Source organism: Cavia porcellus, unplaced genomic scaffold (genome assembly GCF_034190915.1).
Source record: "Cavia porcellus strain 051 isolate PalLab524CR breed Dunkin Hartley unplaced genomic scaffold, mCavPor4.1 scaffold_28, whole genome shotgun sequence".
NCBI lineage: Eukaryota > Metazoa > Chordata > Mammalia > Rodentia > Caviidae > Cavia > Cavia porcellus.
In genome coordinates this window covers 26,623,892-26,695,980 of record NW_026947511.1, presented here as the reverse complement: position 1 = coordinate 26,695,980, position 72,089 = coordinate 26,623,892, and the positions used below count along the sequence as shown (strand labels likewise).

General features: G+C 40.7%; 1 protein-coding gene across 2 annotated transcripts; it reads left to right on the top strand.

Moving 5' to 3' along the window:
• The first annotated feature begins 14,192 nt into the window (after positions 1-14,192).
• Positions 14,193-50,980, top strand: Dnajc12 (DnaJ heat shock protein family (Hsp40) member C12). 2 transcript variants are annotated; one of them, XR_010044315.1, is made up of 5 exons: positions 14,193-14,450; positions 24,043-24,121; positions 36,251-36,390; positions 39,876-41,346; positions 42,355-42,496. XR_010044315.1 is itself a non-coding variant. In XM_003473617.5 (5 exons), exons 1-5 carry the CDS (start codon positions 14,373-14,375, stop codon positions 50,482-50,484), a joined length of 597 nt encoding a protein of 198 aa, XP_003473665.1. In that variant the 5' UTR covers positions 14,202-14,372; the 3' UTR covers positions 50,485-50,980. The 2 variants fall into 2 exon arrangements, 1 of the variants encoding a protein (XP_003473665.1); XM_003473617.5 differs by lacking the exon at positions 39,876-41,346 and adding an exon at positions 50,390-50,980 and having other exon boundaries at positions 14,202-14,450; positions 42,355-42,559.
• Positions 50,981-72,089: the final 21,109 nt, after the last annotated feature.

Below are 72,089 nucleotides of genomic sequence, written 5' to 3'. Positions count from 1 at the left end.
AAGTATATCTTTCATTATGGTTGAGAGATTTTTTCTGAGCTGACTTTTTCTAGATCCTCATTCATTTCCTTTGTAATTTCCACTGTTACCATTCAGAGCTCAGGTGGGTGACTTTTGGATCGTTCCATCTTATTCTCCTGGGTTTACCTTTGATAAGCTAGATACGTGGGGTTTCATCTAGTTTAAGTGTCTTCTCATTTTGTATTTTTTTAAGTTTAATTCCTGTGTTGGTGCTTGTAAATTACATGGTAAGTAGCTTTATTGCTAGTATTTAGAATCTTTAGGGAATGATTGCTTCTTAGACATGTCTTCCAGGTATAGCTGGATTTTGGGTTTTGAGTCTGCTGCAAAATCCTACCTGCAATTTATTGGGGATGAGAAGTTGCTGCCTACTTGGCCCAGTGTATTCTTGGCACTAGTGTATAGTATTTTTTAGGACATTTAGGCAACTTCAATCTTAGTATATCAGGAAGAACAGCTGGTTAGGACAGTTATATCACTTTGGCTAAAGTGGTGCCATCAGCAATAACAATAGTATCAAACACAGCCTGGAAAATGACAAACTGGATCTGGGGATATAGCTCAGCAGACTAGTGCCCATCTGGCAAGCACAAGGTCCTAACTTTGATTCCTAGTTAAAAAAAAAAAAAGACAAACTGAAGCAACTATTAATTTTCTACCTGTAACCATATGAACCCTATTTATGGTTATGTAACAAAACCTAAAATAGATGAGTCCTGAGATCAGTTGGCCTCTGTCCTCTGTCCAAGGTTGCTCCCAGCCAATTTCTCTCTCTTGTGGGACATAAGAACAGGACAGCTCACCAGCCACTGCAGTCTGCTGCGTCCACTCTGTGCTCTATTGGTGTGTTTCTCCACGGACACTTCTGAGGTGCCAGTGGTCACTGTGTGTCTGCAGTTTCAAGCCACCCTCTCCACTCAGTGAGTCCAGGCATCGGGAGAAAGTGTCACCTGCCACTTCCTTCTTTGCTGAAGTTTCTCTGTTTCCTCTCTTCGGCTTCAGTTCTTGCCTCAGATCCTTCCTGCATCCTGGGGACACACTTCCCCCATTCTTCCCTTCCTCACATTGCTATGTTCCTGTGTCTGGACACCAAATCTTAGAGAGGCTCTTTCTTTGCTGCTCACCACTCTGCCATCTTCCTGGAAGTCTCTTTTGTCAAATCTGACAGGTGACAGTCCCTAAACTGTTTCCTGGGGTCCCTGGTTCTGTAGTGTATTCTGTCAGATCTCTTAAAAATTTTTTGAAAATTTCAAGACAGAATCTCATTAAGTTGCCCAGGCTGGACTAGAACTTGCAATCCTCTTGTGCCAGCTTCCTATACTGCTGGCTTATAGTAATGAACCACGATGTCTGACTTTGTTGTTCTACAGTACTCATTAGGGATTGAATTCAGGGCCTTCCCACTGAGCTATATCTTTAGACCATTTTTTATATCTTATTCCAGGAAAAGGTCTCCTTAAATTGCTAAGTTGCCCAGATGGCCTTGACTATGAGATGCTTTTGCCTCAACCTTCCTGAAGTGCTAACCATGTGCCACCATATCTTACTGATTTTTCTTCTTGAACCAGGTTAGGGCTATTGTGGAAAAAAAGAAGGGCCAGAGGTTTTACTCAGCAGCATAAGGGCATGGTTGGCAAGCACAGAGTTGTGAGTTCAATTCCCAGTACCACAAAACAAAACAAAACAAAAAAACCAACCAACCAAACAAACAACAACAAAACCCAGTCTGAACTATGCTAAGAGAAGAGAATACATGTGGAAATTTAAAGTTTGGAAGTAGAATCTTGAATTACATGTAATTATATATACTTGTATCTAGATGTCCCTCCAAAAGCCTCATGCAGTCATAGGTGGGGCTTTTGGGAGGTGGTTGGATCAGGGATGTGTGAATGTGGATTCAGCTTGTGTGGTAACTAGTCTACACATTGATTTAGTGTAATTTTGGATGTGGATAATGGGAAGACCCACACACATCCTGGATGTGGGTGGCATCATTCAATATGTTTGTATCCTGTATGTGCTAAAAGAGAAAGCTAGGGGCTGACTATTGGCAGCTTCCTGCCTGCAATGACACATATTGTTTCTCTTCTGTGATGTCCTTCTGCCATACTACCTGCCTTGAAGCCAAGTGACTATGGACTGAAACCTCTATAAACTGTGATCTAAAGTAAACCTTTCTTCCTTTAACTTTGAATGTTGGATATTTTGTGTCAGTAACAAGAAAGTAACTGAGACACTATGCATCTCTGAAAAATCTTCTGTTCTCGAGCTTGAAGACCTTGGCCCTAGAATACACAACCCTCTAAGTCAATGATTACAGGTTATCTCTATTTTCGTCCTGCCCTTCCATCCTTTGGCACCAGACAAGGCATATAAATGATACTCTACGAACTATGAGTGCAAGAACATTGCCAGAAATAGGGTCTGCATGGGGCAGAATTCTTTGCTTCCTAATTCTCCAGCACATTTATTTCTTACAGCTACCTCTCACCACTTCATTATATCAGAAAGGCAGTCTGCAGCATCCAATGAACCATCCCTCTATAAGACTTTCACATGCAACACAGATTTGTTGAACTCTGTGCAAAAGCTGTTTCACTCAAGTGTGTACATGGGGAGAAGGGAGATTTGGAGATGAGTCAGGTTCCTGAGGTTCAGAAACTCACAGTCCAGATGATAGTTTCATTTGTAAAATATTGGATGTAGGACTGTAGGGAAAGTAGGGGGACAGGTAGGGAAAGCTACAGGGCCTTAGAGAGGTTTCTGGCAAATAAAGGGTTAAACCCACGCTAGAAACAGAAAGCTGTTAAGAAGGCCTTATGTGGGGCTGGGACTTAGCTCAGCAGCATAAGCGCCTGCCTTGCAAGTGTGTGGTCATGAGTTCAATCTCTGGTACTGATAAAAAAATAAAAAGACAAAAAAAAAAAAAAAAAAAAAAAGAAGGCCTTATGTCAAGACAGGTTTAAATATATAAGTATATATATATTCATTATTCTCTCACTATATTAATACTGTACACTAAGAAGCACATGTATCTTTTACTAACTGCCTTGAATGTAACTTTGCTACAAAACCCACAAGATAAGTACCTGGACAGCAGAGACCAAAGAAGTGCTCATCCAAAAATGTGATGAAGGGGGCTGGGGATTTAGCTCAGCAGCATAAGCACCTGCCTTGCAAGCAGGTGGTCGTGAGTTCGATCCCTGGTACCGATAAAAATGAAAAAAGACAAAAAAAAAATGTGATGAAGGTGATGGAAGGGTCAATGGCCAAATCAGGGGTCTCAGAGCCAAAAACAGCCAATGGAGTGATACCACTTCCAAGGGAAAAGCCCCTTTCTTACCATGTAATATAAGATGCTTAAAACAAAGACCCTTGAATTCTGGCTCTGCACTCCCTGCCTCACACTGACAAGGTAGCTCTCCATTTACTTATTTTCTCTCTTTTTCTCAATAAAATGATTTTGCTTTCTTATTTCTCTCTCTTTTCAGTAAAGTGACTTTTTTTCTCCTTTTAAACTTGTGTCTCTAATTCATTTATCGATATTTTGTGACCCCTAGATAAAAATCTGCCCTCGCAAGATGTAACAGGACCATTCATTTTAAATGGACTCTGAAGATCTCACATTCAAACTTTTCAAGATTAATTTGGACAGGGCCAGCGACATAGCTCAGCAGCATAAGTACCTGCCTGGCAAGTGCAAGGTCCTGAGCTTGAATCCCAGCACACACACACACACACACACACACACACACACACACACACACACAAAGATTAATTTGGACTAAGGACTGTGGCAAAGGAATTTCAGTGTAGCTGCTGAAGTAATCACAATATTTACGATGAAACCAGCTTCTCATCTGTGAAATCAAGGAATTTTTTTGTCAGCGTGTGATGGCACTAAGCCTCAAACATTCCAATCAAGTAATCAAGTCCATTACTATTGAACTACATCTCTAGCCCCCACTCCCCCCCCCCCTTTTTTTTTGGTACCAGGAATTGAACTCATGACCTCACGTTTGCCAAGCAGGCACTTACGCCACTGAACTAAACCCTTGGCCCCTCTAGCCCCTTAATGAATTTTTTTTTTTTTTTTGAGACAAGGTCTCATTATGTAGTGTAGGCTGCCCTTGAACTTGCTTTTGTAGCCCAGGCTGGCCTCAAACTCATGAAAATCTTCCTGCCTCAGCTTCCTGAGTGCTGGGATTCTAGGTGTATACCACCACGACGGTCTCTTAATGCATTTTTAAACCAAGAAATGTACCTTTTTTCAAGGTGCAATATTTGGTACACATTTATTAATATGCTTATAGCCCAGAATTTTACCATTTTATAATTCAAATTCTCAGACTATATATGCTCTCTCCAAAAAAAGAAAGTGATGTCAGTAGTTGAATTAAGTATTTGAGGAGGGCCCCTTAGTCTGTAAATTTAATATCTAGGCTTGGAGTTCTTTGGTGTGTGGGCTTAGCAGAGTGCTTTGCTCTCAGTAGGTGGTTGTTATGCCTTGTGTCCAGCTGTCTCCCCAAAGCCTCATGCAGTTTATGGGAGTTGGGCTTTTCAGAGGGGGCTGAGTCTAGAGTTTGTGATTAACTCATGGTCCCATGCTGGGATTAAGGGTGTGAGTGCTGTACTCACCCTAAGGCAGGTGGCCCAGATGAAGGGGAAAGTCTTTTCTCCTTGTTGTTTTTGCTGTCTTCTACATCCATGAATGTTTGTCCCTCTGCCATGTGCCTCCCTGCCTTCGAGCTAGCCAATTATGGATTGAAGCAGCTACAAACTGTGAGCTTTCTCACTTTAGCTTTGGGTGTTAGATGTTTTGTCCTAGCAATGATAGAAAAATAGATGGTAGGCAACAAATGAATGTCAGGTTACAATGCATATCAGTGGAGGAAATCAGACATTGTCAGGTAAATTCTGAGTAAGTTCAGCAGGAGTCTAAGGATAAGTGTGTGTGTGTGTGTGTGTGTGTGTGTGTGTGTGTGTGTGTGTAAAATCAACCCCGTGGTAGTATGATAATCCCAGTGTGAAAGGTAGCTAAACGGGGCAAGAAATTAATAATAGGCAGTCAGACAGAGGCTTGAAAATGAGAGGACTCAAAATAAAGTCACAATGGCCAGAACTGCGTACTTCTCTGAGGGATGAATGGAAACTGGAAATTATACTGTCATTGGTACCACCTAATCCATTAAGTCCATACATGCGTCAGACATTCGGATGGGTGACTAGAACACCTGCACCAATCCCTTCCCAAACATTCCCGGTTTTGGGAGCCATAGGTAAGTCAAGATGAATGATGTCAGCCTTGCTTCACAGCCCGATTCCCTCTTGGATCAGCATTAGCTAAGCAGCTACATTTGTAATCCTATAAATTGATTATAGTTTGACCCATGTTGTGACTTTGCTGTGTACATTACCGCTGACAAAGGGCCTCTGTGGCAACTCACTTGGGATCTCTCCTATCTCTCAGGAGGTAGTTCTATTCCCCAGCTCCAGGGAGAGACAGCACTGGCCCCAAGAGGTACCTGTGGCCATGATAAACTGTAGAAATAGTGCCGTGTTCTAGACGGAAAGTGACTCCTGCAAGGCAGGCTGGAGTTGAGAGGGTTTAATCATGAGCCACCTTGAGAGGGGCCATCTGTAGCTACCTCCAGGTTTCTGGTGTTGAGCTGCCGCAGTGACTGGGTAGTAGATGGTCACAGGGGACAGTCATGAAGAGAGTGTGGGCAGAACATAGAGTCTCTGAGAAATTTAAGTTCAGTCCAGGAGAGATGCAGGAGCCTCACCCTCCCTGGTGAAAAACTAGGCCAGAGGTGACTTCTCAAGGGGCTGCGTGTGAAATGCTGGCATTAAATCCAGCAGACCCCTTCTCCCATCTGCCATCTACATCAGCATGGAACTCAGGAGTCTGTTGCTTTCCCCACCTACCAGCGGGAGAATAGGGCTTGGCTGGGACAGTTGCCCCAGCCTGGGTGTCTGCACAGAGGGCCCTCTGGGGCCCAGCAGGGACACCTCACATGCTCTCAGGCCATGCAGACAGGCAGAGAAAACGATGAATTGGGATGCACAGAGACACACAGGAAATTGGAGTAGCTGAGCGGCTACAGCTACAGGGTGGTCACCACTGACCAAATACCCTGGTGGGAAAGGGTGGGCAGGACTCACAAACCACACCAAAAAATGTGTGTGGAAACAAACGTGGTCTTAGAGGTGACTCATTATCCTTCCTCAGTATCTGCTGGATTCTAAGACTTTTTTGTTTTCTGAGTCAGAGTCTTGCTCTACAATTTAGGCTGGCCTCGAACTCAAAGGAGTTCTGCCTCAGCCTCCTGAATGCTGAGATTACAGGCATAAACTACCACATTCAGCTAATAAACACAATTTCTATAAGATATATTAAGTGAAAAAAAAGGCAGCCACTGAATAGGACAGACAGTATTCCTTATGTACTTTTCCAATTGATAAGTATGTTTGAGGTCCTCATTTGTATTTTATACACTGGGATTATATAAGTAAACAATGAAGCCAATGTTTTTGCTCTTGAGAAGGTTACATTTTATGTTGCTTTTGCTTGTCTGTCTTTTGAGATAAAGCTAATATAATCCAGGTTGGACTTGAACTTGTAATATCCTCCTCAAAGCTGGGATTACAGGCATGTGCCACTATGTGACTGTACAGACAAGTATATAAGGTAATCTCAAACAGAGTTAGTGTTAATGCGATTTAGATTGGGGAATGGTTACTTCACAGGTGTCAGAAAGGCTTCTCTGGGGAAGTGACACTTGAGTGAGGAAGACACAGGAAGAGTGGTCCAGGAAGACTCTGCGATACAGTTTTCAGGGCAGACAGAGAGATGAAGTAAGAGTGGAAGCCAGAGGACAAATCACAGGTTTAAGTAAATGAATAAACACATTTGTATATTCATTTATACTGGAAGGATACATGCATTGCTATTGTGTGAATTTGAAATGACAGTAGGACTTTTGAATTTCCTGTCTTTGAGTAGGCTCTGGATTTTAAAAAAAACTGTTTAAAGTGCCCAAAATGAGAAATATACTTCAAAGAAAAAAAAAATTTTAATAGAGTTGAGCAGAAATCACGGAGAGTAATCACAGTTTAGGACCTGGAAGTTTATTGATTCCTTTGGTTTTAGTCCCTCTAGTGGTCACTACGGGGTAGTGCTGGTGAAAATGTCCAAACCCAGCATCATACATACATACATATATACATACATACAGAATGGGTTGTGGCTCGGTGGTGAAGTACGTGCTTGGCTTGCGTGAGGTCTGGATTCAATCCTAGAGCCTCCAAAAACATCCTTCACAGAACCCCGAAATACTAGGCAGAAGAAGTTTAAATTCTTGAAGTCATGTTATCCTTGCTAAACAGTGGATGAGGAAAAGCCCAAATACCACTGTGAAGCAGGCACCAGCAAAGTCTTTGGTTTTAAAATTTAAACATCAAACAGGGTGTGGTGGCACACACCTATAATACCAGCGCTTGGGAGGCTGGAGCAAGAGGATCACTCTGAGTTCAAGGCCACTGCGGACTACATAGTGAGACCCTGTCTCAAAATAAAACAATCAAAACAAGACAAAAATTCCTGCTTCCTCGGTCAGCTTACCCCGGCTGCAGAGTTTCCATGTCCACTTGCTCTGGCCACTGCTCACCACACCCCTCAGCACTGTGACGTTTCAGGGGCTGCTGGCCACGAGGCACTACACTACACAGACTCCTGGGAGTCTGCAGCCTCAGGCCATTCTGGGTGGTGGGAGCTACTGCTGTCTGCTGGCGTGGGTGAGGATGGGGTGTTGAGGCCAACGTGTTAGGTAGGATCCCACCGCTCATTAGTGGTAGATGAGATTGGAATGCCTGACTTTAGACCAAATGCATTTAGCCCAGTCAGCTACATTTGAGTATGTTCTTTTCTTTTCCTCTTTGTCTTTTTGAGACTGGGTCTCACTATGCAGTTCAGGCTTGCCTTGAAGTCACTTTGTAGCCCACATTGGTCTCAAATTCACAGTGACCTCTTGCTTTGGCTTCCCAGTGCTGGGATACAGATGCGTGCTATCACGCCCAGCCTTTGAAAATTTAATTCTTTCCATGATTCTGGTCATAAACTGAATTGGTCGTGACCCACATCAAATTCAATGGTTAGGGTTGAAGTCTGACCTTATGGGGAAATTTGATTTGGTTCAAGGCCAATTCAGTTTGTGACCAGAATCATGGAAAGAATTAAGTCTGTAATTGAGTACCACGATTGGTAACAAATTTACCATTTTTTTTAGGAACATGTTTTGGGACTCCCGATTTAACGTGTGGATCAAAGTTTAGTCTTGTCCCTTTGATTGTGATACAGATTCCTTATGGGAAGGCCCACTAACAGAGACACCGTTAATAATTCTCTAGCACATATCATGTTCTCAAGCAACTTCTGCTGAATCACCAATGTGCTCATGAATATTACTCTAAATGTATATTTTGTTTCCTTTTAAAAGACACTTGGCTGGGGCTGGGGATTTAGCTCGGCGGCATAAGCGCCTGCCTTGTAAGCAGGCAGTCGTGAGTTCGATCCCCGGTACCGTTAAAAAGGAAAAAGACAAAAAGAAAAAAAGTAAAAGACATTTGGCAAGCTTGGGCTCTCACAGAATCATGTAGTATCTGGGAATTACCAACAAAGCAAGTGGATTCTTTGAATTTATTATAGAAGGTGAAGCTTAGGACATAGAAAGGAATCATTAAAGTGTCTTCGCTTTACCCCATGGCTATTTCTCATCATGTTAACATGCTAGGCCTAGGTGACACCTTGCTGTACATTAGAATCACTAAGGGTAACTTTAAACCCAATACTGCTGCCCAGGCCCCACCCTGCCATTCTTTTTTAACTGGAATGTAGAAATGTCCTGGCACTGGCATACATGGGGTAAGAAAAATATAGAATGAATGTTTAACTTCTAAAAGTTTATTATAGTAAAAGGCACACTGTCATTACCCCATATTCCTCCCTCACTTCAAACATACCTATCCTGTTGCTCTTGCCACTTTGAAGCTCTGGAAATTCTCTTTCATGAGCCTTTTTACACCATGTGATGAAAATATGATAAATGTGGCTGTTGAGTGCCATCCAGTGGAAAGGCAGGCTGTTAAAACACTACAGTGGCTGCTGGGCATGGTGGTGCATGCCTGTAATCTCAGCACTTGGGAAGCTGAGGCAGGAGGATCGTTTGGACTTTGAGACCAGTCAGGGCTACAAAGTGAGCCCAAAGCTGCATAATGAGACCCTGTCTCAAAAGACAAAATGAAAATAAAATTAAAAGCACTACAGTGTGTCCTCATTTAGTTTGTCATGTATGTATGACTGTATGACTTCTGGCTCTTCCCTAAAGTCAAGGCAGTTATCAAAGGTAAATGCTTTGAATCAATTCAGGACACTGAGACAGCCACAACAGCACAATTAAAGACACCAAGACTGAAGTAGGACACCAGGACAGTTTCAGCAAATGGCAGGAATGGTGGGATAAGGGTAGAGTGGCTATTTCAACAACTATTTCTAAGATGACAATATGTAATTAACTAGTGATTTCCTACTGTTTATTTTTTCTGAAATTCTGTATAACTTGTACCCTTTTTCTTTTTTCTCCTTAAATAAAATTAAAAAAAAAAAGATTAGAGTGGCTAGGATTAGAGGAAAGAATATGTGAACCTTTAGAGAATGAAAGGCTTTGAGAGGGAATCCTGTCCTTTGTTATTTCAAGGATGGGCCCTGGGGTGAGCAGGGACCTCACCTGGATGTTAGAAATGCACAATCCAAGGGGCTGGAGGTTTAGCTCAGTGGCATAAGCGCCTGCCTTGCAAGCATATAGTCGTGAGTTTGATCCTTCATGTATTTTGAAGCAAAAACCGCATTTCTTTAAAGTGCAGGGGGACGAAACCCAGGGCCTCACACACTTACGTATGACAGCCAAGTACTCTACCACTGAGCTACATCTTCAACCAAAAGGTGCATCTTAACCAGATCTCCTCATGATTTATGGGCCCTTTAAAGTTTGAGAATCAGTCTTTTGGTCCAATATCTTTTCCAATCCAAGGAAGCATGGCTCAATAAGGAATTAGCAGAGAGCTGATACTAGAAATCAGCTCTCCTGATACCTTGTCTGGTACATTTTCTGCTGTGCCAAAGTTATGGCCAGTTAATATGTAGTGGATGTAGCGCTCTCTACATTTTCAACATGGATTTTAGAGTCAGACACTGCAAGGTTTAAATCCTAGCTCTACCACTGGTACACAGCATATTAATTTTTTTTTTTGTAGTATTGGGTAAGCCCAGGGCTTTTGCACTGAGTTAAAACTGCAGCACTTTTAAAAGTTTTTATTTCGAGACAGGGTCTTGCTAAATTGTAGTGTTTCCCCAAGCTGGACTTGAATTTGGGCTCTTTCTGCTTTATCCTCTGAGTACTGGGATTACAGGTGTGCACCACTTCTACTGGCTCTCAATAATTGTTTTAAAATTTATAGGTCAAAATTGTTTTGGGTGGAGATTTTGTACTAGGCCCAACAGACCAAACTCAAGTGGAGTTAATTATAATGAAGTCCTACTTTACTAAGTCAAAAATACATTTACTCGACTTTTACAAAGAGAGAGAAAGAGACAGACAGACAGACAGACAGACAGGAGGGCAAGCAAATCCTAAAACAGGCCGGTTTTTAGTAGCATGAAAACCACCAATCCAGTCTACAGCCATAGTAGCCTGAATGCGCCGGATCTAGCCTGATCTCAGAAAACCACCAATCTGCTTTTTGTTCTGTTTTGGCTTTCCTCATTCCCTTTCTGCTTATAAAGCCAAACTCCTGCTCAACTCATTGGGAATAAGCTGAGCAATAAAACACAATGAATTGTTGCTTGGTCTAGAATTACAAGTAAAGGCCAATTAACATTTGAAAGGTGTTTATTATAGTTTGTATTGTTATTATTTTTAAAAAATGAATAAATTGGGGGCCGGGGGTATAGCTCAGTGGTACTGCATTGTGCTTAGAATGTGCGAGGCCTAGTTTGATCCTCAGTACCGCATACACAACACAGAACAATTTCTTTCTTCTTAATTTTATACTTTTAGAGCATTTCAAGTTCACAGCATAATTGAGTGAAAAGCAGAGTTTCCATACCTATCTCCCCACCACTATGAACAATCCCATTATTAACATCTTTCACTCCACTATTAACAATAGGATTAATAGCACTTGTCACACCATCAGACTTCAAAATATTTCAGAAGCCTTTGAAAAATTATTTATAAATCTTTTTTTGTGTCTGATTTCAAAGAATTCCATCACATCCTGTTCTTGAGTTAGGATGAAGTTCCCCTTAGGAATTTGATTCCCTGATTTAGACAGAGGGTGTCATATCTGGGAGTGGTGGTACAGCCTGTACTCCCAGTATTTGGGAGGCTGAGGCAGGAAGATCATTGCGAGTTTGAGGCCAGCCTGGGCTACATAATGAGTTCAAAGCTAGTCTGAAATATATATCAAGAACCCGTCTCAAAAACAGACAACCAACCAATCAAATCCCGAGAATAGAATGGGAAACGGCATTTCAGGCCCTGGCAGGCTCCGTTTTCGTTCTACGGATTTTAAATTGGAGATGATGTGGATTCCGAGGTGCTGGCCTCAAAGAGCCCAGAGCTGTCAAATCCAAGTCCTGGTATCAGAGCGGACTGCCGGTCCAGGATCCCTGCCTGAGAAGGGGGAAGACAATTACATGGGATTGGTTCAGCCGCGGGAAATCGGGACCAACGATTGTAGATAAAGTTTTTGATACTTGGAGTTTGCTCTTCGGAAGCTCACATTTGGAAGAAGCACAAGGGAAAGGCGCCAGCTTCATCTCGCGAGTCCCAAGTTCTGGGCGAGATTGAGAGGAAAAATGGGCGGGGTGTGTGCTTGAGTGGATTTCGGGATCTACGGGGAGTTCCATTTATGGGTTAACAGTTCATCTTTGCTCAAAGCTTCTAGAGCTTGTCACCTCTGCTCTCTGGTCTTTTATTTTCTCGGTTTAACTGACTTTTAGTTGTTCTCTTTTTCCATAGTCCCAGAGTAAGCATTAAAAAAAAAAGCACTTCCGGCAGAAGGGGTGGAGCCCTAAAAGCGGAAGTAGCTGCTATTCGCCACCGCGCCTTCAGCTCGGTTCCTGCTGTGCCTCGTGGGAGTTGTAGTCTTGAGTGAGCGACGATTCCGAGCAGGAGGGCAATTGGTGGCTTTTAAGGCCCAGTTCTATCCTTGATCATCTAGTTTTATGAACCTTGATTTTATGAACTTTGATTCAGTATGATTTTTAAAAGGCTAAAGATTTATACACTCTGAAGAGAAACCAGAGTATTGTATGATTTTTACTTTGAATGTGTGTGCTTTGAATTACATTACTAGCTTTCTTTAGTGAGCATACGGAAATAAAGCAAGTGATACTTGCTTTTTTTTTTTCCTCCCTGAGACAGTCTCGCTATGTAATCCATGCTGGCCTTTTACCCATGGCGACCTTGTTGCCTCAGCCTGCCCAATATTGGGATTGCAGGTATGCACCATTGCATCGGCTTTATTTTTTTTAAACAAGGTCTTGCTACATAGACCAGGTTGGCCTTGAACTCATTATTCTCATACTTCAGCCTTCCCAGGGTAGGGCGTATAGGATGCACCACCACACCTGGTTGATACTTGCTTTTTAAAAGTAGTAAAAACAGGGGGCTGGGGATTTAGCTCACCGGCATAAGCGCCTGCCTTGCAAGCAGGCAATAAAAATAAAAAAAAAAAAAAATAGTGAAAACAACAAAAGGCATGACTACATTGATTTCATATAAAACAGTTCAGAAAGAGAAACATAAAAGCATCCTTTCCCCTAAAATAATAATAAACTAAAATAAAAGCTTCCTTTTCCCCTAAAATAACATTGTTGCCTCCCCCCCCCCCTTTTTTTTCATGTTTTAAGACTGGGCCTCACTAATGTAGGTCAGGGTGGCTATGAACTCACAGTAATTCTCTTGCCCCAGCCTCCCAAATGCTGGGATTACAACAATATGCCACCATGCCCAGCTTTTGTGTCTCTTTTTTGTGGGGACAGGGTCTCACTGTGTAGTTTAGGTGGGCCTGGACTCATTATATAGTCTGGGTTGGCCTTGAGCCTAGTGATCCTCTGCCTCAGCCTCCTGCATGCTGGCATTAGTGGAAGTCTTCTCCCATTAGTGTCTTTGATTTTGCTGTCATGGCCGCCTTGATGCCTTGATTTCAAGAAAGTTTACCTTTCACGGTCATTATAACTTTGGGAGAAAAACCAGGAGTTCAATGGTGCCAGATCCAGTGACTAAGGTGGATGAGAACATGCAATGCTTGCCTTTCCATAAGATACACTCAACAGCAGCATATATATATATATATATATATATATATATATAATTACACTGCATAAAGATATTTATGAGAGAGGACTTGAATCAAAGCTTCACTTGTTGCGGTCGCGCACACCTGTAATCCCAGACTTTCGGAGGTTGAAGCAGGAGAATCCCAGTGAGTTCTAGATCACCCTGGAATAAAGGTGCATTCAAGGCCAGTCTGAACTGCATAGAGAAACCCTGTCTCAACACCCTTCCTCCAAAGAATCAAGATTTTGTTTGAGCACAAAATAGTTCCTCAGTAAATACACATTGAATAAATTGTGAAACAAATGAGCACTTCCTATATTAGTTTATTTCCTTCCACCCTTATTTTTATTTTTAAAATAACATTTTTGGGAAGTGCGAGGGGGGTGCTCAGTGCTCTGCTTTTCTGACCGATTATCTCCGGTCTCCCCAAAATACAAAATCCTGTAAACACTTAGAAGAATACCCACTATTTCTATTTAACAAATTCTAACATACACTATACTACCTCCAATTTTTTTGTTTCCTGAAAAAGAAAAAATCACATAGAAAAGGGAGAGATGACTTGCAGAGTTTATAAAAGCAGACGGTTTTTATAACTCCAACACGAATCATTCACCTGCAGCGCTACCCAAGCTCCAACTGCAGATTCCAGGAGGCGCCGCTACGTCAGGAGCGCTGTCTCTTGTCTGCGCACGGCCAATGGGAGGCGAGCCCTTGTCCGGGAACGGCCAATGGGAAATGGTCCCTAGTCTGCACACGACCAGTGGGAAGCGGCGCTCACAACCGTCTCTATTGACAACTGTGGCGTCGTCGGCTGCGGATCTAGAACTGGCTCTTCTCCTTCCGAAAGTGCTGGTATATTCAAATCTGAAGAAGTTTCCGTTCTATTAATTCGGACTCGTGTCTCTGGTTTCCGAGGAGTAAAGAGAGAAGGATTAACTCATCCAAATGGACGCAATACTGAATTACAGGCTAGACGACAGTGAAGATTACTACACGCTGCTGGGCTGTGATGAGCTCTCTTCGGTAAGAGTGGACGGTGCTGTTCTGTCTCACAACAGCATTTTAAGTTTTTATTCATGACGTTAACCTTCAACTTTTTGTCACATCTTATATCATTTTCAAGTACTTTGGGCTCAAGGAAATTTAAGAGTTTAAATGTCTGTTGGCTCTTTACCTATTGGGTATCCTACGGTAACTGTATGGCAGCTTCTGACTCAGTACTGTGTATTCTGCTGTATGATCGTAAATTCTATTTCACAATATGCTAAAAATTACTTATTTGAAAATTTAATGCAATTTCTGTTGGCAGTGTTGTACTGTATACACAGCTATACCTTTATTATTGGTAATTCATGCTATAGTTGAGATGAGATATAATTTTCCACTAAATTAGTGATATTTGTTTTTTGAGACAGGGTCTCATTATATAATTCAGACTGGCCTCGAACTCACTATGTAGACCAGGCTGGTCTCAACTCGTGGCAATTCTCCTGCCTCAGTCTTTTGAGAACTGAGATTACAGGTGTGTGCTACCACGTCCAGTTATTATGCTCTTCTTAGTTAAATATTTTTCTTCAAAAATATGCTACGTTTGTTTACTTTGGTGGTAATTTACTTACAATTTTTACCATGTGTGTCATTCATTATACTGTTAGCAAATAATTTTTAAAGAAATTATTTAAAATGAAAGAAACAAAATTTAACTTGGTAAGTTTCACATTCACAGTTTAGATCTTTTCCTTGGCTTTTTTTTTTTTTTTTTTTTTTTTTTGTACCACAAATCTAACTCAGGACCTTGCCCTTGCCAGGCAGGCGTTGTGCTGATGTGTGTGTGTGTGTGTGTGTGTGTTTTGAGGCAAGGTCTTTCTGTGTAGTTCAGGCTGGCCTTGAACCCACTGTGTAGCCTCAGGCTGGCTCTACTCACAGCAATCCTCCTGCCTCAGCTTCCAAGTGCTGAGAACATCACTATGCCTGGTTTAAAGATCACTTACTTTTATGAAGTAACCTGTTATGGTTTCTTTATTTCTTTTTGTATGTATCTTTTCCTTTCTTATTTTTAGATATATTTTTCATTAAAGATTTTTGTCCTTTGACTATTCAGTATGACATTTCCTTAACTCGATTTGTATTAGTTGAATTTCCTTTACTTCAAATATTCCTTGACTTGATGCTCTAAAGTTGACCAGAACTCTTCATACTCAAAATTATTTCAAAGCAATTTGATATTTTGATTTTACTTACAATAACAAGTTGAGATAACCACATAATGTTTTGGTTTGATACAGTATATAGTGTTTACAAATTAAAGCTTCTGTTGGAAATTAAATTCAAAGCAAAATTGTATGTATATAATTTTAGAATTATATAAATATAATTTTATGTATATATATATGGTTATAAAATGGTAATTGTGAAGCTTTTTTTCTCAGATACTTTAAAAAACCCACCCTTCACAATTAAAAAAATTATAACAATAAACACTGAGACTACTTTTCTTCCTTTACCTAAAGCATATCAAGTATTAATCAGGAGAGGAATATTTCCATGCTGTTGCATGGAAAACAACACACTCTCCATCACTCTCCATTTTAAAACAGTTTACCAAAGTTTTATTAAAGGCCATCCAGCCTTTTCTCTTTATATTGGGTTTTACATAAAAGATACATGTTAAAAAACCCACTGAAGTTCTTGTTTATGCATATATTGTAGTGTGTAAATGTTCTCCCTGGTGTGAATCTTATTTGGTTTTTAAATATTTGGCCATTGAAATGGTAATAATGCTAAGGAAGCATCATGACTTCAAGACTTTATGAGCTTGAACATTCAGTACAAAACTGATAGGTGGAAACATCTGGTTTTCTAATTCCTTTTCTTATCAATTTCATATTATCTGGGATCTAATTTTGACTCTGCTGTTTATAAGAAAATTATTTGACTTTTCTGTGCCTTCATTTCCTAATGTGCAGATGTATCGCTCACCTCTTAGAATTGTGGGGACTGAGACACAATATATAAAAGTGCTTAGAAAGTGCCTGGCACAGAGTTGCAAGTTGTGGTTATGGATACTGTTTGGGCTTCATAGGGACATTGTACATTTGGAACTCCATAAATTTATGCTATATTATGAATTACTTTTAAGATGTTTTATTTTGAAGTAATTTTTGACTTACAGGAAAATAGTAACAATACTTGTACACAGAATTACTACATAGCTTCAACCCAGCTTGTTAATGTTAACATCATACTTAGGGTAATAAAGGATTAAAGCCAAAGAACATTGTTACAATACTACAAAGTCAGCCAGCGACCAGAAAACACTTTTTTGGTAGATGATCAGATGAGTGCAGGACCAGAGAGAAGCAAGCAGGCTGCTCTAGATGCCAATTTAAGGAGGCACTTATTCTTTGAGTCACACAAGTAAAAAATCAGGTGTGTGAGTTTGTGAGTTTGGGCAAATGGCCAGGGCAGAATCTCCATAAGCCTACATGTTGTACTGTTGGTTTGAAACAGCAAATATTTGTACTTTGCAGGTCTAAAGGTCTCTGTCCCAATTATTTCACTCTACCATTTTGAGAAAGCTGTGTGTGGCTGTCTTCCAATGAAACTATTTAAAAAAGTCAATAGGCCAGATTTTGCCTGTGGGACAGCATCAGTCAATCCCTTATCTAAATGATAGTCATGATCTAATTTCACCAGTTTTTCTACCATATCCTTCTCCTGTTCTAGGATCTAAGCCAGGAACACTTATTGTTTATAGTTAGCTGTTGAATTCCCTTAATTTCCTCCAAATTAGACTGTTTCTCTTACCTTCTCATAGACTGGCCACTCTGATGAGAACTTTTTATTTTATACAATGTACATCATTTGGCCTTTGACATTTCCTCATGATTAAATTGAGGTTATTCATTTCTAGAAGGAACATCACAGAAGTGATGCCATGCCTTCTGGAAGCACATGAAGTGGATGTGTTTGTTGACCTTGATTTCATGGTTAGAGTGGTGTCTGTCATATTCCTTTTGCCAAGTTTCTGCAGTAGGGTTGTTATTTTTCCATTTGCAATTAATGTATTGTCTTTGTTTCTTTTCTCTTTGTTAAGACAAAATATTGACACTGAAAGTTATAGGAGAAAAGCCTTATTTTAGCTCACAGTTTGCAGACATTTCAGTCCCTAGTCTGTTGGTTCCAAGGACTTGTTGTTGCCACCCAGGAAGGGTGGCAGAGCAGAGGAGAAGCAGTCCATGGCAGGGCAGGCAGAAGGCAGTGGAACAGTAAGCAGCAGCAGCAGCAAGCCCCACTTTCCCTTTTATATCTCATCCAGGCTGCAAGCCTTTTGGGTGGTGCCACCCACACCCAGGGTGGGCCTTCTCATTATGACACCTAGAACAATGATAAAACAATCAGTGGGCTGCTCCAGGACCACACACCGTAATCCCGGCATCACACTCTTATTCCACATTCACACAGACTGGATCCATCGGCTTCTGAAAAGCACCACCTGTGACCACACAAGGGGGACATCTTGATAGAAACTGTAACACATATCTTGGGGGAAGATGCTTTGAAACTATACCTTTTCTCCTCAAACTTTCACCCTCTGACTTAACATTCTTTAGTGGATATGGACTGTTAACAGTTACAGCTATGGCATTTACCGATGAGTAACTTTCTGTTTTTCACATTTAATTTACAGTAAGCCCTTGACTTATGACTATCTGGGCTGTGAGCGCATATTTGGGTTTTTAATGCTTTATGTTGTATATTTATTTTTTACACCAGTTTTTTTTTTTTTTTTTTTTTTTTTGTCTTTTTCCTTTTTATCGGTACCGGGGATTGAACTCACGACTGCCTGCTTTCAAGGCAGGCACTTATGCCGTTGAGCTAAATCCCCAGCCCCTATGTTGTATATTTATTGATAGAACTGTGGGGTGGAGGAGGACTGGTGGTGGCTGAAAAGATAAGAAGTATGAAATATAAATGACCTTTATTTTGGGAATGCGAGGAGAGACACCCCTGACCCCCTGGGGTGTGGCATCTCCACCCTGGGGCCTGGGATCTCTCCTCTTACCGTGGAACACGTGGAGTGAGGCACCTAAGTAGCCTCGGCTTGGGGTGGAACCTAAGGGGGCATTAGGGATGCACAGGTAGTCCATTGGTTTTTGTTTGGCACCAGAGGTAGATTCCTAAGGGTGGGGGAGATAGGAGCTCCTTGGCTTTACGGGCTACAGTATCCGGCCTGGGCCAAAACCCTTTCATTTATGTCAAATGTGTGTGCTACTTGCTTTGCTGGCCTTACTAGTATTCTCCTGGAACAGAACTCATTTATAAATTGGGAAATTACTGTACATTTGTTAGTTAGAATTCTTTGGCAAAGCCAAACCTTTTTTCTCCATTTGTTTATGTATTTATTTATTTGGTTTATTTTTTATTACTATGGGTTAATGGATTGTTATTTTAAAGGTTAAAATCTAAATAAAACTATTTATTTTTGTTTTTGAGACAGGGTCTTGCTTTGCAGTTCAGCCTGGCCTTCAACTCACTTTGTAGCTCAGGCTGGCCTCAAACTTGCAGCAATCCTCTTGCCTCAGCCTCTCGAGTGCTGGGATTACAGACATGCACTACATGCCTGGCCAATTTTTTCCTTTTCTTTCAGTACCAGGAATTGAACTCAAGACCTCATGCTTGCCAGACAGGTGCTGTGCAGCTGAGCTATATCCCTGGTGGCAGATTTTTTCTATGTTTACTGGTCAACAGGATTTCTGGACATTGGATCAGGAAGACAGAATTCAGTGGACCTTGAGGATCAGGGCTTCAGCTGCCTGGGGACCACATTTGGAGCTAGCAGGAGGGGAGGCCCTGAGATGAACAGAAGATGTTGGCTTTATCACTTTATTGGTTCACCCCTAGTCAGTGCTACAGAGAGGTTTTTTTTTTTTGTCTTTTTCCTTTTTATCGGTACCGGGGATCGAACTCACGACCACCTGCTTGCACAGCAGGCGCTTATGCCGCTGAGGTAAATCCCTAGCCCTGCTACAGAGAGTTCTTGATTAACTTTGTGACAGTAAAACAGTGAAGTAATAAAAGATAGACATAGGCTATTCCTAATTTTTTTTTTTGTACTGGGGGTCAAACTCACAACTGTGCACCTGCAAGGCAGGTGCTCATGCCACTGAGCTAAATCCCCGGCCCCAGCTATTCCTAATTTTAAAAGGGTATCAAATTGGCAAAACTCATATAATATAAAGAAGAAAGTAGCAATCATATATGTTAGCACTGCTGAGAATTTGCTTCCATGCATGAATATCAGGATGTTTTCTGATGGGATTCAAATTAAAACAACAGCAAGACAAAACTCAAACTTCTTACCTTTGATAGGTAGATAAAATTTTATCCATCTGTGCTATTTTAAAATCTTAAATTGGCTGGGGATTTAGCTCAGTGGCACAAGTACCTGCCTGGTGAGCAGGAGGCCGTGAGTTTGATTCTTGGTACAAAAAAATTTCTAAGATATATGTGTGTAAAATGTGTATTTTGAAGAATAGAGCCCGGTGTCTTGGCAGAAGAGGGTTAAAAAGGCTTTTTCCTTCTGTTCAGTATTGTTGGAAAAATTTTCAAAGAGTTTGTGTTAATAAAGGACTTGTTAATTTTTTTTGAAGAGTTAAGTTTATTTTTCCTTCCACCATGTGATGTGTTGCTTCCCTTCTTTGAAATGTCTCACTGCAGCTGATATTGGGAAATCCAAAGACTTGGTGGTTTACTGAAGGCCCTTCTCAAGGCAGAGTGCATACCATGTTCCCACACTGTGAGCTATTTGCAAGTGACTTACTTGCTTATAAGTAAATATGACTTGTTAATTGAGAATTGTTTACTACTGTGGTCTTTAAAAATTTCTTTCATTCTGTTTTTTTTCTCTCTTTTTAAAATTATTTTTTAGATAGCATCTGGCTCTGTAGTTCAGGCTGGTCTTGAACTCCCTTATGTAGCCCAGTTGGCCTCAGACTCACTGCAATCCTCCTGCCTCAGCTATGGAGGTCTGGGATTACAGGTGTGTGCTACCACATCTGGCCTTTCCTTTTCTATTCCTTTTCAGCCTTTCTCATTCGAGAAGGTACTGTACCACTGAGTTACATCCTAGCCCCAGAACATTCATATTTTAAAATTGAAAACAAGCGTAAATCTCTACAGTCAACATACTGTATGGTACCTGCATACCCATGTTCATGGTGGCATAATTCACAATAGCTAAGATATGGAACCAGCCTGGAAGCCCATCCACAGGTGAATGGATAAATAAAATGTGATACATACATTATGTCATTTAAAGAGAATGGATGGAATGAAGCTTATTACGTTGTGTGAAATAAGCCAGGCTCGGAGGGACAAATATCACACATTGTCCCTAATATGTGGAATCCAAAAAAGATGACATGAAAATAGAAGGCAGACTATTATCAGACAAGAGGAAGAGGATAAGGGAGGAGTGTAAGAGATGCTGGAGGGGAGGTGGATATGATGAGAATACATGCATTGAAATATTTTGTAAAATTCATAAGCACTAATAATAAAAGAAAAAATAAAAACAAGTCTAATTCTCAGTTTTCTCTGTTATATAATCAGGTTTTGGTGACTGATGGTTAAAGGTAGCACCTAGGAAAAGGAAGGACACAGTTTATTACATTTATAGAAGTCTAACCTCTTTCTTTAACTCAAGAATTTTTCAGACTTTTTGGTGGTGGGGTTAGGAATGGAACCCAGAACCTTGTTCCATGTTAGGCAAGCACTGAGCCACACCCCTGGCCCCCTATGGTTTCCTCAAACTTAAAAAGGAAAGGTGCAGAATTGGTCAAGAATTTGTACTAATATGTATAATATGTTATTGATTAAAAAAGTGAAGACTTTTTTATTTGATTTTTTTTTTTTTTTTTTTGGTTCTGAGTATCGAACTCACAATTTCATACTTGCTAAACACTGTGCTGCTGAGCTACATCCCTGGCAAAGACAATTTTTAAAACTGAGAATTGAGTAGCCAGTGTGGCACGCACTGTGATCCCAGACTTGGGAAGCCGAAGCATGAGGATCGCCTTGAGTTTAAGGCCAGCTTAGGCTAAATAGTGAGTTCAAAGCCAGCCTGTACCACAAAGTGAGACCGTGTCTTAAAAAAGCAACAGCAACAACAAAAAGAGATAATGCCTCCCAAGAATCGGCCGTGCTGGGGCTGGGAGGAGCCCACAAACAAGCCAAGTTAGCACAGCTTAAGCCAGGTGAGGCCCAGGAGGAGAGAAGTCAGATGGTGCTTCCTGAGAATCACCAACTCCCCCTGCCATCCCATGGGTGGCCAGATGGTTTGGAGGACAGGCTGAGTTGGTGGCAAGTGAGGTGCAGGGAGCAGCTGAATGCTTGTATTGTTTGGTTGACTTTGCAGGCCTGGGGCTGTTGTGCAGTATAGCAAATATGGGGGATTTCTTTCTATCTTGTTTTTGAAATCCAGTATTGTTCTCATTATTTTGTTTGTTCTGATTAGCTGTTGTGCTTTATTCAGTGTTCTGTTTTGAATGGTTTTATTGTTTTGTTTTGTTTTGATTTTGCTATATCTGATGGGATGGACAACTATGGTGAGGATAACAAAATACACTATGGTAGCCCCTGTTGTTTTCCTATTGTCCTACTTTGAGATTCTGTACCAAATTCACTGCTTTGTTTTGATTGGATTATTCTGTTTTGTATGTTGAGCTTTATCTTTAAGATAAAATAAGAAAAATTAAACAACAAAAAAAGAATTGATGGAGAATGACATGGAGCTGATAATATTTTCTCTTCGGACTCTTATGCCAATTTTGACCTGAGTTGCTTGAGAATTCATTTCTTAAACAAGAGGTAATTTGCTTTAGTTCATTAGTGGATAGTAGATATGGAACCTGATCATAGTTTCTAAGCCAGAAGGATTTGGTCATATAAAGCAATGGTTACAGTGATAGGAATAAACTCTGACTGGTTAATTAACCAAAAAATTCAGCATTTTTTAGTCACTGGATGAATGACTCTTGACAAATTACTTAACCACTGATAGGAATAAACTCTGACTGGTTAATTAACCAAAAAATTCAGCATTTTTTAGTCACTGGCTGAATGACTCTTGACAAATTACTTAACCACTGATATTTAACCACAGTTACTGTTTTGGAGTTCTTATGGTCAGGTTTTGTGCTAAGTGCTTTGGTTAAAAATTGCTTGCTGCAAAGAGAAGGAGACCTAGGTGCACAGAAACTACATAACTTGCCTGAGGTTTCTTGGCAGGATTGGGATTTAAAACCAAGTAATCAGATTCCGGAAACACAACCGTTCTTATCTCTTGCTGTTGTTATTTGAGTTATGATTCATAAAGCTCTGTCTCAATGATACTAGGGGTTATATGGATAGTAAATCAAATCAAACCATGGATGGCCCTCAAATCTCATTTTAGTTTGGACTGGAGTTTTTACCCAATCTAACCAAGCTGGTAATTGGAAACAAAATTATCTGTTTCAAATTATATTCTTTCAATCATAATTGTGAAATTATTTTTTAAGGGGAGGTTAGTGCTGGAGATTGAACCCAGGGCCTTGCAAAATGTGGAAATTTATTTTTGTTTCTTTTTTGAGCCAAGGTCTTGCCTCGTAGTTCAGGGTAGTCTTGAACTCACTACATAGCCCACACTGGCCTCAAATTCACAGTGATTCACCTGCCTCAGTCTCCCAAGTGCTGGGCTACAAGTGTGTGCTACTACACATTAGCTGCAAACTAATAAAAAAATTAGTCTGGGCTGAGGAGGTAGCTTAGTGATAGAGCCCTTGCCTAGGTGTGCAAGACTTTGAGTTCCATCCTATGGCAAAAACTTACAGAGAAGGAGCTTTATAATAAATAATTTGTAAATAATAACATAATAATTCAGGGACTATCAGTCCTGAATAAGGAGTGATGGCTGAGCATCTTCGGAGAATCCATTAATATGAACACATATTTTATATATTTGAAGAAATCAGGTCATTTTTTGACATTTAAATGTCTTCACCACTTTCCTGTCACTGGGACAAAACACCAGATACCTGCAACTTAAAGGAGGTGAGGTTTACTTTGACTCCGAGTTTTGATTCATGGTCAGCCAATTCCAAGGCAGGGAGGGCAACAGAATGGCAGTGGGGTCTGGTGGAAGAAGCTGCTCAACTCATGGCGCCCAGGAAGCAGGGAGGGATGATAATGCTTCCATCAAGGTTGTGCCCCTAAGTGACCCGGCTCTAACTACGCCTCACCTCCTAATGGTGAGTCCACTATGAACTCATTTTAGATTCAAGCACACTGAACTCAGGTATTTGGGGTCAACATTTGAAAACAGAAGTAAGGAGAAGGGCTAGCATTCTATAATAACACAGACAATTATTGGAATAAGAGCCTTTATTGATTCTCTTAGAATTTTATTATTGAATGAATTATTTCATGTAGTTAAAAAGTCAAAATAGAAATATAAGGATCAAAGTAAAAAAAGTTGGGTTACTCGTGGCTGATTTGGGGAAGACCCATGCCCAATTTCTTTCTTTGTGCCATTTAAGTTCTCCATGTTTTAAACACTGATTTTTTGTTTTAGGTTGAACAAATACTGGCAGAATTTAAGATCAGGGCTTTGGAATGTCACCCTGACAAGCATCCTGAAGACTCCAAAGCTGGTAAGAATTTGATAATGGCTACTTCTCAAGAAAATGAGTAATACATAGAACCAAAAGACTTCTGTGCAGTAACTTAATTTTCTTTTGTCTGTTATGCTCAAAGCTATTGCATTCAACGCCCAAGATTGTTTCTACTATTAAATGGTAGAAGAGGAGAAGCCTGTGAAAGACCTTTCTTATTTTTTTAAAAATTTTTATGTATTTATTTATTTTGAGATGAAGTCTCACTAAGTATTTAAGCTGGCATTAAGCTCCCTGAAATCCTCCTGATTCAGTCTCCTGAGTCCTGGGATTACAGATGTCAACCACTGTGCCTGATGAAAGACCTTTTGTAATAGCAGACTTTTGACGTACATTTTTATTTCTGCAGTGTGCTGCTTCGTGGTTTAAAATGTGCCCCGTTTGTGCTTTATTTCACCAGCTAATGAATGTTAACATGACTCTAGTATGTTTGTCACCAGCCAATTGTCTTGATGAGAACTGGGCTGTGTGTTCTTCATTTTGGAGGACCTGACTACGCTCATATATTTGTACTTCTGCTTTTTTCCTTTATTACTGTCACATTAACATAATTGAAGTACACTGGTATCTATAGCTTGAAACAATGCAAACAAACCAGTGATCCCTCTACAACTCCTCCTTGCTCATGTATCTTCCCTCTTTCCTTCTCTTAGGGGTGACGCTTTCTTAAAAGGAGCCCACAGCCAGTGTTGCTTCTTCCTTTCTCGCTGGTTTTCCATTTATTCCATGATGATGTCCACCTTTCTCAGAAATGGACAAGAGACTTCCTGGTTGCCAAATTCAACCTATTTTTCAGTCTTTACCTTTGCTGAATTTGCATTAGAATTTGGCACTGTTGATACATCTTGCTTTCTTTTCGCTGCTAGGATAATGTGCTCTTACACATGTATCTTTATCTGAGTCTCTTGGGCTGCTCTTTTTGTCTGCTTTGTGACTCCGTCTCTGCTGTCCCCAGGTTCTCTCCTGTGCACCCTTTTCTGTTTATTCCACTTTGTCTCTGGAGCCTTGTCCAGGTTTGTGGCTTCAATCATCACCGCTCCCTTTATAACTTCCAAATCTGTCCTTAATCCAGTTTTCACTCATATTCACTTTGTAGCTTTAACTGCATTTTAGTAATCTCCATTGGAAACATTTCTAATTTACCTCCTCAAAAATTGAACATACCCTGAGGGGGTGGGGCAAGGACAGCCTACCCACCACCCCTTACTGACTCTAGGCTTGTACCCCAGCTTCTCCCAGATGCCGGATGTGAATAAAGTTAGACACCCCCCTCCAAAACATGAGCATAGCCAGGTGTAGTGGCTCATGACTGTAATTTACTTTGGGAGGTGGAGGCAGGAGGATCAAAATTTCAAGTAGAGCCTGGGCAGTTTAGCAACTCAGTGAGACCTTGCTTTAAAATGAAACATAAAGAGGGCTGGGGATTTAGCTCAGTGGCATAAGCGCCTGCCTTGTAAGCAGGCAGTTGTGAGTTTGATCCCCGGTACCGATAAAAAGGAAAAAGACAAAAATAAAAAAAAAAAAATAAAAAGACAAACATAATTAAAAAAAATGAAAAATAAAATAAAGAAGAAAAAGGGGGAAGGGTTCTTGGGATTTAGTTTAGTGTGAAAGTCTTGAGTTCAACATCTAGTACAACAAAACAAGACAAAATAAAAAACCCCAATACTTATTGTGTATGTTTTCCCATTATGATAAGTGATGCTATCATCTGTTCAGCTGGTTGAAGAGAAACCTCAAACCTTTTTTATGTATTTATTTTTTGGTACTGAGAATTGAATGGGGCCCCTGCACTGAGGTGCCTCCTAGGCCTTCATTATGTTTTATTTTGAGACAGGATCTTGCTTATTTAGTAAGTTGCCCAGACTGGGCTTGAACTTGCGATCCTCCTGTCTCATCCATCTAGTGTTGGAATTACAGGTATGTATCACTGTATACACCTAAGAAACTTCTTCTTGTTGACTTTTCTTTATTGCTGGGGATCAAACTTCGGGACTTTGCTCTGATTTCTCTATTTTAAATTTGATGATTATGTTTACTACATGTTTATAGTATATGTGCATATGTGATTTTTCTATAATGAAATATTATACTAAGATTTGTCTATAATGCCACATTGTGTATTCTTTTTTTTTAAATCGGTACTGGGGATCAAACTCACGACTGGCTGCTTGCAAGGCAGGTACTTATGCCACTAAGCTAAATCCCCAGCCCCCACATTGTGTATTCTTTTTTTTTTTTTTTCACATTGTGTATTCTTAAACCCATTTGTTGTGCAAATTTTTGTCTTAAAGCTTTTATTAATTTTCTCTAGAAATTGTTGATTTTTTTGATTTATACAAATACCATTGTCTTACTTATGAAATCATCTTTTATTGGATATTTAACCACTACTTTTGCTTACTTGATTTTCTCCTTTTTTCTCAAGATACAACATGTTTAAAGGTAACATTAAAGTACAACTCGTTTAAGGTAGCTTGTTTTGATTTTTAGAAATCAAAGTGTAAACTCGATACATTTTCATTTGTTTGTGATGCTGGGGGTAGAAACCAGCACCTCACCCACACTTCCCAAGAGCTCTGCTACCCAGCTACACTTCCAATCCAAACTGATACATTTATGGCTATGTAGTCTGGCTACGGCCCAGAGGAAGATGTAGCACACTGTCCGCATCCCCAGAAATCCCTTTCCATCTGCTGTGCAGTCAGCAACTTCGTCCACTTTTTGCTCTCTATCAGCATTGACAGGTTCTGCCTGGTTTTGAACGTTAGATCAATGTGTGCTTGCACAGTATATGTTCTTCTGTGAATGGCTTCTTGAGGTTTACATTATGTCTGTGTTATTCACCCACATTGCAAGGGTTAGCAGTGGTTCATCCTTTGTGTTTGCTGGGACTTTCATACTGTGCACTCAGTTCTTTTTTTTTTTTTTTTTTCATTTTCTTTGTCTTTTCCCTTTTTATCGGTACTGGGGATCGAACTCACGACTGCCTGCTTGCAAGGCAGGCACTTATGCCGCTAGCTAAATCCCCAGCCCCCGTGCACTCAGTTCTTCACCCTCGTTTTCCATTCACCACTGTGCCTGGAGCCAAGGCTAAGCGTGAGCCTGTAGACAACCTATAGGTAGGAGAAATTAAGCTCAAACGTGTACCTTTTCAGTCCCCTACGTGTAGCCTCAGCGGTTACCGTTACTGATTTGTTAGGTGTGAACATAGTCGTGTCTCAGCAACCTCTCTGAGCTCGGGGTTCTTACAGATAAAACGTGTAGATTAATAGTACGGTATATTGCTTCATGCATCTGCAGGTGAAGATTAAATGAGGTGTTGCAGCGCATGGGAAGTGCTCTGTGGACGTTGACAATTATGACTCAGTAATTTTCCTTGTTTTTATATTGCAGCCTAAGATTAAAAGGAAGGGGAGATAGTTTTCTTTTTTATTAGTAGTCATCAGATCTCTTCGCATTCTTGCTCTTTCTTTCCTCCTCTTTCCTCTTCCTTTTTTCCCCCTCCCCTTCTTCTCTCTTCTTTATCCCCCTCCCTTCTTCTTTCTTGTACTGGGAATTGAACCCAGGGTCATGCTAGCAATGATCTAAAGGCCTAGGGTGCTGGGCAGACACTCTACGTTGAATTCCAGCCCCAGTCTTCTTATGGGCTTTTTAAAAAGCTCTACACAGAAGGCTTTGGAAGTCTCTTCCTCTCTGCAGGTGTGGATGATGTAAGCAGGACTGCTTGTGCCCTAGCAGTTTCGTCATTGCACTGGAAGCTCCTGACTACTGCTGAGGCCAGCCTCTTGTGAGCACAGCAATAATTGTTTCTGATTAAAACTTTACTAACTTATTTTTAGCCACGAAGTAAGGAAGTTTCAGACCAAATTAAGCACCTGAGAAATGCTATTTTTGTTGTTGATGTAAGGTTTGAAAAAGGGGAGCAACTTGTCCTTTGGTAACTGATCTCTTTTAATATGCTTTAAGAATCCTCATTGCCTCCCCTCCCCTATAGTTTGCATGTCAACTGTCCCCTAAAGTTCCTTGTATCAAGGGCTGGAGCTATTGGGAGGGTTGGAAACTGTAAGAGTTGAGGCCCACTGAGGGTCTGTAATTGGTTATTGTTAGCATGTCCCTGAAGGGTATCGTGGGACCTCTGTCCCTTCTTTTTCATGTCCATCTGACCACAGGTCAGCAGTTTTGCTCTGCCATGTGCTCCCATTACGATGTGCTTCCTGCCACAGGCCCAGAACAGTGGGAACAATTGATTGTGGGCTAAACCCTTCAAAACTGTGAGCCAAAATAAACCTTTTCTCTTTTTAAGTTACTCATCCCAGGTATTTTGTTATAGTAACATGAAGCTTACACTTTCCCATAGAATAAAACAATATAACAGTAATAGATAATGTTGGAAGAGAAAGCGTATTCATCTCTTACTGCCAGAGAAACACTCTTAACAGTTGGTATAGTTTTCAGTACATTTTTTTCAAAATATGTGCCGATATCTCCTTTATCTTTTTTTTTTTTTTTTGACATAGGGTCTTGCCATGCAGTGCAGTGACCTTGAATGAGCTTATATAGCCCAGGCTGACCTCAAACTCACAGTGATCTCCTTCCTCAGCCTCCTGAGTGTTGGGATTACAGGTGTGCACCATTGCACTCAGCCTCATTTTTCAAATAATTATAAACAGTATATATTTAAAATTTGGCTATGTCATATATAATAATATAAATAATACAGATCCTGTTGTGAAATGTGAATTTTATTTTTTTGAAACGTGAATTTTAAAGAGCCTGGATATTTTCGAAGTGGACGTAGAAGTTAAATCAGAATGTCTCTCGAGGGTGCCAGCTTCTGAAATGAGATTTCACTTCTCAGAACTGGCCAGTGTTTGTCTTGTGTGATGCATTTGATTAGTTGATACATTAGAGGACAAATATAAACCCAAACTCCTATTAAATGCAGTGAAGAGGATAGAATAAGGAAGGGCCCACGTAATAGGAAAGATAAGGTCTCTTTTGCTGCCTGCCCGTCCACTGTGGTTAGATATTGACAGCGCGCTAACCTTCAGTGAACTTCTTTTGTTCTGGAAATGCTGGTAAATGAGGCTGACTGTAATGTGCAAAGAGAAGGTGACTCACAAAGCAAATGCGATTCTATAATCGCTGCAGTAGTCATGACTGGCACGTGGCATCCTTGGTGATAATTTAATAAGCTTTTTGTTCTTGCTGGAAAAAGTGACATCTCATTTATGTAGTGGGGTGTTTGTATTTCCATCAGCAACAGGAAGGGCTGCTCAGTGGAGATCCTTTTTGTGTGTTTTCCTGTCTCATCGTTAGGGTCCTCATTTTAACCCATTAATTGCTATTACTTCTAGGGTTGATATTAAAATAGTTAATGGCTTGCAAGAAACTTGTGCTACCAGCTTTTGGGTAGGATCCTGGAGCTGCCCTGGTGTGTCAGGAGGTAGCTTTGGGTGCCAGGGAATACTCAAAATGGTGCATGTGCTTTGGAGGTCCAAGGACAGCCAGTTTTTTAGTACCAGGAATTGAACCACAGACTTTCACACAGAGCTTTATTCTTAGCCCTTTTTTATTCTGAGAAAGGATCTTACTAAGTTGCTAAGCTGCCCAGGTTTGAAACCCTCCTGCCTCAGTCTCCCAGTGTGCTGGAATTATAGGCAATGTGGCATGGTGCCAGACTGGAATGACTACCTTTTAACAATTAACATACAGGCCATTCACAGACTGTGAAGGGGGAGAACAAGGCCTCACCAAGAAGCAGGTGGTCCCTGTGAACAGCACCATGTGCAATCTGGTGGCAGTCGGGGGACAGCCAGACCCTAGCCCCTTCTGTTGCAGAGGCTGGCAAACAAGAAAAGCCAGTGCTCTTTCACCTAACCCTGATCTGGAGAAACATGGGCTGCAATAATAGCTATTAAGGTGAAATGCAATTTGGTGCTTGTGGTGTTTGGTGTTTGACTGACCTTGCGGGTCTAGGGTCCAGGTCTGATCATCTATTTGGAGGATAGCAGTACACGGTGGGGTATCTGGGGGGTCTCCTTCTAAGGTGGTGGCCATTGTTAATTCCCTATTATCTGGTTTTGAAGTCCTGTACCATTTTCATTGTTTTGTTGGGTTGGGTTTTGTTCTGTTTTATTTTGTTATAGCCGAAGGCATGAACAGCTATTTCTATGATAACAAGATATATTATGGTAGCCATTTTGGATTTTCTCTTGTTTTGTTTTGAAGTCCTTTATTGCATTCATTGTTTTGTTTTTATTGGTTCTATTCTGTTCTGTTCTGTTTGATTTTCACTGTGACTGAAGGTATCTGAGCTATTATGACGACAACAAGAGGCATTATGGTAACTATTATTGATTTTGTGTTGTTTTGAATTTCTGTATCACTTACACTGGTTTGTTTTGATTGGTTTTATTTTCATTGGTTTTATCCTCATTAAAAATTATCATACAGAAGTGTTTCAGGATTTTCACAATCAATGTGGAGGTATTGTAGGTACTAACTGTACATTTGCCCTTAAATTTTCTGTTCTAGAAGGTCTTAGTTACTTTTCATGAGAGACTTTAAAGCAATATCACCCAGCCATGGTGATGCATGCTTGTAAACCCAGCAGGAGGATTGCCTTGAGTTTGAGACCAGTGTGGGCTACGTAGTGACTTCAAGGCCAGTGTGGACTACATAGCAAGACTCTGTCTTAAAAAGTAATTTCAATCAGGGTAACTTTAATTATATTTCCCAATGATGCTACTAACCTGTTCTTAATTCATGAAATGGGATGAGGATATGTGTCATTTTTATTAGAGCTTAGGGAGCAAGACCATATGACCATCTTCATTATTTACACTCAAAACACAAAGGTTTCATTCATTTTACTAATACCTCTTTGCATATCTACTATCTTGTTTCAGTGGAAGGCATGCAGCAGGGAACAAAACAGCCTCCAAGGAGTCTATACTCTATCTAGTAGGGGAAAGCAATTGTGAGCAAATAAAGAATGCAGGGTGGGGCTCAGTAGATGCAGAAAAGCCAAATTGGGGCAAGGGAGATAAAGAAGGGCGGCTGATGGCGTGAGCAGCCTGTCCGCACAGCATGCTTCGCGAGTCCCCTTCCTGCGGGGACCTCTGCAGGAAGACAGACACGTGGGTCCCTGGCATAAGAATGCTCCCAGCAGGGACAACTAGAGCCCGGGAGCTGAGGCCAAGTGTGCTTGGTGTACACCGCAGCAACCATGATGGCCGGAGCGTGGGGAGATGGAGGAAGCAGAAGGAAATGAGATGAGGAAAGGAAGAGAGGACTCTGAGGTCAAGTCTGTAGCTATCCTTAAGAATTTTTGAATTATAGTGTAAGAAAAATGGAAAATCATTGGATTTTTGAGGGAGTCACTGGAATTTTTAAGTGTGATATTGTGTGAGATTTGTTAAAGATCATTCTGCTAGGTGGAAAATTACTGAGGCAAAGTCAGGGATGAAGATGCTGTTGTAATAAACCGGCCAAAAGAGGGTGGCATCTCGGACCAGTGTGGTGACACTGAAGGAGGTGACGAGGTCAGGTTTTGGGTATGTTTTGAAGCTAGAGGCAGTGGGATTTGCTAATGGTTCAGAAGTACAAATTTAGAAAAAGAGAAGAGTCAGAGATGAGCCAGCTGCATAGAAACTAAAACGGTATGTCCGAGTTTCCAAAAAAAAAACCCCATTGTTGCCTCTGTAAGTTCTTCACCACTTTGTATTGACACAAATTCTGTGTCTGCCTCCTTTCCGCACGCGGAGGTTCTGAAGGTTTGTTTTTTCCTATGTGGCACTGGGATTTGGGCCCAGGGTCTTGTGCATGCCGAGCACACTGTGCCCCTTGAGCTACTGCCCAAACGTCACAACTTTATCTTATTGGTGAACAGTGGGAGAATGTGGGAGATGTGGGCAGAAAGCTGTGCAGGGGACCAGAAGGGGCAGGGAGGTAGCTGATGTAGCCTGGAGAGCACAGGATGGAGGCTTGCCGGCTTGGGTTTGAGCTATGACTCCATTGCTTGAAGCTTTGGAACTTTGCACAAGTCACCTTAACTCCCCCCAACTTAGATTCTGTAAAATTGGGAAAGTGATACTGATCTCCGTCTGGTGGCAAAAGAATGCACGACCTACACCAGCTCTAGCGTGGAACCCGGCACAAAGAAGCTTTTGCTTATAGGTGATGGCAGGGACGACAGTGCTTGCCACTTGTGATCCTGTCATTGGCCCTCTCACAGGTTATCTTCTGTGTGGTGTTTGATAGTTTTAGAAAAAATTTGTTTTAAAAAACATATACTTGGGGGTATGTGCCAGTGGGACAGGGCTTCCCTTGCAAGTACAAGGCCCTGGGTTTGGTCTCCAGTGTTGAAAAAATATATCATACTGCAAGGGCACGTAGAAACACTGAAATGTCACCCAGGATTTGGAGTTATTTAACGTTGATGGGAAATGACAAGGAATCATTGTTTATAAAAATGTCAGGCCTCGAAGAGTCAGGAAGGGAGGCTTTTCTGGAGTCTATAAGCAAGAAGCAGAGTATGTGGCAGTTACTGATTGGTTCTTTCTTTCTTTCTTTTTTTTTTTTTTTGTCTTTTTCATTTTTATCGGTACCAGGGATTGAACTCACAACTGCCAGCTTGCAAGGCAGGCGCTTATGCCGCTGAGCTAAATCCCCCTACTGATTGGTTCTTATGACATACATCATAATGCCCTGCCATGCAGCATGATGATCAGCTGTTTCTAGGAAACAGAAGTAACAGGAACTGTAACAGGAGCTATAACAGGAAGTAAACTGGGATTATCTGGGAAACTAAGAGAAACTGAAGTATGTTGTCTGGGGGGGGGTGCACATTTTCTGTTACAATACAGCAAAATCAACTTCTTTGTACACAGTGCTATGAATTTTAGCATCTGTATAGATTCAAGTAACTACCATAATCAGGATACAAAACTTCCATCACTGCTAGAGACAGTTTGTAAAAACACCTTTATGGAGATATAATCCCTATACTATAAAGTTCATCATTCAAGGTATATTAAATGTTGGAATATTTGTAGTATTGTGCAGCTGTCACTTTGCTAATTTCAGAACATTTCATCATTATAAGAAGAAACTTCAAGCTTATTAGTGATCATTTTTCATTCCTGTCTGTCCAGCCTCTGACAACAACTAATCCACTTTCTATTGTTACATATTTACCCATTTTGTTTTTCATGTAAATAGAATCATGCAGTACTTAGCCTTTTGTGACTAGCTTTTTAGTGTAATGTTTTCAGAGCTCAGACATGTTGTAGCATGTATCAATATTTTATTCCTCTTTATAACCCAATGATATCTCCTTTATATGGATATGACATACTTTGTTTACCCATTCATCCCTGGATGGACACTTGGGTTCTCAACTTTTACATACTATGAACAATATTGGTCTCATACACAAGTGTTTGTGTAACAAATTTTTCCATTCTCATAAATACCTGGAAGTTGTTCAATCATATGGTAATTCTGTTGAAAATCTTGATGAACTGCCAAACTATTCTGCAAAGTAACTACATTGTTTTACATTTTAATCTGCTATTTCTGGGTATGATGGCACATGCCTGTAATACCAGCACTCAGGAGGCTGAGGCAGGAGGATAACCTTGAGTTTGAGGCCAGACTGGGCTACATGGTGAGTTCAAGCCAGCCTGAACTACTTAGTGAGACCCTGACTCAGAAAGACCAAAAAAAAGATCAATCTGCTATGTATGAGAGCCCTAACTTCTCTATATTCTAATCAGTGCTTATTATCTCTTATTATTTCTGACTGGCTGTTTTGATTTAAATTTCCTTTAGACTAACACTATTGGGTATGTTTTAATGTACTTATTGGCTACTTGTCTATCTTCTTTGGAGAAATGTCTTAGTCTTTTGTCATTTGGTGATTGACTCGCGTCTTTTTTTTTGTCTTTTGAGACAGGGTCTTGCTATGCAGTTCAGGCTGGCCTTGAGCTCACTTTGTAGCCCAGGCTGGTCTTGAACTCGCAATGATCCTCCTGCCTCAGCCTCCCGAGTGCTGGGATTACAGGCATGAGCCACCATGCCCAGCTGATTTGTGTCATTATTATTATTATTATTATTATTATTTTCTGAGTACTGGGATTACAGGCATGTGTCACCATGCCTGGCCTGCATTTATGTAAGAGTCTTTCGTAAATTATAGGTATAATTACCTTACCAGATCCATAATTTGCAAATATTTTTTCCCATTCCCTGGGTTGTCTTCATGGATTGTCTTTTCCCTTTCTTGATGATACTCTTTGAAGTACAAAAGTTCTAATTTTAATCTTGTCTCATTTATTTTTTTATTTAGTTGCTTGTGCTTTTGGTGCCATATTTGAGGAGCCATTGCCTAATCCCTGGCCACAAAGATTTTGTCCCATGTTTTCTTAGGGTCTTATAGTTTTAGCTCTTACATTTGGATGTATAATGTACTTTGGATTAATATTTGCATACTTTTTTTTGGTACCAAGGATTGAACTCATGACCTTGTGCTTGCCAGGTGGGTGCTTATGTCACTGAGCTAAATCCCTGGTCCTTGTATATGGTTTGAATAGAAATTCAGATTCATTTTGTTCATTCAGGATATCTATTCTTACACATCCTGTCTAGCACATTTGCTAAATAGATTGTTCTTTCCTAATTATATTGTTTTCACACTTTTGTCAGGAATCAACTGACTATAAGTGTTAGGACTTATTTGTGAATTTTCAAGTCTATTCCATTTATCTATATTTCTGTATTTATAACAGTACCATAATATTCCCATTGTTGTACTTTGCATAAGTTTTGAAATTAAGAAGTGAGAATCCTCTAATTTTGTTCTATTTTTCAAGATTGTTTTGGGTATTTGGGGCTCCTTGAATTAACATATTTTAGGATTTTAGGACCAGCTTGTTGATTCCTGCATCAAAAGCAACTGAGATTTGACCGAGTTTCTATATCGATTCTATATCGGTTTACTGTTTGAAAATACTGAGTCTTCTAATACAGGAATATGAGTTATTTTCCATTTTTGAATTTCTTTCAAAATATTGTACAGGTTTCAATATGTCTTACACTTTTTCTTTTCTTTTTTTGGTATTGGGGATCGAACTCACAACCTCGCATTTGCCAGGCAGGCACTCACTAGTACTGAGCTAAATCCTCAGCCTGTCTTACACTTTTTTGGTTAAATTTTTTCCTAAGTGTGATGTTGTAACAGAATGGAATTGTTTCTTTCACTTTCATTTCATTTTTATATTGTTTACTTCTGATATATAAGTGCACAGTTGATTTTTACTTGTTGAGCTTGTGTCCTGTTCTACAGGAAGTTTTGACAACCCTGGGATTCAGAGGAGACTTAGCAATAGGGCCAGGAGAGGCTTCTAGTGCATGTCATCTGGGCAGATGCATGAGTGACAGAACTGTCACTTACACCCACAGTGTTATTTAATGTACACGAAGCTTTCCTTGGCTCTAATGACAAAAGAGACCAGAGTTCTCACCATGACACTGAAATTCTAGACGGCTGGGGTCTTGGGCACCACTCAGCCCCATCCTTCACCCTGTGTCCTCCAGCGTCCTCTGTTTCAACCTTCTCTCAATCATGGGTTTCTTTCTGCCTCAGAGTCCTGTGCTTGGTCATTACCCTGCCTCATACAAGCAGTGGAAAAGGTAGTTTTCTTCCTTTTGGAAAAATGTATTTTCTGGTGTTTGTAAATTTCTGTCTCTCCTGCTAATAATTCTTTTTTTTTTTTTTTTTGCCTCTGTGTCATCAGCATCTCTAACTGGAATGGATTAACTGAGGGTCAGGCCCTGGTCTCAGTGACACATTTTTACATATTAGTAAACTAAAGCTTACCTAGGTAAAGCAGCCCCAGTTCACATAGCTGGCAGGTGGTGGAGTCGTGATTCTACTGAGATCAGTATGAAGGTTTTAGATTTTTTTTGTATTGTGAATTGAACTCAGGACCTTGTGCTTGCCAGGAGGTGCTTATGCCACTGAGATATATTCCTGGCCCAGTTTTAGAATTTAAAATAACCCTCCAAGAGAGAAGTGTCATCTCTTAATTTGTTTTCCAGTGCAGACTTTTCAAAAACTGCAGAAGGCCAAGGAGATTCTGACCAATGAAGAGAGCCGAGCCCGCTATGACCACTGGCGAAGGAGCCAGATAGCAGTGCCATTCCAGCAGTGGGAAGCTTTGACTGACTCCATGAAAACGGTGGGTTTCTCTGTGGGGAGGATGTGAACGGTTGCTCGTGGAGTGGACTCATGGATTAAAGACAAAGACCAAGAAGTTGGTAGAATCTGGGTATAACTCAATGCTCACAAAATCCTGTGAGAGGAAATTCAGAGCAGACACAATGATTCAGTGCCAGAAAAGCCTGTGACTATGTGTTTTCCAGTCTGTTTGCCTGTTGGTGTCAGTAGCTATACTCATAATTTATACCTCATTTTATGAGCTCTGATAGGTGTGCTTCTCAAGTATGCTACAGTGTGGACTTGAGAAGTATGTATTTCAGGGTATAGTTGCTCATATACTGAATTTTGGACCTTTTTTGTTTCTCAAAAACTCACTGTATAGCCCAGGCTGGCTTTGAACTCATGGCAATCCTCTTGCTTCAGCCTCCTGAGTGCTGGAGGTACAGCTGTGTGCCACCATGCCTGGCTTTCATCTTTTTCTTGTTTGTATCAGTTTGTTCTTTTTTCAAAGCTTATAAATCTATTTAAAAAGCATGGTCTAATTAGTTGAAGAAAGCTGTAAATTTTTCTCTTGCACATTCTGGTGAAAAAATTATTGGTTTTAGGAAACCATTGTGTTACCGTTCTTCATGCCATTGAAAAATGAGATATCAAAATAATCCTTATGTCCAGGTGTAGTAGTGCATGCTTGAATCTCAACACTTGGGAGACAGAGAATCACCGTGAGTTCGAGATCTGCCTGAGGGACATAGTGAGTTCAAGGCCAGCATGAACTACATAGCAAGACACTGTCTCAAAACAAGACAAAATGAAACACCAAAAAAAAAAAAAAATCATTATAAGGGCTATGGAATGAAGGCCTGGTGACATATAATCCCAGCCCTCTGAGAGCCCAAAGCAGGAGGAGGACAATTTTATGCCAAGCCTGAGCAACTTAGTGATTTAGCAAGGCTCTGTCTCAAAATAAAAAATACAAAAAGGGCAAAGAATATAGCTAAGTGCAATTGCCTTGGATTCAGTACCCAGTATTTGAAAAAAAAAAAAAAAAAAAAAAAGGATCTGTGGGTGTAGCACATGGTCAGCAAATCCCTTGGTCCAATCCTTAGCACCCAAATAAACAAATAAGTCATTGTAATTGCTTTGTTGATATCAATTATTCTATATTATAGAGAAATGTTTCAAAATTTCTATTATCTTAGGCATTGTTTATTACCCAGATTCTATTTGTTAGAACATTGTTTTATGACTTGAGGCTCTGAATATAGAACTCTCCTTCCAGGTAAGTCTTCAGGGACACTTGTTAGAATTAGTCTATAAAGTGACTCACATGCCTGCCTTTCAGGGTACATTTAGATTTCCTTCTTCACAGTTTTTGTTTTAAGACTTGTGGAGCTTGTTTGTAAAAGACCTGTCAGTACTGAGGGATGATCTTTAAAATAATGGGAAGATCAAAGCAAAACTCTCAAATTACAGGTTTAAAGCCATTCATCATAAAATGTAAACTGGTTTCTTTGTCTCATTTTTGAAAAGTGTGTGCTCGTATGAATTTGCTTAAGGTGGGTAAATTACTTATGAGGTACTGAGCATACTGTTACGGTTTAGATCTATAATGTTCTCCAGAGCCTCGTGTATTTGGGAGCTGATTGCATCATGGAGCTGTACTCATCAGTGGGTTCATGCATTGATGGGCTTATTAGCTAAATGTGCTCTTAGGAGATGGGGACTGGTTGGAGGTGCTTCCCTTCAAGTCTGACCTGGAAGGGTGATGTGTTCTCCTTCCTGGTTCTTCCCTTGTCCCTGGTTCTTCTCTGTTCTCTCTGATTCCTGGCTGCCACGAGTTGAGTAGCTTTCCCCTGCCAGGCCTTCCACCCTGCCATTTCTGTCTTAGAGTCAGCCAGCTATATACTGGGACTTGAACCAAAACAAACCTCTCCTTTAAGTTGCAGGTAGGGGGTATTTTGTACCAGCAATGGAAAAGTGACTAAGGCATATGTGATTACTGAGTATATACACAAAGTAACTGCAGGGACTTCTTCAAAAAATATTGATCTGACTCCACATATTCAGAAATATGTCTCTTTTCTTTTTCTCTGTGTCTATCCATAATTCTCTTGTTGGTACTAGCTAAATAAACATTGTCCCGCCAGTGCTATATAACCATATTTCTAGTTTTCTCAGGATGGCACACTGTAATTTGCCACTGAATTAGTGACCCTTTTCTTCTGATTTGTAGCCCATTTTTTCTTGGTGATCCACTTAACTGCGTCACTTATTTTTTAATGGCTAATATTGCTTTAACTGTGGATTAAAAAAAGATCCAAATATCTGCTTTAATTTATATTGCCAGTGTCTTTCCATTTAGTACTAATTTCCTATCTCCAAACACATCATTTCTACTTTGAGTTTAGCTTAGCTATGACTGTTCGAGGTCTTGCAATAATTACATTTAGATCTTACTGGCTTCATCATCTGTGTTGTCAGCAAAGTTGAAGTAGTATGCTGGGCTAGCATTTCATTTCAAATTTATTTTTATTAGTGTTACAAAAATGATGAGCTGCATATCTCTGCTTTAAAATTTGTGGTGACTTTTTTCTTCACCCAATTTTCTTTGCTTCTTGCTTCTGACAGTCTGTTGCTGACTTCTTTTGTTTTTCTTCCTCAGTGGGCTTGGAATCCCTTATACTGAGTTTCACTGCATCTGTCTTAGCCACTTTCCCCATTGCTGAGACACAATACCTGATACCCACAACTTGAAGGAGAGGCTTATTTGGACTCAGAGTACAGTCCATGGTCAGCTGGCTCCAAGGCAGGATGGCATGGCAGAGGGGAATGGTGCAGAGAAAGCTGCTTACATCCTAGCAGTCAGGAAGCAGAGTGCTCACAGGGAGTAGCCAGGGAGTGACCTACACTCTTCCAGGTCAAGTCCCCGGTGACTTCGCTTCTGACCAGGCCCTGCTTCCAAATACCAAGCCAGCTGCAGAGCCCCCATAACCCAATCACCTTCCACAGGCTACTTCCTCTGAACACACAATACTTTGGGGGGATATACAGGATCTGTATACCATTCAGTAGATTTTCTTCTCTTTCTTTTCTAATCCTAAAAGTGATCCTTTTGCCTCAGCCACCTGAGTATTCATACTGTTGGTGCTGGCCATTGCATCTAGCTTCTTTGGTAACATTTAAACTGTCATTTTCTCTCTGTGTGTATTTCATTTATTTGTTATATTCATACTTTGATGAAATCAATAATAATTATCCTAGATAGCGCTGTTTGTTACCTAATAAGGCATTGTCTATTTTTGGTAGATAAACATCAGATTTAGGGTTTTGGGATTAGTTATAGACAGTAAAATGTTGTAACTTTAGGATTTGAGTTTCAGATGATGTTTGTCTAAAACACACCTGCATGTTCATGTGCCCTGCACATATATAGATGACTAAATCTCATCAAATCTCTTCCCTTCCACATCATTAATCTTGTGTTTCTGCTTTTTATTTAAACAGTATAATCCCTCTGGAAGGAAACATTGATTGGGAGCACAAGGCCCACCCTAAAGGCAAGACAAACCACAGGGCAGCTGGGCAGCAGCACACACACAGGCTCTGGTCTACACACACAGCTTGCTTCTCCTCGTGGGGAATTCTTCCAGCAAGTCTCAGCCTTAGAGTGACACAAGTGATGAAACTGTAACGGATACTTTTCTCTGTTAACTAGCTATTTATTTCTTTTTCTAGAAGATCCTTCTGATAGTTTCATTTGTAATACATTATGAGAATTCACCCAGGTCAATGAACATTCCAGCAATATACATTTAGACATGTGTTGGTTGAAGGCAAGACTGTGGGAGAAGGTTTTCAGTGATTCCAGCCTTTGGAATCCTGAGACAGCTTGAAAACAAGAGACCTTTCTAGCTCTAAGAATGTAGGGAAATTAGTCTGCGCCATTCTGGGTATGAATGACTCTCTCTCTGTTTTCAAAATATGTGTCAGAATGGCATGAGGAGGGCTTCTGAAAAGTGGTTACAGCAGAGCCACGGTCAAAATGAAGCTCTTAAGACAAATATCATAAGCTGATAAAAATATTGCTGTCATATCATTTGCTATAAATGATATAAGGAGTCAATAGAAATACATTCTTGGTGAATTGTTTGACAAACTGATTGTTCATGGGGTGCCATTTGGGGCTTCCCATCACCCTATGTCATCCCATGTCTATTGATTGTTTCTGGGTTCCCGCTGGGTGAGGTGACTTTGGGATGAGTCCAGTTGACCACAGACTACAAGGAAGTTTCCTACTGGGCCCACATGGCCACAATTTCTCTAACCAGATGGGAAACAGTGTGCAATCCAGCACCTTCTGGGCCTGTTTGAAAGGCAATCTGTGTTAATTGGATATTATCCAAAAGCAGGCCAGAAATCACTCCTGGAGATCCAGGATGAAAGTAACCAGTTGATTTTGCATAGTTACTCAGCTCAGCTATGGCACTTCTGAGTCGACTGCTTTTTTCTTTTCTATTTGTTGCAATGTTTAACCTCTTATGTATAAAAACAAAATTATTTGCTAGTGCTGACCAAAGTTTGAATGTTGGAGAATAACTCCTGAAAGAAGGGCAGGAGGGAAAGGGACAGGGAGAGGAAGAGGCTCATTAAAGAAAGCTGGCAAACAAGGTAATTATGAAGGTGGACTAATAAAATACCAGGTTCACAGACTTCCGGATTAGTGGCCTTTGTATCTGAGCTTGCTTTCATATGCTGTTAGCTTGCGTCATGCACACACTGACTTTCTGCCTTGTGCTGTACATTATTTTGCTGTACAGATTCTCCCTTTCCTAGTCTCCTTTTTAGTCTGTATCAACGATCACTTTGGCCCACTCTGTTGAGATGCATCACTATGCCACAGATTAGTTCGTCTGATGTGAAATGGTGTTCTGTGCATCCAGCGCCTTTGTGGAGTCCAGCAGTCTGTGAACACAGAGTGAGTGATCTGAAGGCTGCTGCACGGGCTGTTCTGCATTGCTCTTGCATTCAATCTTTGATTAAACTGCAAAGCATGACACGTTCCTGTATATGAAGTTAGATACAGTTTGAGTTTCTCTTCTGCATATTTATATAATTGGGATCAGCAGATACCAAAATCTGATGATAAAATGTTTTATTCTGATTTACTCTCAAAGAGGACAGGTGAGCAAGGCTACTGCCTCAGAATATCTTCTCACTGGGGGCTTTCAAAGCATTTATTGTAAGTCATTAATCCTCTTTGCTTATCTACAGCAGGCTGTGGCACTTTGATTTCAAGAGAGAAACATCATGTAAGGCCACTTGGTCAACTTGTGATGCTTTCAGTTCACATTTTTAGCTCTCTGGGTCTTAAATTATTGAACTCTTTTACTCTCTTTTTCCATTAGCTTCCTAATAGCCTTTTCCCTCCACGGAGAAAGCCAGTTGCCAGCCTTTTCTACTGCAGGCACACGCAAAAAACCAAAACACAACTGCAAGCCTCACTACCCCACGGAAAACAGCCAGAATTATGTAGAGGATTAAATCACCAGGAAAGCAATCATCCCAATCATTTAGACACAGTTCTTGGATATTAGGTTTCTAGGGACAGTTTTCAAGGACTTGGTTTCTTTTGTAGAAGTATAAAAATTATACTAGAAGTCCATAAATAATGACCAACACTGTTGATACATAGATCTTGATTTTTTAATTATAAATTAATGATGTAATAGTTAACACACTATTGTTATAAGACCAAAATAGTACAGTAAGACATATGATAAAAATGTACCCATTTTTGTTCCAAGCCCCACATCTACTTCCCTCTCCTAGAAATAACCACCATTATAATTTTTTTTTTCTTTTTGTTTTTTCCGGTACTGGGGATTGAACTCACCACTGCCTGCTTGCAAGGCAGGTGCTTATGCCACTGAGCTAAATCCCCAGCCCCAAGTATTGATTAATATTTATGTGCTTACTTTGTCAGTCAATGCACTGGGCTGTCAGAGGTAAGAAAGATCTGATGCTGGAAGAATCTGACCAGACCCATACCAAGAAGATTAAAAATGAAGAAGGGAAAGAACAAGGAGAAATAAAGGAAGAGGAACTGGGTTCAACCACAGAGAAAATGAAGCAAAAAGAATCTGAGTCCCTTGAGAAGTCAGTCTGTCCACAAAATGCAGATTCTCCAAGTAAGTCATGTCATACAACTTTGCAGAACAGAGGAGGTCTGAAACCAAAGTCCTTACGTGGTACTGTGTTTATTTGCAACCTTCTCCAATCTGCACAGTGGGTCAAACACAAGGGTTGGTTTAGCATCTTAAGAGATTTTGAGCAACTGGGAGTGGTGATACAAACCTTTAACTCAGAGGCTGAGATGGGAGGATTCTGCGTCAGCATTAACACAGAAAATGGAAAATACATTACTCTGGAGGGAAACCTGTGATGTTTCTCAGAATATCTTTTGCTTTATTGAAACAACACTAGTTAACATTTACTGAATGTTTGCTTATGTGCAAAGATACTGACTTTATTACCTCATTTAATTTAAATTTTGCATGTATTAATTTTTTAAGTCCTCACTAGAAACTTAGGAGATTGCTGTTACTATTAGTGTTCTTACTTTACAGATGAGCACACTAACACCTGGAGAGGTTGAGTGTTAGCTCTGGGCTAATACAGCTTAACTGTGGCAAGGCAGGGCTTTGAACAGAGGCAGTGTGCCTCAGAGTCCATGTCCCAAGATACTACATTACCCTGCAGTGACTCTTCATCTGGAAGTAGCATTATCTAGTCTGCATCATTTATAGATCCATTGAGGCAGGGTGTTACAGAAGTTTAACTCCTGGATCCCAAGCGTCACTACCTGTGTCCACATTCTAGCTCAAGTACTTATTATCTGTCACTTAGCAAAAGTTGTCTATTTCTCTAGACCTTGGTTTCCTCATCTATAAAATGGATATTATAATAATAACCTCTTCACAGAGTTACCATGAGGATTAAATGGGGAGATTCAATCAAAGTGCTCAGCATAGTGATTGGTTTGCCTGTAGCAGGCTGTGTTTGTCAGCTTTCTTTTTGCTGAGACTCTGTGTGTAACACCCACAACTTGGAGGAGAGGTTTAATTTGCTCTCAGTTTTAGTTCATGGTTGACTGACTCCAAGATGGGGACATCATGGCAGAGGGGCAGAGCAAAGCTGCTTAGTTTGTAGAGGCCAGGAGACCTGAGAGGAACAACTGAGCGACCATGTAAAGTACCCAAGACCACACTTCCGTAACACCCTCACTCACCCAGGAGTGTGCTCCACTGATCTGCTAAGCGGTTCTTAATCCAGTGATGAAATGGATACATCAGGATTAGTGCTCACACAGGCTTTGGAGAAGTGTTGGCTGCTGCTGTTTTCTGGTTTGTCTGGCCCCCACACTGTCAATAGTTTGGGTGTCTTGTATACATACTCTGCAACGTACTTCAAGTTCTTTCTTGTTGATTCTTGGGGTTGTGAGGCAGTACCCCATTAAAATTTTGCCTTTGAGTAAAAAGTTCCTGAATACTCTTGAACACTTGTTTGAAAAGAAGGTAATTAGATAGCTTGTGGTGATTGAAGTCTTGGTAGAAAGACTGTCACTTCAAATTTCTTTTTGGGGAGAACTTTTACATAATTGGTAGTTGCTAGGAATAAGGATTCTTAAAGAGTTTGATTCAGGTGTCTCTGCTAGTTACCCAAGAGACCTCGATAGTGTTGTCACCTTTATTGCACAATGGTCACAGTGGTTAAATGATAACGAACTTGATCAAAGCAGAAGACTGCATTTCACAAAACAGTGTTTTAAGTAAGCACACATATACAAACATGTCTCCTGCTGCCCTCCCCACTGTATGCACAAACAGGCAAATGTGCCAACGTTTCCCCTCCCAGCCCTGGAATGTTCAGTTCTGTGTACCTTGAGCCCCCAGTCTCTCTGTTTCAGTTAGATTTATTTGTTTATTTTTGTGGTACTGGGAGTTGAACCCAGGGTCTTCACACGGAGCTAGGTCCTCAGACCTTGTCTGTTTCATATTTGAGACAGGGTCTCAGTAAGTCACTAAGTTGCTCAATGTGGGTTCAAACTTGCAATCCTTCTGCCTCAGTTTCCTAGAGTGCTGAGATTACAAGTGTGTGCTGCCACTCTGGCTTCCAGTCAGATTTTCACAAGACCTTATCCATTATTACGAGGACGGGGAGGAGGAGCTGGGCACTGCAGAAACTCAGGAGTGGGTACTAAGGCCGCACTCGCACCTCTCTCAAGATTCTGTGGAATTTTCTATTTTTAAATAGTTATTTTGGTATTTTAAAAAGCCAAACAGTATGAGTTCATCAGTGAAAAGAAAAATTAAAAAATCGCAGACAGACAGTAACTTGGTGTGTATCACAGTCTCCCATCCTCCTCTGCTCCACTTCCTGTGTCAGCCTTTACTGGTGCTCAGGCGTGTCTCTTTCTATATCATGCTCTAGGCTAATCCAGTTCTATTTTCACCCTTAGGAGAAACTCAAAGAAAAGGTTATGTTGTGCACATGCTTGTGTATTACACAGCAGTCAAGCCAGCGTTAGAGTCAGATCTGGGATTTCCACTGACGAGATATATGATGTGGGGCAAGCTGGTTAAGCCCTGAGGATCTGAGTTTTATCTGTATAATGATTGAAATATTAGTGTGTACCTTGTGATGTCTTGTTGAGGAGAAAATAATTTATGTAAAATATTTAGATTAGTGCCAGCCACACGGTAAGTGCTTTTATGTGAGTGTGGGTGTGTGCGTGTGTGTGTGTGCATGTATGTTAGCTCATATTACTACCGGTCTTGTCCTGACCTAGTCTCACATTCATAAGCAATTTGTCCTTCTTAATGTCTGATAATATTCATAGTGTATGTATATCATCATTTATTTGACCAAATTGTAATGCCAATTTTCATAGGGTATATTCTTACTACAGTATTAAGAAAATGCTGGTAGCTGCCTCTGATAGAACTTCATCATGAAGGATGAGTGTTCATCCTGTTTTCATCACTGTTTAATTATTGGCTGAGGGGCTGGGGATTTAGCTTAGCGACATAAGCACCTGCCTTGCAAGCAGGTGGTTGTGAGTTCAATCCCTGGTACCGATAAAAAGATAAAAAAAAAAAAAATTATTGGCTCTTCTGAGTGTTAGGTCTGAGAGAAGGGGGAGGATGAGAGGAGAGAAGAAGAAGTCCGTGGGAGGAATGGAGCGGAGTGGACGGCCGTGAAAGTAGTGGGCAGCAGTGGCTTTATTCCGGGAATGCGGGGAGGGGCCCCCCCACCACCGGCCCCGGGGCGCAGCATCTCTGCACCCGGGCCGGGCCGTGGTTAACACGGGGAGGGGAGACTGGCGCGCTGGCCGCTGGAATCCGGCGATCTCCTTGGCGATCTCTCTCTCTGGCGAACTCTCTCTGACACGTGGCGTGGGGGAATCTAAATGGCCTAAGCTTAGGGCAGCGCCCTAAGGCCATTAGAGATGCACAGGTATCTCATTGGCGCACAGGTTCTTAAGGATGGGGATATAGGGTTACAATCAAGTCCATAGGGGGCGGGGGGGGGAGGAGTTTAGCTGCACCCTTTTCTGGTTACAGTGTTCAGTCTGAGCCAGCAACTCTTTCATATCCCGTCTTATGGTTATTAGGAAAAGGGGCGAAGATCTCTCTCTGTAACTACTTCCTGCTGGCTGAGGGCGCTGTATTGGGGGTGTAGGGGAGTTTGACGGGATGAAGGTTGATGCCCAGGTAGACACTGATGCCAGGTGTTTTAGCCAGGACAACTTTACTGGTGAATGTACGTGTGTCAGACTGGAAAACCTATGCCATTTACAAACAGGCCCATTTTTATACAGGTCCCAGTCCTAAATCATAAAATGCTTTTATTCCCTTTTAAACTGCCATTCTGGTCTCACATCACTCAGGCCCTAGATCTAACCATCCTTTTGATGCTCATCTCTGCCTTATGACTCACAGGTTGTCATGTTTTGTTGTCCAGTTTGATTCTTAATTTCTTACATTCTGTTAATGATCATTTCTATAGCAGGAGTCCCTAACACGATTGCCTACAGACTCCAACATCATATATACCAGAGACAAGCCTTACCTACCTACCTTTTAACTTTTATGCTTTCATAAGGGGGAGTAAACACCTCTTATAACTTCACTCCTCCTAATCCCACGTTTATTTTTCAGAATTCTGCCTTGCCACCTCAACGTCACCCTGATAAAATACCATCTCAAAACCAAAGTCACCTTCCTATCTACCTCACCTGGGTCCTTAAATATAATAGTGCCATGTCTCCTAATAACATTATGTCTCTTTGTTTTTCCAGTCTGACACACCTACATTCACCAGTAAAGTTGTCCTGGCTAAAACACCTGGCATCAGTGTCTACCTGGGCATCAACCTTCATCCCGTCAAACTCCCCTACACCCCCAATACAGCGCCCTCAGCCAGCAGGAAGTAGTTACAGAGAGAGATCTTCGCCCCTTTTCCTAATAACCATAAGACGGGATATGAAAGAGTTGCTGGCCCAGATGGAACACTGTAACCAGAAAAGGGTGCAGCTAAACTCCTCCCCCCCCCGCCCCCTATGGACTTGATTGTAACCCTATATCCCCATCCTTAAGAACCTGTGCGCCAATGAGATACCTGTGCATCTCTAATGGCCTTAGGGCGCTGCCCTAAGCTTAGGCCATTTAGATTCCCCCACGCCACGTGTCAGAGAGAGTTCGCCAGAGAGAGAGATCGCCAAGGAGATCGCCGGATTCCAGCGGCCAGCGCGCCAGTCTCCCCTCCCCGTGTTAACCACGGCCCGGCCCCGGGTGCAGAGATGCTGCGCCCCAGGGCCGGCGGTGGGGGGGCCCCTCCCCGCATTCCCGGAATAAAGCCACTGCTGCCCACTACTTTCACGGCCGTCCACTCCGCTCCATTCCTCCCACGGACTTCTACCTCTCTCCCTCTCTCTCCTCCGCTCCCTTCTCTCAGACCTAACACTGAGTACTGCCATAAAGTTGGAGTTTGATATATCAAAGTGTAATTGCATATAATTGTAACTTTTATTGCAGTGTAAGTTTTTGTAACATGAACATTTAAGAAATATTATTCACATCAGCCTCATGAAGTCCTGAGTGATCTCTTATATATTACTTTTCAGCATATTTGCTAATTTTCTTCAAGCCTTCCTTGATAATGACTTTGGAGTTTGCCTTATGATGCTTCTTCTGTGATGAGCAGCCACCAAACAGTGGCTATCACATTCTGACTTCATTGGAGCCAGTAAAATATGGATCATGGCACCTGAAAACTGGTGTGCAAGACAGTCTCACTTCTACTTTCTGTTTAAATATATAATAACTATGCCTTCAGATAAGGACAATTCTAGAATTAAATAGTTCTACATAAATCCTGGAATAGCAACTAAAAAATTCAAATGTCGCAGATGCTGTTGGTGAGCTGCCATATCCCACAGGCACCCACCTGCCCAGGCATTGCCAACACTAGGGCCTCTATCACAAGCTTTGAGGCTCTGCCAGAGGCTTTCTCTGGCAGTGAAGTCTGCTTGGCAGCTGATGAGTAGGCGATAGGTGCCAGGGAGTAAACACTCTTTGGATGCAGCTATCACAGCCATGTATAGAAGTGGGAGGCTGGATTCCCCCAGTCCTTTTACCCTTTTTAGGGGATCTTCCCTAAGGGTTGGTGTATTGCATTTCAGGATTTCCAAGTGGGATCAAGGTTCAGTCATTTCAGGGGACAACTTGGTTGATACAGTACTTCCTACAGATCTGTTTCCTGTTCCCATTCCCCTAATCAATGCTTCCTGGGTTCACCTTTGAAATTACTGACTTTAATTTGAATTCTTATCTGGACTTGTATTGGTTACTTTTCTATTGCTGGGACAAATACTTGACATATCCAAGGTAAAGGAGGAGAGATAGAGTTTGGCTCATATTCAGAAGCTTTAGTCCCTGGCCAGCTGACTGTAAGGCGGCAATATCATGGTAGAAGGATGTGATGGGGAAAGCTGCTCACCTCATGGAAGCCAGGAAGCAGAAAGAAAGGGAAAAAGGACAGCATACAAAGACGTGTTCCCCAGTGACTCACTTCATTCATTTAGGCCCCGCTTCCGAGTAAGCCCACTAAACTAGGAGCTCGTCAATAGGTTAATCCACTTGATGAAGTCAGAGCCCTCATGATCCCTTTAGTTCCTAAATCCCATCAGCTGGCAACCAGGTCTTCCACACAGAGAGGCTCTGGGAACATTTTGGGTTCACTATAGAATATGTTTATTTCTAGAGGAACCCAAATCTGAAACTAAACCTGAAACTTTTTTTTCTTTTTCTTTTTGAGTCAGGGTCTTGCTATGCAGTGCAGGCTGACCTGAACTTGCTTATGTAGCCCAGGATGACCTCAAAGTTATGGTGATCCTCCTACCTCCGCCTCCCAATGGCTGGGATTACAGACTTGTGCCACTGTGCCCAGCGCTGAAACTATATGTTTTTAAAAACAAAAAATGGTACTTATGTACTATAGAAAAGTGAGAAAATAATGGCCAACCAAAAGGAAGAAAATTTAACATAATCTTATCACTCATGGCATATCTACAATTGATATTTTGATTTATTCTCATTTAATATTTTAGTACAACTGAATCTAAAAGGAACAAGTCATCCATATATTTTGAGTTTGAGTTTATACGTCGTCAGAAACAATTTCCTTTTCCCTTTATCCCCAAATAGAAATTCTTTGATTTATTTTCTCTGGTTATTCTAAAAAAAAGTACAACCAAATTCTGTTTCCCTGAGATAAACTTTGTAAATTATTCTGTGTCTATTTTTCCCAACTCTGATATTTAATGTTTTTAAATGTCAATGGAAACATATTTTACATAGTTTTTAAAATTGCTTTTTTGCTAGTGGTATTACAAATGTAAAAGAGACACAAACCATACTTTATTGCAGGAAAATAAAGTCTGTATAAACAAGAAGAGTATAAAAATGATAATTACATTTATTTCAACTATCTAAGGATAGCAACTGCTAACATTTTGGTGTACTTCCTTTTATATTTAAGCAATTTATGTAATACCCAAGTAGGTAGTGAATTTAGGAATGAGATCATACCGTGTGAGTTGTTTCCTAATTGTCTATCAGTTATCAATATTTCATGAGCATTTTTTTTATGACAGTACATTAAAAAATATTGGGGCTGGTGTGTGGCTCATTGATAGAGCACATATTTAGCATGTGAAAAGTTCTGGGTTCAGTAACCAGCATACATATAAAAAATTGTTAATAATAATATCAAAGCCTTTTAATTATCTTCCTATTAAATATTTTAACTGCTTTTTGATTAAAAATCATAGTTATAAACTATATCATCATAAATATCCTTATAGTTAAACCCTTGGCCATATCCTTGATTATTTCCTTAGGATGAGTTTTCAGTAGTAGATTTATTGGGTTATGGGCTTATACATCTTAGCAAGTTTGATAAATGATGCCAGCTTGCTGTCCTCAAGAGTTTTATAAATGTATATATTACTAGTCTTCTTCCAGAAGAGAAGGACAGTGACCTTTTCTTTCATTTTCAACAACCATGTTTATTGTAATTTTAAAAATCATATTACTGTAGAATTCAATTGCATGTATTTCTAGAGGTCCTTCATCATTAACCTTTTACTTTTTGAAAAGTTTTGAAAGCTGTGTGAAAATGGTTTCCAATCTCTTTGTGGGTGAAATTGCTAAAACTCTCACCAGTAGAGAGAATGAAACATTTAAACATGTGAGGTTCTCACATATAAATTCATTCCTCTTCACAAGAATTGCAAAGGGTGCTTGAATCAGTCTGTTTCTGTAAAGTATTGATAGTCACATTGAAAGACATGACTTTACCTTTTATGTAGTGCACTGAAATCTCATCTCCAAACTGTTTTACTAAGTCTTGACTTTGCTTACCTCTGATTTAAAACTTTGTTCTCTCTTCTAAAGGTTTCTCAGATATGAACTCCTGGCACTTTCATTTCCGCTGGTCTGGGGATGCCCCTTCGGAACTCCTGAGGAAGTTCAGGAACTACGAGATATAATAATACCCCCTGCTGTCAGAGGGCACCAAGTCCACTGCCTGTGCTCGGCAGCGTCTGCATCTTACAGCTGTCGTGCCTGTGACCTGCTCAGCATTGAGTCCTGTGTTTTTGAACCTATTTTCATGATGTGGCCACGTTTGGTACTGCTTTTGGTGCAGGGCATTGAACCCAGGGCCTTGTTCACACCCTCCCCGCAGCCCCTCAATGTGTGTGTATGTTTTTAAATGTGAACATTTTTAGAAGACTGCTTTCTTTCAATATTGAATAAATTAAAATTCTTACGTCCAAGTAGGTTCTTTGATATGTGTTTTTCTGTTATGCTATTTATAGAAAACTATCTAAAAATTAATCTCTGTATCTAAATATTTTATTGATATACCATGATTTCTGTTTGTTAGTATTGGATATACGAATCATGTTTTCTGACTCTGTAGTTAGGTGAAATGACTTGTGTAAACTCCATGGAGTGAAATAAATAATTTCCCCAAAGTTCAAAGTTGACTGTATTTTTAAAATATTTCAGACAGTTATTTCTATTTTAAGAACTGTAAATTTAAAATGTCATTATTTGAGGAAATGTTACATTTTTAACAAGATTTCTTACATAAGCAAATGATAAAAATTTTTTTAGCAAATGATAAATTTATAAATTATATTCTAACTCTGACGATAGGACTTCTAGGTAACAGAACCTCATTAGGTTGCAATTATTGATGATCATATGTAGTCTGTGATTGTTTTGTACTTTTTGAACAAATGAATGGAAAATTAAGAAGAAAAAAAATGAGGAATCTGGACATGATGGCACATGCCTGTAATCCCAGCCCTATAGGAGGCTGAGACAGAATCTTACAAGTCCAAGCCCAGGCTGGAATTTTAGCAAAACTTTGTCTTAAAATAAAAAATAAAGAGCTGGGCTGCACCTCAGTGTGAATGCCCTGGGCTCATTCCCCAGTACCACAGAACAAAACAAAATAAATTTTAGAGCAGAAGTTCCTCAGTCAGTGACATGGTTTTCACTGGTCTAATAGCAAAATTAGGTAAAGTAAGAACATAGCAAACAGTAATGTCAATATTTATGTCCACAATTCTTATGTTGGAATATTCCCACAGAAATGTATTAGGAGGTACAGCCTTGATTAGGAGGTACAGCCTTGATTAGGAGGTACAACCTTGATTAGGTTGTGAAGTTGGAGCCTTCAAAAATGATGTGTGTGGTTTTAGAAAAAGAGAGAAGGAGAAAGAGAGAGAGAGAAGAAGAAGAAGAAGAAGAAGAAGGAGGAGGAGGAGGAGGAGGAGGAGGAGGAGGAGGAGGAGGAGGAAGAGGAGAAGGAGAAGGAAGGGGAGGAGGAAGAAGAGGAAAACAGAGATAGACAGAGACAGAGGCACATTTCAGAGTACCTTTACCATACCATTAATTCTGCCTTGACATTGGAGTTCCCAGCTTCCAGAACTGTGAGAAATGAATTTCTGTATTCACAGGCAACCCAGATTATGACTTTTATTATAGTAGTTTGACAGTACTTTAAAAAAAAAGCTAAACACTGAGTATAAAGGCTTTGTTACTGATCCAGACTCCTTTTGCCCATCGTACAGAATGCTAATTGCTGGAAAAAGAGTTTCGCTGAAGTGTGTTTATTCGAAAAGCTGCCACAAGTTTGCTTCTGTGATGCTGGAGTGTAGGAGGACCTATGGGATAAAGAAGCTGTCCTGGAGAAAGGTGACAGGAGGTAATCCAGGATCTGATGATCTGTGTGTGGAGTTTTTGGCCCTTGGGTGTGAAGGTCACCCATGGAACCCTTGTGCAGGCCCAAGGGAAGAGTCGATGGATTCAACCAAAGTGATTCTCAAGTCTCTGAAAAGTAACCTACGCAACCAGTAGTCTCAAAACTCACAGATCGGAGTGTTATCAGCAGCAAAGCCAGTACGAGGGTAATAGTATGCCCTTTGGTTGAGGGACCTCCAGAATGCACGATTTTTAAGTCCACTAAAACCACGTAATTAAAAGTTGGTAAAGCTAAAAGATTTATTTAGAGTTTCCTAGGGCTAGCAAGATCTCTTGTTTTTCAGAAATTATGTCCTTTCTACCATCATGGATTCAAATGTGCTTCCTTTAATGAAATGGTCTTGGAATAGTATTGTATTCATTTGCTGGGGCTGCCATAATCAAACAGCATGGACTGGATGGCTTAGCAACATTTCTCAGCAGTTCTAAAGGCTGAAAGTCCAAGATCAAACTGCTAGCAGGTTTTTGTTTTTTATTTTTCCCGCTGAGGCTGCTCTTGGCTTGCAGACAGCCAGCTTTTTGTTATGCCTCATATTGTGTTTTCACTGTTAAATACACAGTCCCGTGGCTTCTTCCTAGAAAACATCAGTCGTATTTGATCAGGGCCACCCTCACGATGTTGTCATTTTTCTTACACTTTTAAAGAATGTTTCTCCAAATAAGGTTATGCTCTGAGGTACTGAGGGGTTGGGGCTTCGATTTGTGGATTTTAGGAATACACTATTCAGTGTCACAAAATATAAGCAATTTTTCCTTTTTTTTTTTTTTTTAAATAGTACAACTTTGAGTTGGTGTCTTTAATTTTATTCACATTTTTTGCCATTTTGTTGAACTCAAAAGTTAGGGCTGCAGTTTTATACAGATTTTTTAAATCAATATTTTACTATTTCAGTAAAACATGGCATAATGTTATTGCCATTTTTGCAAAATTTATTTCAAAAATAGAAAATACATACCAAAATATAGCATACTAATGTTAGAAAGATGAGTTTTTGGGCAACAATTACCTGTTATAATGCCTGCCTGGCTCAGGTAGGCAGCCAACTAAATACTGTATTGAATAATGAGTTTCTAAATCCAATAATCAGAGTTTTATTTCTTTTCTCCCCTCCCTGATTTATAGCATCAATAGCGTTTAATGACTTGCCAAAGGGGAAATGATTCCACTCCCATGAGGCTTCATTTTTGTATTTAAAAAAAATTTTTTTTTTGACTTTTTCCTTTTTATCAGTACCGGGGATCAAACTCACGACTGCCTGCTTGCAAGGCAGGTGCTTATGCCACTGAGCTAAATCCCCAGCCCCTATAAGGCTTCATTTTTATCACACACTAATTTCCCAGTTGTTGACAAAACTGAGTACTCCTCTTGTTTATGTTTCTCTCTCATGATGCTCAAAGCCCCCAAATAAGAAATGTGCAACATCTGTGCTTTATTGGCAGTTTATGGTGGGCCAGGCTCCCACTAAGTACTTTACATACTTGATCCCTCTTAATATAGTAGGAGACTTTTTACCTTTACACACTTGAATACTCAAATTCAACATTTAAGGAGGAAGAAGCCTGCATTTGAATCACACAGTATTTGGATGGAAAGGAGGAGGGAAACATCAATTTTCTGCACAAATTTGTGTGAATTCCCCAGTGTATCCAGCACAAACACAATCAGATGTGTCTAATTGCACATTTTTTTGCGTATCAGGTCTGGAACTCAGAATGTTGAGCTTGCCAGGCAGCTACTGTGCTGCTGAGCTGTATTCCTGACCCCTTAATTGCACAGTTCGAAAGCCACTTCATTTTGTGCTGTGGTTCAACTTCATGTCATAGCAAACAGGTTATAAAAAGATAATTTTACATAAATATTATCAAGATCTTACATCAACACTATGTGGTTAAGCTAATTAGTTTCCCTGATGTTTGATACTGAATGAATAAATGAGGCACATATTTCTTGAGAACATTATCAGGTGATGAATCTTGTTCTAACATTTGTGTAGGATATGAAAATGCTTAAGTTTATATTTCTAGGGGAGTTAATAGCGAAGTAAGACAGGTATGCAAATATCTGCAGGTTAAATCTAGTACACTGACTTAGTTTATATTTGTAGTGTGCTTAGAACATGACAAGTAAGTACTCCATATTAGTATTCTTATCATATTATTATGTGTTTAGTCTTGTGGCTTTCTTGATTTTTTTTTTTTTTTTTGTCTTTTTTGTTTTTATCGGTACCAGGGATCGAACTCACGACTGCCTGCTTGCAAGGCAGGCGCTTATGCCACTGAGCTAAACCCCCAGCCCTTTTTTTTTTTTTTTTTGATTTTTTTTTTTTTTTTGTCTGTCTTGTGGCTTTCTTCAACTCCTTTCTTCCAACTATTCATCTCCAAAGCACTATTTCTAGCATATCTTTCCTTAGATGTGTTATATATTTATACTTACACGTGTTTTTTTTTGAGGCAGGGTCTCTCTATGCAGTTCAGGCTGGCCTGGAGCTCACGTTGTAGCCCAGGCCGGTCTCAAACTCTAGGCGATCCTCCTGCCTCAGCCTTCCGAGTGCTGGGATTACAGGTGTGAGCCACCACGCCCAGCTTACATGTGTTTGTTTAAGTATAAGTGTAGCACATATGCTGTTGTCTACCCTTCATTTAGTTAATACATCTGGAAGATTTTCCAATTTTAGTGTGTAAGTGCTGTGTCATGCTGCATTTTACCTTCTGCATTGAATGCTATTGTGTGCGAGCCATAGTTTGTCCTCTATTGGTGGCTTTTTTTTTTGCAATCATCAAATAGTATTATAACAAAAAGCTTTGTAAAAGTACTTTTCATATGTGAAGTATATCTGTGGGATAAATACCTAGCACTGTAATTTCTGAATCAAAGAGTATGTGCATATAGAAGTTGATTTCTCTATTCTCTCTCTCTCTTTCTCTTTCTCTTTGTCATTTGTCTTTCTGAGATGGGGTCTCACTGTGTAGTTCAGGCTGGCCTCAGACCCACAGTGATCTTTTTGCTTCAGCCTCCTGAGTGCTTGGATTACAGTTGTGCACTGATTATCCTATTCTTAAACATATAACAAACACAATCTGGCAGGTTTCAGTGATCTTAGGGCCATTGAACTGAAAAACCCACAAAACAGTGGTTTTTCTTTGGAATTTTTGCTTTTAGTTTGTTTCACTCTAGGCTAGACTTTGTTGAGCGGCTCACTGTGAAGCACTATGCTTAGGGAACAATTTATCCAGCACCTCACCTAAACACTAATACCAAGGAGAGCTCAAGATATAAAACAATAATAAAAGCAGAGTACACATTTCTTTGGCACCTTCCACAGACAGGAGCACAGAGCCTTTTTTTTTTTCAGTGCTAAGGTTACTTGCCTTCTGGGCATTCTGAAATGTTGAAATATAATTCTGAAACATTTTGTTCTTTAAGTAAAGGGCAACTCAACAAAGCACCTGTAAAAATCCTAGGCAGAGTTCACAATTTCCTATGAATCCAAGTAGCTTCCAGTCCCCCATGATATATATTCCCAGCCTGTCAAAAATAGGCCCCTTGATGAGCACATTAGATCCGTAAAAAAGATCTTGCAGATATTTCTTGTAGAGAAAGAGTGAGGAGGATATAAGATTGTTTTCTTGCTTATGAATTTTCATATCCTTCCCCCGCCCAGATCTGATGGTGATCACAAGATCAGTCACAGCAGTGTCACTCACACGGTTATTGAGAGGGCTCTTTAATTTCCGGGAAGGAAAACACCATTGCTCACTCTCTGCACATCACAGACGAGGTGCTGGGACTTCTGGGGAATCGGTGATGGAGGAAATTATAAAACTGATGCAATTACTGAGAAAATGATGAAATCCCTCACAATGAGAGGCTTCAATTCCCTTCAATTTCAGGTTTTGTGATATGCATCACTGTGGCCCCGTCTTCAGATTAATACTTCTCTCCTGTCTGTCTCATCTCACCTTCACTGTGGGGGAATACTTAGCAATATGCAGCTCATTGCCACCCCTTGTCTTCCCTCTCAGGTTCTGATTCTTCCAAGGTTTGTTCTTTGATTTTTCCTTATATTAATTTGGGAATTTAGTTCACACTGGTAGAGAATCGCCACTTAACCTATTGTGAAACTTAGGGCAAATTAGTTGGGCTTCCTATTTCTGCTACCTGTCACTGGATAAAAATATCTTTCCTTTGTCCAACACAGGATCTTGACAGAGGCTCAGGCTTACCTAATTTAGGACCCTGGTGGGAGCCAGAACAGTGTGGGAACTGGCGAGGATGTGTAAGCTAGTAGGACCTGAGGACTTTGGGGTAGAGAAGTCATAGATAGAGGAGGTCTCTTGTCCAACATTCCTTTCTAATAACTCTTCCTGTCTTATTGTTCTTTTAAATAAAGAAGCAGAAATAGGAACAATTAAGCAGCTGCCTCTGGTCCCAAACACCTGAACTGTACTTTCACTTGCAGCTGACTTTGATGCCTTTCCTGATAGCATCCCACCTCTGAAGACAAAAGTGAATTTCTGCATTAATCATTTTTTAAGCTCCAACAGTAGAGGCTCTAAAAACAGGGCTAATAATAATACTAAAAATAACTCCTACCTTGAACCATTTTTGAATCATTTCCTTGTATTTCTTGTTAGAACCTCACAACCAAGCTTTTCCTTGAGAAATTCTTAGCTCTTACTCTCTTTTAAAATATCATAAAAAATAGAACACCGATTGTGTGTGCGTTTTTGTCTTTTTCCTTTTTATCGGTACTGGGGATCAAACTCACGACTGCCTGCTTGCAAGGCAGGCACTTATGCCACTGAGCTAAATCCCCAGCCCCCTGTATTTTTAAACTATTGGTTCTTGATGTTGGAATTACCCAGGGAACATGGAAATCCTGATTCCTGCCTGTGATATGAAATAGGTATCTAGCCTTTGCCCTTGTTTCCTGATACACAGTTCCTGAAATGCATGGAATCTGCTGTGCTGTGCCTTTTGCATGCAAACAAGAGAACTGGAACTGAAGGCCCTGGATACCTTCAGAGTGGAGACCAGGTTACTGGAAAGACAAAGACGTGCTTAGAAGGTTGGAACTGCGAATTCTACCCTCCAATCTCGGGAAGGAAGAGGGCTGAAGGATGAGTTGATCATCATGGCATAAAATCCTAAAAGATAATATTTGGGGGAGTTATAAGAGGGTCATGTGCTCAGAAAGAGCATGGAAGCTCTGTATCCTTCCCGCATACCCCGCCCAGCGTATCTCTCCCACCTGGCTGTCGCCTGTATCCTCTGATGCACCTTTATGATAAGAAGTAAACCTAAGTATGTGTGCTGCCAAAGCGAGCACAGTAAGTTGTAAACATATGTAAAGGGTTTCTTTGATTTCTGTAAGTCTCTGTAGCAAACTAATCAAACCCGAGGGAGGGATTATAAGAACCCTGATTTATAGGCAGCAAGAACCACAAGACAACAACCTGGGGCTCTCAATTGGCATCCGAAGTGGAAGATGTGTTTGTGGACTGATTCCTCAACCTATAGGATCTGGCACTGTCTTCAGGTAAATCACGTCAAAATTAAATTGGATTAGAGAACACCATGCTGGGGAATCTGCTAGAGGATGCTGGTGAGAAGCAATGTCCACACATACTGGTGACTAGAGGCAAGCAGCCTGTCCAAGAGAGGAGGGCCAGAAAAAAAGCTTTGTAGCTTAGTACCACTCCACTAACCCTACAAGTTCTGCTTTCACTGGTATAGGTAAGAAGTTTAGTAAACAAATGGGCAGGTTGAGGACCACTGAGTTGACGGATTCTCCCCCTTTCATGGTATCAGTTACCTGTGGGATTGTGGCTCCGGTGGAACCTCACTTAGGCTCCTTAGGCTCAAGAAGCTGCGGCCAGTGCTGTCTCCATCTGCGCTGTGCTGTTCCGGTCTCCAGGCCATGAGGCTGCGTGGAGCCTCCCCTGCTGATGCTGCAGGAAGAAAGGCAGCCTCTTCTCCTTGTGGCTTCGCTGGAACACTTCGCAGGCATCTGGGCCTTACTCCTACTCCTGTGATCATAGGGCCTGACTGCCTGTACTGACTGGGAGCTAGGATCCAACGCTCTCTGAGCACCCTCTTCCTCTCTCACTTTGGCCCCATCCAAATGCCTTTCCTGTCATGGTATTTGGAGGAAGGAATCCTTGAGCAGATGAAAGATGGATTGTGTGTGTGTGTGTGTGTGTGTGTGTGTGTGTGTGTGTGTATGCATGTGTGTGCCCATGCTCTTGCAAGCTTGTGGCAAAGGAAGATGTGTCTCTCCTAGGAGCAGTTGGTTAAAAATACCCAGTTTTAGAAAGTCCTTCAGTGTTTAAACAATAGAAATGTGGCACCACAGATTTTAGAACACAGGAGTTGCCAATCTTACGATGCGAGGGCTGTTCATCCCATAATGCAGCAGAAACAGCTGTTGTTAGGCATGCCCTTTACTTCTCTGAGCCGGCTTCCTCAACCAGGAAAATCGTGACTCAGGCCAGTCTGGCTGAGTTTTAAAAAGTTCTCTTCAGGTCTAAAGCAAGGTCTCAGCGGGGTCTATGCATCACAGCAAAGACCACACTAGCAGAACTCACCCAGTATGTGGTGTGAGGTGTGGGATTGAGGGTCAGCTCTGGAGACAACACTTAGCAGCAGTGTGGCTTTAGGCAAGTACCTCCTTGCGCCTTGGTTTCTTCATCTATAAAATAGGACAGTAACTGCCTTTAGGTAGGATATAAACATTAACTGTTAGTAGTAGGGCTATAGTGGGAAGCGGGGTCCCTTGTGAAATTCATGTTGGAATTTAATCCCTATTGCAGTGGTTTTTGGCAGTAGGGCCTTCTGATAAGCGACTTAAGGAGCATGAGAGCTTCTTAAAGAGGCTTCAGAAACAGTGACCATCTCTTGTCCTTCTGTTCCACCACGTGAGGACTCAGTGTTCTCCCTTCTGGAAGGTGCAACATCAAGGTGTATGCAATTTGGAAGTGGAGTCTGGGCCCTCACAGGACACCAAACCTAGCGTGTCACTGAGAGAAATAAATCTCTGCTCTTTAGAAGTTATCCAGCCTGTGGCATTTTGTTGTAGAAGTGCGACGAGTAGCATTTGAGAGGGAAAATTAGAGGGTGATTAAACTAATTTCCCCCCCCACCAGCTCGTTATAAATACAAATTCTCAGACCCACTGCAGACATATTGAGCCATAAGGCCCAAGACCTGTTTTAAACTTCTCCAGAGAATTCTCATACATGCAAAAGTTTGAACAGGATTATTCTACAGTCGTACTCCCCTAGGTGTGGTGCAAAGCCTGACATCACCATTAGCACCTAAGGGACTCAGCATCTCAGGCTCCTCTCTGGAGCTGCTAAGTAGTCTGTGTGTTAGCAAGATCCTCAGGTATTTCTAGGCAGATTGAATCTTGAGAAGCACTGCCCTAGAAATGCATCTTTAATATGGTAGCTGTTAAAATTAAATTAATTTTAAATTAACGTCACTGTTAAAATTAAATTAATTAAAATTAAGTGAGCAAAAAATAAAAATTAAGTGGGCACATCCACACTAGTGACGTTTTGAGTACTCACTTGTCACATGGGGCTAGCAGTCATGTTGGACAGTATTGGCTGCAGAAAAGAGTTCTATGGACAGTGCACCCCCAGAGTAATCACCACTTTTTGTTTTGCAGTGCTGAGGAATTGAACCTCAGGTGTCATACACGCCAGGCAAAGCCATGCCAGCAAGTGACATCCACAGCCCATCATCACTCCTTGTAGTCATAGAGTATCTGGATGGGCAGATTGCTTGGCTCAGTTGGCACACTGCGATGTTCACATGTGCCAGAAAGACGCAGTCAGTGAGTGAAGCGGGCCAACGAGGGGCTGTGAGCACAAGCACCCGGCGGTGTCTCATGCCACTCATCCTCCCTGCTGGGCCACAGTGGGCAGGAGTGGGGACTGGGGTCACCTGGGAAAAACATTTTGATTCAGCTAACAGTTATCATGGAGACTGGGCCTATGCAGGCTAGAGAGTTCTACTTTTATTTAAGAAGCTAGAAATCTGCTTTCTTAAATTTCAAATTCTTGGGGTGGCGAATAACTGTGGCAGAACACTTGTCTCAAGCTTGTGAGGTTTTGGGTTTAATCCTCAGCCCTGAAAAAAATTTAAAAAAAATCACTTTTCCATTTCTAAACACATCAAGTGCTGTCAAACTTCCAAATTGTTCCTTCCATGAAAAATACCTTTTTTCACTTTCATCCCGGCCCTCCATCCTGAGAACTTCTATGCTTGCTCCAAAACCCAGATCAGATAGCCTCCTATGAAGACCTCTCTGCTCCCTCCCCTAAAAGACAGCTTATTCTTTATCCGTCCTTCTTTAGGGCTTTAAATCTGTCTCTACAGCACTTCTCAAAATACATAGTCACTGTCTATACTGACGGTCTTAACAGTGTCAAAAATTTTTATTAAATGTTGCACTGGCCAATGAAACCTTTTTTAGGCTTATTTGATCTTGGTGAACCTGGAAGTCAAATGGGCTCTGCCTTGCCTTGATCAGTTCCTTTTACTTTATGCATAACTTCTTTTCTGCCTCCATTTCTCCTTTCTTCCCTCTGATTTCTTCTCCTTGATTTCCTTTTCTTCTCTTCTTTCTCTAGTTTTTCTGCATTCAGTAAACATTTCCTAAACGCATTTCTCCATGCTAGGTATGATGCTAAGGACTCAGGACACACAGACGGCACAGGTTATGGACTGATGTGGTTCATTCCCCCAAGGATTTATTGTATGTTGAAAGCCTGGCCCCCAGGGTGCTGATGCTGGAAGCTGGTATGGAAACTTGAAGATACCTAGTCTAGGATGGGGTGGGGGTACACACTTGTAGCCCCAGGACTTGGGAGGCTGAAGTGAGAGAATCAAAAGTTTGAGGCAGCCAGCCTAAGACACACAGTGAGACTCAAACACAAACATAAACAAAACGATACAACAGCAATAACGACAGGTGGGACCAAGGGAAATGGAGCAGGTCACCTTGGCAGCACTGTCTTTGGAGGGAAATAATGTAGTTCTCGTGGGTCCCTGGTTAGTTCTCATAGAGGGTTGTTATAAAGGGCATAGACTGGGTTTTCTCATTTTCCGGCTTTCTGATTCACCAACTCATTATGTCCTCTGCCAGTGCTCACAGTGTGATGCTACTTGCCACAAATTGACACAATCAGGGGAGCCCTTAACCAGAGCTGGGGCCACGCTGTTTGAATTTCAAACACTGAAACTAGGTGTTAGATAAGCCTTTTTTTCTTTATGAGTTACTCAGTACCAAGTTTTTTTTTTTTTTTTTTTCTTTTTACAATAACAAAAAACAGACCAATACAAATCAACACTCTTTCTCCCTTCAAAGATCTTTGGGGCACTCAGATATAAGCACAGACAGTAACTATGTAATTTGAGAAGTGCTGTAGAGACAGATTTAAAGCCCTATAGAATGGTGGATAAAAGAATAAGCTGTCTTTTGGGGGAGGGACCAGAGAAGTCTTCATAGAAGGAGGCTACCTGATCTGGGTTTTGGAGCAAGCATAGAAGTTCTCCAGGATGGAGGGCCGGGATGAAAGTGAGAAACGGTATTTTTATGGAAGGAACAGTTTGGAAGTTTGACAGCACTTGTGTTTAGAAACAGAAAACTTCTGGGTGGCTATTACATATAGCATATAAAGTTGCTTATAACATCTGCTGTTTTAAAAATCTGTCAGTTCCAGAGATAGAGCTCTGCGGCACAGCACCTGCCTGGCAAGTGCAAGGTCCTGAGTTTGATTTCTGGTGCCAAAAAGAAAAAATCTGTCAGCTATAAAAAAAAAAAAAAAAAAAAATCTGTCAGCTAGCTGCTCCCAGCACTGTTTGAGCTACCTCCCCACACTCCAGTTCCTCTCCGCTTCCCTCTTTCCCTCTTGCCAAGATCTCTGTCTATCCACTTTTAAGTCTAGTCACTGAAAGCAATCTTCCAACCCCTCCTCCAGCACTTGTCTCAGTGAGTAAAATCACCAAGTACTTAACCACCCAGAAGGGGATAAAGACCCAGAGATTCTTCATGCATCTTCCAGGAAGGTAGTTTATATATCAGTGACTCCAAGGACATTGTTTGGGTCTTCATTCAAATAAACAAACAATCCTCACAGACAAAAACAACAACAAAAATCCTGAATCCAATAGAAACTTGAATACTGACTAGGTACTCTTTAAAAAATTTTTTTTGTTATTTTGAAGGTAGTAAAATACAACAGAACAGTACTGGGATAACAGTAATATGTACCACAGTATATCTTGTTATCTTCACAGTAGTTGTTCTTTCAATCAGATATAGCAAAATAAAATGAAATATAGAAGATCATAGAACTTATCAAAACAGAATATTGAATAGAGTAATACCATTAATCAGAATAAAGCAAAACAGTGGTAAAAATATTTGCCTTGAAAGAAAGAGTAGGAGGAAATCCCCTTATTTGCTATATTGCATGTGATCACTCTCCCGAGAGATGCTCAGATCTCTTGCTCTCATTTGCTAATGGGGGATGGGTGCAGGGAGGTGGAATTCTCAGCCCATGCGCTGGCAGGCTCACTTTCCAGGGAGGCGAGCTGGTTGCTTGGTTTCTCAGTGCCCTAAGTTCTAACATGGCACAGATCTCAGGAGTCTGGTGGTTCTTGTCCTGGGGCAGCTGCAGCTTGCCAAGCCCTGAGTAGGTATTCTTAATCACATATTATGGTATAATCATATTTTTGTGGCCATGTTAAAATAAAGACTTTTCGAGATGTATCAGATATTTTAAGGATACGAGGTCTGGGGTTTGTTTCAAAGCAATATAAGGGGAGAAGAAGTGACAAGGTGAGACTGACAGAGTTGATTGTTGAACTTGGAAGATGTACACATATGGGTTTATTGTACCAGACAGTAAACTTTTGTATGTTTGCATGTATATTATGTTTGAAACACTCCATACTATTGGTTGAGTTGTGTCCCCTAAAAGATATATTGAAAAATCTAACCACTCAAATATTCCCCACTTCTGAAGGTGACCTTATCTGGAAATAGGTTCTTTGTGGATGTCATCAAGCTAAGGTGAGGTCACTAGGTTGTCCTTTAGTTCATTATCTTTGTTTTTTTTTGTTTGTTGTCATTTTTGTTTTTATGAGATAAGGTCTTGCTCTGTAATTCAGGCTGGCCTTGAACTCACTCTGTAGCTCAGGCTGGCCTTGAACTCACAGCAATCCTTCTGTATCAGGCTTCTCAGTGCTGAGATTACAAGTGTGTGCCCCATGCCAAGCTTAGTTCATTATCTTTGTATGAAGTGAGACATTGGATAAAGACACACGGGGAAAGCCATGTGAGTGTTGGATGGATGCAGAGCCTGGAGGAATGCAGCTGAAGTCCCAGGAACACCAAGGACTTGGCCTTTACCAGCAACTAGTAAGAGGCAAGGAAGGATTTTTCTCCTTGAGAGTACATAGCTCTGCTGACACCTTGATTTCTAGCATCCAGAACTGTGGGATAATAAATCTCTAGTTTAAGTCACACTTTGTGGTTCTTTGTTATGACAACCCCAGGAAATGAATACATTCCATCATAAAAAATTAAAATGAATAAACATCAACTACTTCCCTCTCTTAAACTTCTCAGTACTGGGGAATCTGATTCAGGTGTGCTCTACAACTGAGTTATAGCCCCAGCCCTTTTTGTTTTTTATTTTGAGGTAGGGATTGGCTAAGTTGTCCAGACTGGCCTTGAACCTATGAGCCTCCTGCCCCAGTATCTTGAGTTGATGAGATTGTAGATGTGCACTACAGTTCTTGGTTCCTTATGCCTTTTTATAAAAATTTTTCTACACTACCATATACTGAATACCTTTATAGTCTACTTACTTTGAGTATGATTCTTCTGTTGCTTTGTAATTTTTATTTTAAAGAGAATAAAACAAAGCAAAATAAAACAAAATAAAGCCAATCAAAACAAAACAAGACTTCAAAACAAGATAATAGGAAATTATTGGTGGTTATCATATGCCTCTTTGTTGTCTTTACAATAGCTGCAGATACTGTCAGACATGGTAAAAATAAAACAGAACAGAATAGAGCCAATAAAAACAAAACAATGAATGCAATAAAGGACTTCAAAACAAGACAAGAGAAAATCCAAAATGGCTACCTTAACATATCTTGTTATCTTTGAAACAGTTGACCATACCATCAGATACAGTAAAATAAAAAAAAAGACAAAACAGAATAAAACCCAACTCAACAAAACAACAAAATGATACAGGACTTCAAAACCAGGTAATAGGGAATTAACAATGGCTGCCACCTTCAGAAGGAGATTTCCCCATAGATGCTACATTGCATATTGATATCCTCTGACTAGATGATCAGACTACTGGCTTTAGGCCTGCAAAGTCAGTGAAACACTAAACACTACCAGCATTAAGTTGTATTTTACCTCATTAGCTATCATTGAAGCCTGTGTTTCTCCAGATCAGCCCATCGCTTATGGTGGCTCTTCTGTTGCCCAGCCCATGCATGGGAAGGGGCTGGCGTCTGGTTCTCTCCACAGTGGCCTGTACATGGTGATGATGTGCCTTTTCTGTTACGTTGAATAAGAAGGATGTCAGAACAGAAAATTTAGCGACTTGGGATTGAGGTAGAATTACCGGAGGAGGGACTCACAGAAAACCAGACAAATGTATAAATAGTTACCTGAAATCTGTGCAGCTCCCTTGTAGCTTGCATTGCTCCTGATAAATCATGCTCCTCTGAGCCTCGCCGGTCCTTCCTGAGCCAGGCAGCCTGGGTTTTGATTCTAGCATCACCAGTTTGGAGATACTGGGAAAGCTGTTACACACAGAAGACTTACTTTCTCCCTGCTGGGGAGGAGCTCCTTTGCACCTGGGCCAACCTGCTCCTACGGTCATGTGCACCACACTGTGATGTCATTGATACCCACCTATGGCTACAGGGAGAAGGTGGGCTCCTTGAGGTACCTCTGGATCCTTTTATTGAATATCCAGCCAGGACAAGCTGGTGCTCAGGGGAAGCAGCCAGAGCAACACTGTATCTTACAAAACCTATGGTAAGACTTCTCTTTCAGAGGCCTAAGAAGAAGCCATTTATTGGCTCCCGTTTGTTTCAGCTCTGTTTTCTGGCTTGCTCAGTTTCTGTTCTTCCTTTTGGGGGGTTGTCTCTGAGAGGCCATCTCCCCCATTCAAGCTCAGGGACTTCCGTCTCACTCAGCTATGGCAGTGGATATGTGTTTGATACAATGTGCAAAAGTGGGCTGAATGCAAAGCAAATACCTTTCCAGGGCAAATATTTTGTGTGTGTCAAAAGTTTTGAGATTTTTAATGATGAGGACTGAGCTTTACAACTGGTTTTAGAGAAAGATAAGAACGTGACACAGTACTATGTGACAGGGATCTGGAAGAAGGATAGTTTTCGTTGCTTGAGGGAGGACACCAGAGCTCCAGAAACACATGTTCAGTTGAAACCCCGAAGAAAAATGAGCACTTCAAACACACGCAGGCTGGTTTCTGCAGAGTATTCTTTCTTAGATTGATTCCATTTCAGGAAAAGGGGGGATTTCGGGATACAACTTACCATGAGAGGAAGATGTCATTGACACTTAGTTATTTTAGCAGAATGATACTGTTTTAGCATTTTAGGGAACTTGTCTTACAAAAAGTTCAGGTATTTCTTCCCAAGGTGATTTTTAAGACCTAAAGTTTCCTTGTTTAAAGCTTCTCTGAGTATTTTTCTATTCTGCTATCACAATTCTCCAAAGTATGTTCTATCTAGATTAAAAATTGATGGAGAACATGACGAGGAAACATAACTACTCCCCCCCCCCCCCAGTATGTTCACACACACCCCTGGAGGAGAGTTGGGTCACCTTTTCCTCGATAGCCACAAGATGGCAGCATTGTGCAAGTGGTACAGACAGGTCCATCCGCGAAGCGTTTGCTAATGACTGGGCGCAAAGACTCAAGATCTCCTGTCTTTGCCTCTACATTGCTATAGTGTAGTGTGTTAGGGTTGTCATTCACTACAGGCACTTCATGACTAAAATTCTCAAACTAGGGGCCTGGTGGAATCTTGCACAATCTAGTAGTTACATAAATTTCTTCAGCCAGTGCTGATGTCGAGGCTGGGTCTACTTTAGTTCACACAGGAAGTGTGTGCATGTGCGTGCATGTGTGTGTGTCCAAGACTTTGAGACTTTTTTGTTATCTGAAACTTGGTGGTCAGATGTAGGGTGGCTATACAAGTTTAGATGTGTGTTTTAGGGCCTGAGGAAATAAAGTGAAGGAACATGCAATAATACTGCACGAAGCACTAAATATCACTTACTGATGGTGCAGTGGTTGTCAATGGGGGGTAGCCTTCAACACAGTAGAGCTGTGTCGTTTGATTGACTACTTGGAGTCCCGACATGTAAAAAAGTTGCCATATACTGACTACATTTTCGAGTCAATCATGGGCTTATTTTCTCTACAGTGACAGTTTTGCAGAATGGCCTTAGAAGGACCCATTGCTGGATTATAACTCCCTTCCCTGTCTCATTTCTGCCCCTACTTTTAAGATTTCCAACACAGATATCTTTTCTATTCCAAAATAGACTCCCAGGATGACAATCACTTAAAAATATAGATTTCTGCACTCACCCCTATTTACTGAGTCAGACTTTCCAGTAGTGAAATCCTAGGATTATGTTTATGTTCAGCTCTCCTAGGTAACTCTTTTAGTGTTGAAGACCTCTGATGTAAAAAGAACTTCACCAGGTAGGTCAAGAAAGATAGTTGTGAGGTATGGAAATAGGCTGTGTGGAAGAGAAATGTTTCTGTTCATAAAGGGAGTGTGTGTGTGTATGTGTGTGTGTGTGGGTGTGTAGAACATAACAGCCCCACATGTATCTCAGACTCAGTCAGTGAAACCCTGCTACACTACACCAAAGCTGAAGTCCAACTATTCATGTTGCCAAGGAGGAACAGAAAGTAACATGAATTAGTTACTGTTAGCATTCAGGCTACATTTTGTTTTGCACAGGTTATTTTAAATATAAGAATATGGGGCAGGAAGGGTAACTGAGATAGACTGGATGAATCTTGCAACTTAGTACAGGTGTATATACTTTCCAAAAAAGTAGATATTAAAACCATGAACCCTCAACTTCAAATTCATTTGCCTCTTCCTTTTAAAATTGCTATCTTTACCACTGATGTGCAATTATTTTTATAAGGGGTTCTCCTAGAGATTCATTTTAGCAACAGCTTTAGAGACCAATAACTAACTCAGCAGAAACCCAAAAATTGAACATCAAATACAAGCCATAGCCAACATATTCTGTCAGTAACCAAAGAAAAGCAAAGTAAACTAAAACGAACATACTTTCCTGGTAAGTTAACAACAACAACCACAAAAAACTGCATGTGATAATATGTAATATAGACGAAGGTTCCGTGATCCCAGGTTTCTTCCTTTTTTTGAGAGACAGAGTCTCACTATGTAGTCCAGGCTGGCCTTGAACTCTCACTGATCCTTCTGCTTTAGCTTCCTGAGTGCTGGGATCACAGTGTGCAGCACTGTGCCTGCATCCCAGGTTTCCTATGCGCCTCTGGTGGCATTATGCATTGGCATAAGACTTTGGCTGTGAAATTTAGTATTATATACTAAAAGATATGAAAATATTCATATCTGTTGCTTTGATATCCTATACTTGGAGATGCAAATCCTAAAGGAATAACACAAAAATAGAAAAAGGCTTATATTACAAAGATATTTATCACAACATTCCGTGGAAGTCACCTAAGTGTGACTTCCCCATCTTTAAATTTGATGTAGCTATTGGATTATTCATTATAGAGCTGTTAAAATTCACCATTATGAAGACAAAAGAGTGCATGAAATAATTTTAATGGAAAACATGTGATCTTGTTTCCTATGCATCTTTGTTTGAGGTAACAATTTAATTTTTAATGTAACTATGTTTTAAAATATGTTGAATTGACACATAATAACTGCATATTTATGGGGTACAGTTAATATAACTATATATATTAAGTTGTTATGAATATAGGACAAAAAGGATATAAGTATCCCCCCAGACCTACTCTGTGGCCTGTTCTTAGCGGCAGAGGTGGACTAGTTACCTTTGGCCAAGGCAGGGGGCAGACAGCAGGACAAAGAGGCCATAAGAGTGTGTTTACCCTGACTCCCCCGAGTGGGGGCACTCGGGATGGCTGTCTCTGAAGAGAGACCCCTGCACTTCTGGAACTACCCAAGCTTCTCCTTTGGGTCCTCTCCTTCCTTCCTGGGTGTTGACAGCTCATCTGTCTCTTATAGTTTTCTCTGTATTCTCGTCTGTTTATTGAATCTGTTTAGAGTTGTCCTAACTGAGATGTGTCTTCTGCTTTGTGCTGAGATTCTTACTCCGATAAACACTTTGATGCTGTTCTTATTTTTAAAAACACTTCTTTTGTGATGTCTTGTGAAGGCTAAAAGCACTCTACCAGTGGTCTGTGCCCCAGCCTGACACTAGTATCATTTAAAAATTGTGGGAAGCTGGGGGTGGTGGCACAATCTATACTCCCCGCTACTTGGGAGACTGAGGCGGTGGAACACCTGAGTCCAGGAGTCCAAGACTGGCTTGGACAACCTGTAAGACACCATCTCAGCAACAAATAGCAACAACAACAAACAACAACGAACAGCATCTGTCAGAACTGAGACACAAAAGCCTAGAAGAGCTGTGACTAGAAAGTGTTCCAATGGGTGTGGGGTTTTAGCTGGAAAGATGAAAACCCCTCATTTGCCAACATGAAATCCTTAAGTGCTGTAGTAGTAATAACAGACAATAAAAAAGAGCAACTAAGAAATTGCAATGAGAATACACAGCCTAGTCAGCAGCAGGTTGGCTATTTTATGGAGACACTCTTGATGAAAATGTAGAGGGTTATTTTTTTTTTTAATGAAGCCTAAAAAGCAATGGGGGAGGAGGAGAATTATTCAGAAAGACCACTCGAAGCCGGTACTGATGTATTAATACAAGGTAGAAACAAGTGTCTACCTGAGCAGGCTCATTTTTCAGACCTGGGTGTATGTAAACCAAGATCAAATTCTCATGGGTAGATTCAAGTGATACCCTGGCTAGTTTTCATGGAGAAAGAAGGAAGGAGGAAAGCAACATGTAATAGTATTTGTGAGATTCTTTGCCTTCATTTTATTTTTTTATTTTATTTTATTTGTGTTTTTCCTTTTTATCGGTACCAGGGATCGAACTCACGACTGCCTGCTTGCAAGGCAGGCGCTTATGCCGCTGAGCTAAATCCCCAGCCCCCGCCTTCATTTTAGAAGTAATTACTTCCTAAAATGAATCCAACCCCAAGGCAGCCTTGGAAAGGAGCCGAGACTGTGCCTCATACGTGGAGGAACTGAAATCAGTTATCATCTGACCCAGAAAGGTCCTGCGAGGTGAAGCAGAGATGGTGAGGGCCGCAGGGACCTCCTGCCCCTGCCTTACTGTATAAATGTTGTCTTTCATTCTTCAGGGAAGGCTCTAGACCTTGGTAGCGCCAATCTTTGTTATCATTTTCATGAGCCAGAAGCAGTGCGAACTGTACCCAGAGGGTATTTGAGTTACCTGTGGTTACAAAAATTATCTCTTTTTTTATTTTATTTTATTTTTTTATTTTAAGAAGGACAAAACAGAATAAAACCAATCAAAACAAACCGGTGTAAAAGATACAGGACTTCAAAACATTACAAAATCAACAATAGTTATCATAATGCCTTTCGATGTCTTCAAAATAGCTGCAGACGACTTCAGACATAGTGAAAACCAAAGAGAACAGAATAAAATAGAAACAATAAAAACAAAGCAGTGAATGCTATAAAGGACTTCAAAACAAGCCTATAGTGAATCCAAAATTGTTATCATAATACATCTTGCTATCTTTGAAATAGCTCCTTATGCTACCAGATTTAATATAAACAAAACAAAAGAGAATAAAACCCAACCCAACAAAACAATGGAAATGAATAGGACTTCAAAACAAGACCATAGGGAATCAACAGAGGCTGTAACCCTCAGAAGGGGTCACACTGCATTCCACTACCCTATGAACCTGTGATTAGAGCTCTGGCCATAGACCTGCAATGTTAGTGAAACACCAAAGCACCGCGAGCATCCAATTACATTTCACGGGCATCCAATTGCATTTCACCTCCATAGCTATCATTACAGCCTGTGGTTCTCTGGAGAAGCCAGTTGCTCACGGCAGGTTGGGGTGTGGTAGTGTTGGTGCTTTTTGTTTGCCTGCCCATGCACCATAAGGGGCTGGCATTTGTTTGCTCCAGTCTGACTGTGGCCTGTGCATGATGCTAGTTCCCAGACTGGGCTTGCTTGCTGATGTGGCTTTTTTTTCTCTACCTCCAGTCCATGAATGGTGCTAACTCATGGGGAAAGGGTGGGGTCTGCCTGTTCCCAGTCTGGCGGTGGCCTATTCAAGGCGCTGGTTCCCAGACTGGCTACAGAAATTATTTTTGTAACATCTTGAATTATTAATAAAAACAGAAAACCTCACGCACGCAAGAGTTTTCTTTGATGCATTTTTTTGGGTAATATCAAATTGGAAACAACTTTTACAGTCATCAATAGAGATTTGGTTAAATAAATTATGGTCCATTCACTCCGAGACAGTGAGCCCTGCCTGCCTGGGGCATTTCATTTAGTGGAGGCCACGTTTAATTAACAAATTCTTCATACAGACAGATAGGCTACATCACTAAATAACAAAAGCAAGGTTCAGAGTGTTTTGAGAGAAACCCGAGAAACTGGTATGAGGTTGCTTCTAGGAAAGCACAGCAGGGCGTGGGCGAGAGGCAACCACTATGATTTTGAGTGAGAATATCTTACTTGTTCAATAAGCAAATTAATCATTCAATAAAAGGATTTTTTCTTTATTTGTGTTACTATAAAATAAGATCTCTAGCAACTCAGGAGGCTTAGGCAGGAGTTTGCTTGAGATGAGTTCAGTGCCAGCTTGGACAACATAGTAAGACCTGTTTCTTTTCTTTGTTTCTTTCTTTCTTCCTTCCTTCCTTTCTTTCTATCTTTTTGAGACAAGGTGTCTCTATGCAGTTCAGGCTGGCCTTGAGCTTACTTTGTAGCCAAGGCTGGTCTCAGACTCGCAGTGATCCTCCTGCCTCAGCCTTCTGAGTACTGGAATTACAGGTGTGAGCCACCACGCCCAGTAAGACCCTGTTTCTTAAAAAAAAAAAATTATATACATTTCCTGGTGTGTCAATTTGTGATATTTCTCTAACATATCTTCTTCTTGTTAACAGCTCTGGAATTTTCCTTGAAGGTGAGTCAGAAGATCCAGGCATGGTGGCACATGCCTGTGATCCCAGCCCTTGGGAGAATGAAGCAGGAGGATCACTGTGAGTTTGAGCCTAGGCTACATAGTGCGACCCTGTCTCTCTTTCTTTTCTTATTTTAAAGAGAATAAAATCAAGGAAAATAAAATAAAATAAAATGAATCAAAATAAACCAGTATAAGTGATACAGGACTTCAAAACCTTACAAAACTGACAATAGTTACCATAATGCCTTTTGATGTCTTCAAAATAGCTGCAGATACCTTCAGACATAGTAAAAACCAAACAGAACAGGATAAAATAGAAACAATAAAACAAAACAATGAATGCAATAAAGGACTTCAAAACAAGTCAATAGTAAATCCAAAATAGCTATCAGAATATGTCTTGCTATCTTTTAAATAGCTGCTCATGCCATCAGATTTAACA

What these genes read in the sequence shown, in the direction of transcription:
- Dnajc12 (XM_003473617.5), top strand. Translation starts at nt 14,373, where the DNA reads ATGGACGCAATACTGAATTACAGGCTAGACGACAGTGAAGATTACTAC. An exon ending in GCTGTGATGAGCTCTCTTCG is followed by an intron (nt 14,451 to 24,042) that starts GTAAGAGTGGAC and finishes TTTTTGTTTTAG; the next exon opens with GTTGAACAAATACTGGCAGA. An exon ending in TGACTGACTCCATGAAAACG is followed by an intron (nt 36,391 to 42,354) that starts GTGGGTTTCTCT and finishes TTACTTTGTCAG; the next exon opens with TCAATGCACTGGGCTGTCAG.